The sequence below is a fragment of the Lepeophtheirus salmonis genome, chromosome 9 (assembly GCF_016086655.4).
Source record: "Lepeophtheirus salmonis chromosome 9, UVic_Lsal_1.4, whole genome shotgun sequence".
Taxonomy (NCBI): domain Eukaryota; kingdom Metazoa; phylum Arthropoda; class Copepoda; order Siphonostomatoida; family Caligidae; genus Lepeophtheirus; species Lepeophtheirus salmonis.
In genome coordinates, this window is record NC_052139.2 from 20,334,875 (window position 1) to 20,406,963 (window position 72,089).

The window sequence follows — 72,089 nt, forward strand, 5'->3', positions numbered from 1 at the left end:
TAGGTTTAAGACCATTTATGACATTGAACAAAATTTGGAAAAATATATTTTTTAATAGACTCCTCTGCAAAAAGATTTGCCTTTCTATTGACATTCATTATTCTTCTAAGGTAAGGTTACCATTGTTACTGTTTACAAAGTTATTGAGAAAGGAAAGTTCTGTTGGAGGTGGAGTTTTATATTAGTCTAGATCAAATGAATGCCAGTTAATAAGTGGAAAATAATAATTTTATTTGTTTCATTACTTTTCCCCCAATTATATGAGGATTTATGTAATTTTTAGCAAATGAATAATTTTTATTTTTACAAGGAAAAAAATATATATATTAGGATATACAAACGTGTTTGTATAATTTATAACTATACATTCAGGGTTATGTAAGTAGCCAAGTCATTGTAATAGGTGTATATATATTTTTTTTTCCAATGATGCTGCCATTATTATTTCATTATTGTAGACAAAGCCTCTAAATACAATGTAATAACTTTTCTGGGTGTTCATGAAAGACGAAGAGCAACAATCAAGGTATGTTTGGGAGTAATAAGAGACAATTTTTGTTGTACCTGGAGTATAATTGAGGATAGACATTGGAGTAATCCCTACCTATACGCATATGCCCATGTGGAATTTGTGTTTACTTCATTTATCTCACGACTACTTGTAGCTGATCTAATAAAACGTCAGCTAATTTGCTCTCCTACCGAACATTTTTCAAATTGTCAGGATTACCACTTTCATTTTAGTTTTATGTTACTTTACATACCGGCGGATACATCATAAAAGTTGACGTGTTTGTAATGAAAAAAAAGTACTATTAAAAATTAGAAAAGAAAAAACAGTTGTTGCGTTTGGTTTTTATTCTTTTTTGTTTATTATTTAATAAGTCATTGTGCTGTAACCTTGACCCTCTGAAGTAAGTATTAGGCCTATTTATTGTGTAAATTGTTTTTAAAATGTGTAATAATATAAATATATATTATTTTATACCCATATTATTTTAAGTGTAAAAGGTTCTCCTCTTTATATCAGTAATTTATTTTCTCCCTCCAAAATTATATATCCAACAGCTGATATTAACAAAGTTTTTAATTCAGTAGTGCCACATGTACTGATGTAAACTATGTGTATTTTTTAGCTGCACTGTTTTTTTGTAATTGGTAATCTGAAGAATAAATTTTTATTTCCTTAGCTTTTGTAATTATTATTCAACTCATTAGTAGTGTGAATTTTCTTTCCTAATGCATTCCATTATATTCAAAACCTGATTGAGCATTCGTGTGTGCTCACAAAAGACAAAAAATAACCTAAAGGATTTTGTGGGGAGTAGTATTAATTGTAAATTCTTGTTGGACTCAGAGTAGAATGGAGGATCGACATTAAAGTAATTCTTGCCCATATCCTTGATAATTTCTTCTCCCCCCTCATCCCTTTTCACAGACGATTGTAGCTGATCTTATGAAACGCCATTACAGCTCAGCTGCTCTCCTTCAAAATATTCTAGGCTTTCAGAGTTACCATGTTAATTTTCTATTTCTTTTTTTAAACATGTCCAAAAGATACAATTTTCATCACCGACAAATGTCTCCCTCCCGTCACTTCCACTCTTTTTGCTATTTTAAAAATGTAACTTTTTTTTTACTCAACTTTTTTATAAAATTAAATTTGTCATTATTTACTATGGTTTCTTTAAGAAAATTAAATTACATGAGCACCAAATGAAAGATAAATATAATAAAGTATGAGTCTTTATTGGTGATTTACATGAACGACATTTTCCCATCTAAATCTAAGATTTACTTTATTTGAAGATCAAAATATTAATTAAACAAGTACTCTAAATTCTGCATTTAAATAGGCAGTTTTTTGCCCTACAATTGTGGCTATTCTCGTATATCAAAAAGTGCCTATACAAATTATATTAAATCCAAATCATGTCTTTTTTTCTAAACAAAACAAAAAATTTCCACACTTTAGGACCACAAGGTCAATTCTAAATTTTCATAAGAATTGTTTGAACTTTTTCAATCTTATTTAAGTATATATTTAAAACCACTTTCAAACATCGATATCTTTATCTTGTTTAAAAAAATCAAATATGTGACACCCTAATATCAAGTGATAACAATTGCGTGTATTTTGGCATGTTAAGAAACCGACCATCAACCTTAACAATTTAATGAATATTTTGGAGGAGAGGATCTTAGCTGTCATGACGTTTCCTTAGATCAGCTTCAACCAGCTGTGACAAGAGAAGAGGGGAGGAGGAAATGAACAAGGACATTGTTCAGAATTACTCCGATTTCGATCCCCAATTCTACTTTGAATACAACAAGGATAGCTCTGCAAAAAATTATCAAGGCTACTCTCCGTCTTTTATGTGCTCATACTACATTCAATCAGATTTAAAATATAATTGACTTTAGTAGGAAAAGAAGTTGACTCCTCAGGAGTTAAATAATAATGACAAAAGCTGAGTGAAAGAAAATTTATTTTTCAGATTACTAATTTTTTAAAAACGGTCAATCTAAAAAAATGCACACAATTTACATCGCTACTAATGCCCGTGTTATGTGTTTTATTTTTGTTTTGTTTCTGCACATAAAGAAGGATCTGACGTATGTTCAATCGTATTCCCATAAATCTCTACTACAAATTAAGTACAATAAAAACATAATTTCACTGAATTCGTATTTGTACATCATTTTAATGTCAAATACGTATGACTCCATATCAAATTATTTTTATATGAAAGTTTGTCATCAAGTTTTCGTGAGAGACATAAGTACTTTAAAAGTATCATTTTCACATTTCAAAAATAATTTTAAACTCACATAAATAGTGAGTACATAGATAAATATAGAGTTTACCTTCATATATAATTTCCATTAAAGTATTAATACTAGTGATGGAACGATTATTCGGAATCGGTATTGGGAAAAGGATGTTTCATTTGCGGCTCCGATTCTTATTTATTACTGGTATTTAATTATTTATTACTTGTCTATGTTAATAAAAAAAATTATTATATATATACGTCAGGATATATAAAACGGACATTTGAATTTTATACTTGAGTCTTATAATTTTATAAATATTTCAATGAAATAATTTATGATTGAAATGCTCAAAACTGAGAAAAAAACCATTTATATTTCCCGACAAGCAACACTATGTAGAAACTTGATTATTATATTGAAATGTGTACTCTTAACCAAGGAATAGTATACTACATATAATATAGTATTCCCTGTCTTAACCCATTAAAGGCAATAATTATTTAATATTTTATTAAATTATTGAATTCAATCTTTAAAAAATAAATGAACAAATTCAAATATGTTCATTTTGTATTTATTTTAACAAAAACTTTAGAAAAAATATCCTAAATACTTTTATAATTTTAATTATTTGTGAGAATTATAGAAACAATGTGAGTTTTGGGTTATTTGTTCTAGCTTTCATGAGTCGTATTGCTTTGAACAGTAAAAGTCCTCCTGACTTGTTAAATATATACCACCGCTCCTTCCTTAATCTAATTGCCCCTACATATGTAGATGTCTATTATTGTATACAAGAGATCAACTCTTCCCATCCCTTGTTATATTTAGAAATACTATCAGAAAACGTCAAGTTTAAAGTCTTTTTTTAACTTTATTTTACTCACTTCCCTTAAAAAATGGAAAATCTTTAAAACTGTCTCTAAAATTGTGTTAACAGTAAGACATTTCCTATAACAACAATATATTTTTGATAAATCACTATGCTTACCCTACTGGCGAAAGCTTAATTTTTTTACCATCTTGATGAATATAGATAATTGATAGGTAAATGAATATTTCTAAATCCATGAGGAAGGGTCATAAATTTGAATGGTCAAATTTGATTTTCAATTTACTAGCTATTAATTCATTTAGTGTATCCCTTGAGATTTAATTTTTAAAACATAATCCCCATTCCTCTAGCACTTGCAGCATTTCAGTACTAGAATATCATCTTAGTAACTATCAAGATCTTCTTTGTTAAAATAGTAGTTACAATTTATGAAAAGTGAATTTACTCGTTAAAATTTTAATATGTATTCGTTTTCGTTAAATGTTTTATTTTTTTAATTTAAGTTTTCCTCTTTAAGAATGAATATGTAAAAAATAAAAAGTAGCTGTCTAAAAACTTTTATTTTTCTACATCTTATCATAGACGTTCATATTAATAAGCATAAAACATTGGTTATATGTTATATCCAGACTATAGTAAAATATTGATATTTATACTATATAAACTATTGAATTACGCTCATGACTATGATTCAAATAAGTTAAACTAATTTTTATATTAATCTTGGAAAATAAATTACAAAAATAATTTTACTATACAAATTTCAATAATTCTTTAGAAATATTATTCTTTTGTCTCACGAGTTTTTTTGCGAGCAAAGGCGCTAGAGCGAATAACGAGTATTCAATTGAGAAAAAATTAAAGCTTGTAATTCCTCGAGTGATTTTTTTTTCCGGAAACTCGAAAATACTCATGCAGCAAAGTACAGCTTACGGCGGCACTTTACTATAAATATTATTTCAATTAAATAAAGGAAGGCGATTTATTTTATCAATTGTATTTCTTAGAAATTTATAGCAAAAGAATATTTTTTAATTGTTTTTTAAAATATGAAAGAATCTTTATCGGGATTTTTTTACTAGAACCGCATCAGAATCGACATCGGATTTTTTTTTTTAATCTTCCCATCACTACTAAATCCAAGACAAATTCTTTGGAAGATAATAGAGTTCCAAGGTGAATCCACCAGATGACGTTATTTGTAACATTCCGACATTTTATCCCATTTTTTTTGAGAATTATATAATAGAGAATTTATTCTGGTATAAAATTTAATATAATTACTGAATATAACCGCCATCAGCTGCTATGACACCCTCCAAGCGCCTGCGGAAGGCCTTGCACACATTAATGATGTAATGGTCTTCCATGGCTGCCCATTGCTCATTGACAATGGTGTCATAGCAGCTGATGGCGGTTATATTCAGTAATTATATTAAATTTTATACCAGAATAAATTATCTATTATATAATTCTCAAAAAAAATACGTCATACGAATTTTATTAAACATTTAATTATTTGCCACAAATAGTCCGCGTATTTATGCAACTACCGGTATAATACAAGTCAACAAAATTTAATTATTAAATTCAATATTTAATTATTATAGAGCTTGACAAGCTGATCACGAACCTGTGATTATTTTTGATTAAATATGGTTTTCAATCGTTGTTGATTTGAAATATTTACACTTTTTATAGGTATGTGCCAACTTTTGATTTTGAAAATAACAAATAATCTACATAAAAGTAGTTTTATTTTGTTGAAATTTTACATAAACTTCAAATATGTGTTTATACTTAATATGCAACCCTTTCATCCTGAGAAAATTAAAAAGTTAAAGAGCCACAATATTTTAAGGATTACCTTAGAAAAGGAACAACAATTCAGTTTTTCAATTGATTTCAGGCCAAGGGAATGTACTTGAAGCATGACAGCTTAAGAGAATTTGCTTCGAACGGGCTTAGTTTAACTCCAATATTGATTTAAATTTAATTGTATTGAAGAAAGAATCAATTGACATAATTATTAAAGAATATCTAATATAAATGTGCTTTTTACAGGGGCAAAGATAGAGCTTTAAAATGAATAGGCTTGAGTGGACTCATTTTCTTACAGATATACTTTTCTTGTGCAAGATATTGCAATTTAGGATACCACAGATGACGTTACTTAATCCTTTGACGTCGCAACTTTATTTTTCCTTTGTAGAATTTACCTGTTGTGTGGATATTGCGTAATAAGTTGTAACTAGTGTTGACATGGTCAAGCTATATAGAAGGATGGATTTTGTGACGTCAGAGCGGCTGTGAAAAATTTATATAATATTAATATAAAAATCGTATTTTAATCCTATTCATAGTAATTAGATAAAATTATTATAATAAAAATTTCCTATGCCTCTATTTATATAGTGACTGACGATGGGGTCCCGTAATAAATCTTTGATCTGTGCATTTGCCATTTGTGACTCAGCTAATAATGTGGTTTACCAGAATTTTCTAAGGATTGCTCAAGGAAAAAATATGTGTGAAAGGGCTTGTCATCGAAAGGGTCGCCTTAGAAAGACACCCAGAATTTGTTTTGAGGAATCCATAAGAAGCTAAAATATAATTCATATTTTCTTCAGTTGATGAAGGGAGGACTTAAAAAAATATTTACTGGGGTTCAAAGTAAACTCATCGTCAGTGGGAAGAATCTGGTAGATGAAATAAAGAAGATATTATTCGGGGACTGGTATTCCAATTCATCTTCTCAAAAGGTTAAGGAAGCATTTTGTCAAGTGGCCTTCTTCCAGGTCCTTGGGTACCATCTATAAAAAGGTGGATTCGAGCTTAACAATAATCAAAAATAAAATCCTAAAGTAGTTTTTTATCTTTCTTTCATAATTATTTGCTATAAATTATTGTTTTATTTTTCTTATTTACCCTTCATTAATATCTTAATACATAAAAACGAAGCTAATGCGTAAAATCAGATACATTAAAAACATTATAGTTTAAATTTTTAGCTTTGGGATTGAACTTACATCAAAATTTAAAGTTTTGTACCTTTAAAAGTAAAACCCGGATAAAGATACAAAAGTCAATTAGTAATTTGTAAAGATAAAATAAATATCACAATGTAAAATTAAAATTTAAGCGAAACATTAAAAAAAAAAAGAACAAGCAATCAAAAACATAAAAAGGACTATATGGATTTGTTATTTTTTTTTTCTTCGAAATAATCTTATTGTATTTCAAAGAGAGAGGTGGGAAGTATTTTATTTCTCTCCCAGCCCTCATCCGAGAATTGTCGTTTCCAAGGGAAGGTATTTTCAGATATACATAAAGCTGCATATCTTGCTGCAGCTACCAGTAAAATACTCCTTAACTTGTAGGGTTGTAACGTTTCGTACAATAATTATGACTTCTGTGCAATAAGAGCCTTTGCATTGAGAATGGCGAATTTTATTGCTTTAGCATCTGAGGTAGTCCCGCATCCTCCAATCCCAAAAAAGGATAATACAATTAAGCATTTGCCATGCATTTTGAGAGGTCTTTCCGATTATATGTTATAAAACGGATTTAAAATGCTGACTAATTGGCATTCACAAACACATAGACTGTGGAGTTGAAGATTTTGCCACAGTCTTTACACTGTCTTGTGAATCTGATACAGATATCTGGAGTTGGTCCGTAAACTTCCTTCCATCATCAATTTTTGCTAAGGACCCAATGATCCTTTTTCTCCACTTTTGAGGGAGACTAAGTAATGCTAAGTATTTTTTTTTTTTTTTTTTTGCATATCCTATCAACTTCAAAACAATTGTAGGCCTGAACATTTTTAGATGCCAAAGCTTCAATGACTTTCAGAGATCCTAGAAGAAGGTATCTGAATCTGCTATCAAGAAAAGGTACAGGTTGTTCAAAATCGTGTAAGGTAAAAACATTTTTTTCTGAAGGTACTATCTTCTAGATCTTTTGAGTTTGGTAGATTTGGGAAGAAAAACTTTTAAACGAGATTTTTTTTAATCACATCAATCATGGTATCGCTTTTATAAAGTAGACTGCAATTCCAAAGGATTATTTTCCCTGTATCCCAAGCTTGAGATATCCTGGAGGGGGTATTGTTCGTCAAATCTGACCCAAACATGATACACCAATAGATCTCATTATAAGTCACAGTTCGGTGACATTCAGTGTCATAATTTCTTGTTAGATCAATTAAAATTTGGAATATAAATTTTAGGAAGGACAATGGAAAGTCTTGTAATGCTACCTCGATGTTGACTTTTCTGTCTGATTTTATAGAGAGTTCTAATGAAAGATTGTAAGGTTGAAAAAAAACATTTTATTTCATTGACAACAAAGCATGAAAGGCGGTGGTACATCAACCAATGAATTCACATTTCTTCCTTATGACTTGCTTCATCCTCCTCGGTATGTAAGTAGCAAAATTATCCAGTACTCTAGGATCCAAAGTTTCGAATACACATTTAACCTGTTTGATTAGCTTCTCCTCTCATGTGCAAGGGGCCTACTGTTAAACTTTTCCTTCACGATGCCCACAGACTCTCGATTGGATTCAAGTCTGGAGTGTTCCCTGACCTTTGGTCTTTCTCACAAAAGCCATTAGATGCTGAACACACCACTTTTGAGTAGATTTTGAAACATGGGATTGAGTATTTTCTTGCATGTAGATAGCCTCAGAAGGTAATAGAACAATTTTTTGAGTCAGAATTGCTCCCCTGAAGCTCGAACGAGTCATGGCAGGGAGAGCAAACTTCTCAAGAATCTTGGTCTGATTGTAAACACTTTCAATCTTCTTCTTGGATTCCACTACATGAAGATCACTCACTCTCCAAGCCCTAAAAGCTCCCCAACCCATGTTTTTTAGAGGGTACTTCACAATTCCACATGCAGAACATCATCCTTTTTCTTGGTCCATACACAATCGTTCTGTGAATTTTAGAGCCTATGATGTGAAAGAAGCTTTTATCTGACCAGACAATACATTTCCACTAATCCAAACTCCATCCCAGCATGTCCTTTGAAAGGACAATCCTCTTTTTCCTAATTTCGTCAATCAACAGGGGCTTAGAAACCAATTGCTGGCCGTAGCCCCAACAGATTTCTTTAAGTACTTTCTCACAGTCTTTTTAGACACCCTGTAACCCTTTGCAGTAAGCCTAGCTGACTTCTTTTCCTCGATTCCTTTAAAATCGGTCCTGTCCATATGGGAATTTGAAGAAAACACTCTACATGATATCATTATCACAAATATCAAATTTTATTAATTGAATTAGTTAATTAAAGTTTTTAGTATAATAGTTTGGATATATCATTCCTATAAAGATAGGATGTTTAAAGCTTCAAACACAGCTCGCTTATTAGAATAAACATAAAATGTACTTAGTGTCTATTTTTCTTCAGGTGTTTTTGTCAGTTGATTCTTTCATATTTACATTAAGGATTTAGTGGGTATTTACACCAAATGTATTAAGTGGAGTGTTACTTGGACAATGTCTATAAATGTTAGTAAATATGTCTTGCTTCCTTTCTCTAAAAAAGAGTTCATCCACGCAAGTCTTAAGGTGTTGGTTGATTGCTTTGACTTAGGAATTTACATCTCTCTTCATCTGAGATTAAAGAAGCATGTATTATAAAGAAGGCCAGTCAAAACTTGGTACTTATTAAAAGAAGTTTCAAAACTCGTAACCCTTCGTTCGTGGTAAAACTTTATATCCTCCCAATTTTAATAAATGGATCTGAGATCTGGAATCCTTCCAGAAAATACATTATTAAGTCCATAGAAAAGATGCAAGATAGGTTTGGGTCGTTTTTTCTTAATTGGAAGATAACGACAACTATCAAAGTAAAATCAAAAGACTTAGCCTCATCACTCTGTATTGATATTAAGGATGTTATTACACTCCACTGAATTTTTAAAAAAAAATATAAACTTATCTCCCCCACATTGAATAATAAATAAAGGTTAACTCTTCCACGAAACGAGACTCTCTGCGCACAACACCATCTACCTCTCAAAACCAAATAGGTATAGTCATTTTTAAGCATGGCCTTTATTACAGATCAACTATTGCTTAGAATTATATACTTATATGCTTTCGCAAGGGAAGTGAGGCTGACCTCAAGCGATTTTTAGTTATTTGTTTTTTGTGTGACACATAAATATATGTCTATACTTTTTACATATAGGATTTATTTTATTATGTTAACGTTAAGAGTTTCTCTCTTATGGAGTATACAGGGGGAGGGGAGGGAAAAGAGAGACTCGGAGTCGATCCAAAGACTGAAAGAAACAGGCCGGAGGATATCACATCGTAAAAATAGTCGTAGTACTTTACATTATGAGATGTGATCTCCTACGGCCTCATCCTCTGTCCATCTTAGTCCCTCTCAGAGATTTTTGTAAATCTTAAAACTGCGGAGCGAATGAAAATTTATCACTTCTACAGTTATTATTTTTAAATTAAAAATTCAATTAGTTAATAACAATTGCTTTAAATGGTACTATTAAAGATTAAAAAGTTAGATCCTTGATTTATTTCAAAGAGTTTTCTAACGTAAATGTTAAAAAAAAAACTATTAAATTAATAATTTAAACTGATGAATTTGTCCTTCAACAACAAAGTATCAACTTAAGTTTGTGTTTTTATAAGATCAATATGTCTCCTACTCCAATAATATAGTTTTTTAGTCGAAGATATGTCTTTATTATCCATAATTGAATTTTAACTTTCAGCTCCAATTTTGAGATAGAAAGATAAAGTATGACATGTCAAGAAAGTTATACGTACAGTCTATTAATTTTTAAATATCTACGAATTCATTGGTACAGTCTACTCTTTCGTAAAGCTCCCATAAGTTTTTTGTAATTGTCCTTTTCTTTTTGAAAGTTGAGGTTTCGAGTGTTAACTCACTAACATAAAAATTTGTACTATTTCTATTGTCAGTTGTTGTTGTTTCTGCTTCTTTTCTTCCTATCAGTCCTCTGAACGTTGATTGGTTGAATTCGAATATGTTCTTGTTAAGCTGTGAACAATTATGAAGTCCTTTTGAGAAATAATTTAATACTAGTTGGGAATAATTAGCCATACTTTGCTAACTGCCGACTGATTTGGAGTATTTTCTGTTTCTTTTTGAAGGAAAGGTTGCCAGATACAATAAAACTACTAATGTGAATGGACAAGAATTTACAGAAAAAAAAATATAGGAAGAAAATAAAGGAGAGTTTTGTTATATTATTGAGATCATGTATCGGTCAAAATATCCCATATCTAAATCGTATTGGAATGGGAGAAGTTCATAGAAATTACAATATATTATCCGATATTTCATATGATGCAATCAGAAAAAAGGAAGGTATCAATCTTTCTTTTTTAATAAGAAAAGAAAATCGAAATTATTTGGTGGTTGGATATACCTCTACCTATTTCACTCTCTCTCTATCTTAACTACTCTTATTTATGCTCCAATTAAATTATATTCTATTAAATGCCGAATAAATTCTTGGGGTGCAAGAACAACCAAACAACTAAAACGGTCCTTACATTTAGGATCAATACGTTAGAGGAAACTACATGGCTGTGGTAGCTTTTATACCAGTTGCCAAATTAAACACTGAATTCCTCAACAGCAAATATACTCTAATCATTACCTTTATCAAATCGGATTTATCGTTGTGCCCGTATTAAATGACAGGAAGTTTTTCACTCATTCTCTATGTGGTAGTGAGCTCCAGACTTCAATTACTCACCCACACAACATCAATAGAAAGGTTCATTTCATCTTCGACCCTGTACACAATTTAAAAAATATTTTTAACTGTTTCCAAAGGCAATAATATTTCAGCATTCATTACACCCTAAATTTTCTCATAGTAAAGATATCCACGATAAAGAATCAAGAAAGAGCTCAGAAACTACAATCGAAGTAATAGTTGATACTGTGTTTGATCAAGGTCACAAATGGGCAAGCATTCTTGGCAAGATTTCTTAAATCCTCTTCAACGCGATTGGCAAAAATTTGGTTTCTCAACTCAACGACAACAACCAATAGGAAGGCAGAAAAAATCCTCTGAAAGCTTGCTCAAATCTAAAAAGGTTGCCAAACTTCAATTTGATAATGTTTAAGTTATGAATATTAATTTTCTAGCGTGTGCATTTATTTTTGAAATAATTAATGTAATTTATATTGGCGATATATTGCAGCTTATTTAGTCGTGAACTCTTATTAATTATCCTATTGTGAATAAATATTTAAAGATTTTGACTCATACAATCTGTATTGAAAATCTGTATTAATATATTTTTATTAAAAAAATAATATATTTGTGAACTTCTAAGCCAGTTCTTGGAGCGCGCGTTTTCTAATCTGTTGTCCAGGGTGCTCGAGATGTCCATGGTATAACACTAATATTATGCAAGCTCCATGGACTGTGACTACGCAAGGGCGTCTGCAGAATAGTATTTTGGACGGCGTTAGTACTTGGATTTTTTTGCGAAAAAATCAAAAAAAAAAATTGGAAAAAAAAAATCAAAAATTATTCTTCAAACAAAATATAATTGGGGAAAAAATTAATGTTAAATTTTGTGGAGAAAATTTTAAAAATTCACTGTTTTTCACAAAAAATTACAATTTTATTTAATTGGCAGCGTTATTGAATCTTGCAATTTTTTCATAAAAAAGAAACAGAAAATAAGAGCCACAAATTTCAGCCTAAAATCAAATTGAGTTATGTATTTCAAATTGTTCTTAAGTTATGGTCAATTATGTATTTTTTACATCATGAGTTACCCTTACTCGAAATTTAATGACCTCTTACTATGGCAACATAATAACTCTTGTGTCAAGTTTGATCAAAATCGATTTGTAACTTTTGCTGTATTCCTGGTGACTAAAAAACAAACAAACAGAAGCAAAAACAAGCTCTTTATGCAGCTTGCGGAGTTGAGACGAAATCCAAAAAAAGAGTATCTAAATAGAGTATCATTTATTAATCATGATACCTATCCATCAACAAATCAATCAAATTATAATAAAAACATATCAAAGATCCAGGAAAGACTATGTACGTATATCAAAACACAACACAAATTTCCTGATCAAGCGATAACAATCAAACGTATAATATAAATGTTGGTACATACCTACATGGATAAGAGTGAGGCAAGAAGTAGTGATACGATCCTGAAAAATGCATTAATAAGTTTAACTACCACAAGTAGTTAAAACATTTTAAACTAGAACGGGCACTCCGTAGAGCGTAAAACCTCTGCCTAAAATCAAATATCTCAATTTGTTCCGAAGTTATGATCGATTATGCATTTTTTATGTTCTCCGATAACTTGACCTTTGACTTCAACATCCCAAAATTTAATGGTCTCTTACTGTGACCATATACAATCTTCGTACCAAGTTCGTTAAAAATCGATCGGTAACTTTTTCTATAATCCTGGTGACTAACAAACAAACGAATAAAGGCAAAAACATAACCTCCGTTCAAATTCGATGTGGAGTCACAAACTTCGGACGTTTCTGACTAATTATTAACAATCAAAGATACCAACTGTGGAGGCTAGAATATGATTCAATTAAAAGAGACTGGCATCTTGAACATACCGAATATGCAACTAATTGCTATGCTTGATTTAAATCATCCAAATCTAATATCTCTTCTTTAAGAATACAATTTTTTCATAATTTCATCATTGTATAATTATTTTTCAAACCGAATTTTGTATTTGGGTATAGGCTATGGGAAATTTACACTCGATTCACATTTAATTTGGTATCTCAAATAACCTATTAATTAGTTTAGAACTAAAAAAATGAAATTTCAGATCCGTTACTCAATCCAGCTCTGAGCCCTTTATCTAGATAAATTTGATCTAAAATGGTCTGGAGGACCTTTGCATTTTGGGCTACTGTTCGTAAACCACTGATTTGATGGATACAGATAGTACATCATTTCATAGCTATTGAGCTAAACAACTAAATTATTTTTTTGTTGCAATATAAAAATATCGTTGGCCTCCATCCTATTTTTTTGTTTTGTTTTTTGTTTTTAATATTTGAAACATCTGATTTTGATACAATCATTATCAGAACAAGGTACAAACAATATCTCAATGTAAAAAGGTAGAGTTGAAGGTGTAAGGGATGGGGCGATATGAGAGGTTCAATTAGAACCCATAAGTAATATTATACAATTGAATTACTCCTTCGAACCTCCTTAACCCTTTCATACGACAACAAATTTTTATTGAGCATAATGAAATACTTGGATCTCTGGTGAAAATTTTGGAATGTTCCTTCTTCAGTCGGGATATTCGGCACTGCTACATGTCTGAGAATCAAGTCCAATGAAAGAGCAAGTCTTTTTCATGATCATAATTTTGTGAATCTGGCCACAAATTCGAAGAATTTATTTGTTATTGCGACTAAAGTATTTAATGTAAATATGAAAATTTTTGTTAAGTCGAATAAGGATGAAGTTCGTCTTAATTCTAGAATTAAAAACAGCAGAAGAGCGGCAAAATTACCATCTCAGCCCTCTAATAAGTGATAAATTTTCAATTTTCTTGATAATCCTTAAATTGAAATATATAATTGTATAAAAACATTTTCCTCAAAATTTTATTAATACATCTTTGATGATCTTCTTAACATACGTTCATAAAGAAAAATGTTCAATAGTTTATATCAAGTAATGTTCCTACTACAAATGTAGAAAGGAAAACTCATGTATCTAGCCTTCCTTGATTATATAGTATCGTCAATCTTCAAATTATAATGTAAGAATTGTTTAGTTATTCAAATGGAAGCTTAGTTTAATTATCTAAGGGGTTCGTAAAATAAATAAACTAATGATTTAGCTACACCATTGGTTTGGGTAAGAATTACTTTATATTGATAACAATTAATGAGAAGGAATATTACACGTGAATAGGCCTGTCCGGATATGCGATAAATTGATTAATTACACGACAAATTAAAATGAGCGATAATTTTTTCCCTAGCTGTAATAAATTCCATCCGCACGCTTTAAAGTAACTAGATATCAAAAGTTTTTAATCAAGTGTTAGTTTTTCTTGCTCGGAATCTGCAAAACTAATATTTCCATATGATCTGTTGAGACATCCGTTTTCAGTCATGTTTTTTGTTGTTAGTTTGCACTTTTTTGCACAAATTGGCAGTTTTGCCAGTACGCCTGATCCTAATGCTTATTATTTATTGAACTGCAATCTGGTTTACATATTTCTTATTTAGTGTTTCAACTGTATTTATTGTTTTCAGTTTCGTTTGGTTTTTATTCAAATTTTATTTATTAATTTTGGTGTTTTGTTCATTAATTCTAGATATTTTAAATGTCTTCCGGATTTCCAGTTCCACTACTCTTTAAAAATAAAACCTTAATGATCTTCTAAAGGGGGGTACTTGCATTATTATGCCATTATCTTTATATAAGTTGACAGGGATGTCAAAACTGCAATATTATCGCTTATTGTAATAATTTATGGGGCAATTAATCGCACAGAAAAAGGTGTTATCGTGACAGACCTACACGTGAATTAGTTTAAAATCAAAGTATTTTCTTAAATTCATAAGCATTACAATTTTAAAAACCATCAAATATGAAATTTTATTTTAAAACTGAATAAAACAGGGTTGATCTTATCCAGTGTTACACATTTTATTTTTCTCAATTTTTCAAGAATAAAATTTAAACAAGAGGTTTTTGTGAGGACATTTGTTTTACAAAATCATCTGAAAGTAGGGCACTTCAACACTTTTATTCAATATGTGAGCCCTCAACTCTTATAATTGCTTATATAATCGACCTCGGTCCACTTCTTCTTGATGGAAGCCTCTATAGACTGGCCACTCCTGAGAGAAGTAGCACAGACACTCTTCTCTAAATGCAACTAGATAGAGTAATCCAAGGGGCTCGCATCTGGAGAGGAGGGCGGCCACATTTTGAGGTCCAAAAGTCCAGAAAGTTGTATCTCAGGAAGGTCTGGATCTTAGCGGCGCAATGACACAGGCCTCCATCTTGAGTAAAAAGTTGTTGGATGTAGCAGCGGCTGTTCTACTTATTCACTGTGGCTTCAACGTTGAAATTTTTTTCACCAGACAGGAGGAAATTGTTGGTCTTGAGAAAAATTAGAACCTTATTTGCTCTTTCCAACCGTCTCAGCTTGGTCTGTTCAGAGATAAGATCTCTTCTTGTCCTCCTTTGTTATTTTGCAACCCCAATACGTCATCAAGGACGGAACTTTATAAGTTTTAGGACTGAACGGGACTCCAGTTTTCATTGGCTTTTGTTCGGCTAAAAATATTTATTAATATCAGACAATATGATGTTTGAGATATATAAGGTCAAAAAAAAAATGGTTGAGGTCAACAGTTTTTATTAACATAGCTAAAAATTTTCATTTTCATAAAGTTTCATACCCCAATATTTATCAAATCAGGTATTATTTGTATCTATCAGTTAAGCTGTTTACAATTTAAAATCCAAAAGCAAGGGTCTTAAAGGCAATTTTCAATCAAATTCAGAGATGGATAGAGTTAAAGAAATTTAATTTAATTTTTGATTTTCCAAATAATAGGTGATTTGACATATAAATATTATATTCCAATCGGATGAAAAGATATAATTTATGGAGGCTACTCAATAATTTCTATATCCCAAAACTGGGGTAATATTCAACGCTCCTAGCCGACAAGGAAAAGAACAGTTACCACCACTAATCATCTGTACAAATATTGATCACGTGCTCTTCGTTTCGCGTCTTTATTTATTGCCTTTCTTATAAGTCATAACTCATAACAAATCAACAGTGATGAAAATCCTTTTCATCAATCTTTTTTTTCAAAACTTTTAATATTTAACTTTTTCCCGTTCTCCAAGGTCTATAGAAACTAAATATGCCAGCCATTTGGATTTTTAACTGCGGCTATGCCCGCCGCATGGGCCTTGAAAATTTATTGTAGGTGGCTCTAAAAAGAGGCAAAAAAACGTAATGGGTTATCGTATAGCATTGATATGTGCATCAAATTAAAGCCAATAAACATTGTTTTAATTTGTATGACTATATTATCAACCCTTTGTTGGTGCCCATGGGTAAATTTTACCCCAGACATTAAAAAATGTCCGTATTTCATAATTTTTCCATTTTTTACATATCTTTTTAGGTATTCTCCGAAGTTATTGTTATCTTGACGCATATGTATACAAAAAGAGAATACAATAGAATAATATATAAAAAATACTTTTTTTCCTCGAACAAAGCTTTACCAAAGGCTCCTTACCAAAAAAAAAAAACATAATCGTTAATGGCTTCGCTGTACTCGTCTCAGGTGCTCCACAGTACGAAGAAAGGAAATTTCTCGATGTTCTTTTTCCAATGGACTTCAAGGCAAGGCTACATCGTACCTATTGGAAAAATGTAACCTGAAAAACAACATTTTGGTCGTTGATTTGACACAATAGTTGCATCAACAACGGTGCAGCAAAACTAGTTGAAGACAAACAAGGACGAATAGTTTTCTACTTCGCTTGCAGACATCATATATCAGAGGTAATAATGGGAAGAGCATGGGAGGCTATTTTTGGCAAGAGTCCGGGTCCAGAAAATACAATGTTTGCTAAATTAAACAAAATTTGGTCACTGTTAGATAAGGACAATCCAAGAATTTTAGCCAATGTTGAAAATGATTTGGACCCCATGAAGAAAAAATCAAAGAATGCAATAAACAATTTTCTAGAAAAAACATCTCCAAAGGGAGACTTCAGATAAGAAGCGGACCTGTGCCTAATTATTTTTGGTAAGAAACCTAGTCAATGTATTCAAGACCGGTGCAATTCATCAAGCCCGTTGGATAGCCAAGAATACATATGCCATGAAAATATTTATGTTTTTAAATTGGCTAAAATACGAAAAGAACACCATCATTAAACTAGAGAGAATAAATAAATTCCTTGCTTTATCTTATACAAAGCACTAGATAACAACAAAATCTGCCACTGATACTCCTATCCACGATTTGCAATTGATTAAAAACATGCTTCCTTATCAACATATTGATAATGATCAACACTCATCAACTCCATTTAACTCTTAAATTAACCAAAAACAATTGTATTTTCATAAAATAACATGGATTTAAAAATTGTATCTAATACTTAATAAAGGAATTTCTTTTCCTTAATATATCTGAACCACGGGATAAGTTCATAACTCTTCTGCTATTATTCAGGGGCACATCAAATGTTGATAATGCTCCAAGAAGGACACGTGACTTGGAGTTTGCTCTTTCGAGCTGTAAAAGTCGAATAGCTGGGATATTAACTGAAGGTGGACCAAAGGAAGAACGGAGAGCTATTTTAAAATAAGCTTTAAAAAATACTATTATTTTCACGTAAATTTTTTTAATGCTTAGCAAAAAAAAACTTATAGTAAAAAGGCAAATTTTCTTAATAGGGGGGGGGGGCGTACGACTCCTCCAGACCACTCCCTGCGGACGCCCCCACAACTTGTCGAGGGAATCAACTAGCATGCCTTCTACAAGCTATAATGTTTACCCATTCTGTTTAAAATTTCTGACTTGTAGTCATTTCAAACAGGGTATTAAAACTAAGAACTAACGCCACTATATACCTACATAACTTACATGTAAGATAGGTCTGAAGACATAGTTTTCAAAAAAAAATTGTAAGATGATAGTGAAAGTGAAGTTATTCTTAGAGAAAGTTAAATATAGTACACTCGTTCATGTATTGTTAATATATGTATAGAATTTATATTTTTGACGAATTATAATAATCATTATTTTATGAGTCGCAGTGAAAAAGTGATTGAATATGCTTCTCGCATGACAATAAATAATATTACCATTTGTTTGTATATTTCAATTTGTTACACAATACACAATTCTTCTTACATAATGCCAACTAACAGAATAAATCCTATCTGCTGCTCCACAAGAGTATGTAAGCACACTCACACTGGGCAGGTGGTGAGTAGCATATACTTGAATACATGTACCTATGGGCTATGTATGTAGGTATATATAGATAAGATAATATACATAATATTTAATTCGTGATATTTAAGATTTTGAAATAATAAAAAAGAGAATAATAATGTTTTTGTAGCAGTGACTACTATAAACATACATACATATATTTTATACTAGTATGTATATGAATTTTTAGCGCCGACGCAAAACGTCTTGAGAGCTGGCTTAGGGCTTTCCGTGGCGTTTCAGTACTTTTTTTATTCAACGTCAATAAGTTCTTTGATTTAATAAAACATATTATTATTCTCATCTACCTGAGGCATAGCTTCAGTTTTACAAGCACTTGTTTAGGAACATTTAATCCGCACTAAAAATAATGACTTCATCATCCGCCGGTATACAAGGACTTCCTCCTCTTCCGAAGAGCCTAAGCGGACTTCTCAGCTTTAATAGAAACTCCAACTCCGAAATACAACACCACCATGTTCCTTCTCGACAAAATACATCCTCTTCTATTCCGTCTTCTTCTTCCAATTCCCCAATAACCCTCAACAATGGCATCTCTGATAACAATTTTCCTCATCCCTCACCGTTGTCTTTCAAAAGAGACTATGAAAATGATGTCATTCCCATGCGTTCCCGTAATGAGTCTTCAAACTCCGTGAATTCATCTCCCAGGAGTAGCAGCAAGGAATGGATCCCTTCCTCTCAATCGAATGCTATTTATCAAAACTTTGTGTCTACTGTGAATAAAAGACATTCTGGGGGTGGTTCGTCTCGAAGAGGACCTCCGTTGGAATCTCAGCTTGTTTATTTAAGAAAAGAAATGGTAAACTTACTTATTTTCTTTAAATGGCAACGTTATTTTAATTGTTAATTATGGACTTTATGTCTGTATTATATTAGTACCGTGTATAGGTGTAAATGCATTGAAGACAAGAAAAGTTTACTATTAATGTTAACTTGATAGTTGAAAATTAAAATGATGTATTCAATTACCTATAATTCATAAAAATGACTTTTTCTCCATAAAATAACTATTTAACCAACACGGCTACTTCTTTCTCTTAGTTCATCTTAGTCATTTTTTAGATGTTTGTTAGTAAAACAATTAGGATATTTGGTATAAAACAAAATATTGCTTATAAAACGTACTCTACTTATTTTAGTTAGTTCAGGAAAAAAAAAAGAGTACATTATATATATATTTTATACAATAGAGTACAGATGGTGTATTTAATGCATATTTAATTTCATTCGTCATCTGGGTCCATTATAAAATGTATGTATATCAATATATTGGACAAATTTATTGAATGTACTTAATTCCGTTTATTTTACATGTTCTATATAGGTCAATCTTCGTCAGATGGATATGAATTTACTTTGCCAGTTGTGGAGTCTTAATGAAGCCATACAAGACTTTAAAAAGACACGTATTAACGTATCAACACGACTAGGAAATGACCTCAAATTTGACGAGTCTGACGAAGACACGGACTTGTATGAAGACGATGAGGAGGAGGATTTAGATGAAGAGGATGAAGACACAGCAATAGATGGAGGTCTGAAAAATTTATATTATTACACGCAATTATAATTAAATACTAAGTTTGTTATTCGTTTGTTTCTTTTTGAGAGTAGTGTGAAATATATGGGTATAAAATTTATCAATTACAAGTCATAATTCCCTTACACATTTGATGTATGCCCTTTCAAATTTTCAGATTCAGAGTTTTATGCAGAACCATCCAAGTACAGTGAGGGAGAGCAACTTCAATTACTTCAAGAGCATCATCGACGTTTACAAGAACGTGTTCGATTTCAACATCTTCAAAGATCCTCAAGTAATTCTTCCTCAGGTCACTCACGCCATTCAAGCTCTTTGTCTTCATATTTGCCTTCTACCGATATATAATTATCATTAATCAACACTATACAGCATGTCTGAAAGCCCAAAGAAAAGTAGGCCCTTGCCAGAATGGATGCTCAAAACAAATGGAAATGAGACAACTCCAACCAAAAAAGAAAAACATAATAAAGCATCTCCTAAGAAATCTTATGAATATGTTATGAGCCCTGTAGAACTGTATGACCATGCCCGTAAAATACTTAGAGATGGCAGTTCTTAATGACTTACTCTATTTTGGATTTTAAAATTGATAAATTATCTTTAAATTTATGCATAACAATTGATTAATTATTTTTTCTGGGAAGCAACTACGAAGCACATTTGATGCCTTATTAATTCTACCAATAACTACATAATGAATAATGATATTCCAACACGCTTTCTAGACAGTGAACTTTCTTAATTAATATGGAATAAATTATCCTTGTATAAAGTCCCATGGTTTTTGTACCTATACATATTTGTCACAATTTCCTGTTATAATGAAAAAGGACCCATGACTAAAGCAAGGAAAGTGTTTAGGTCCATTTATTAATTTGACGATAAAATGAACAAGTTGTCAGATATAATATAACACATCATGCTCAAATAATATGATTTTTTTATACATAACTTCTTGTTCCTATTACTTACATGTCTAATATGTCTTACTTGTAATTGGGTTCATATTTTACTCTTCAATTCTCTTTACAGAGAGCCCTAGCTAAATTATTATAATTATTTTTACTCATTAGATCATTTTAATCATTAGAATTTTTTTGTACATTCAATTATACTTCCAAATTTCATTAGATTAATTAGTATCGTATGTATTATAATATTTAAAAGATTTTTTATTGATCTTATAGTGTCATGTTTAGGAGAGAAAACAACCTTGTAATCAATTGAAATATAAATATATATATATTAAACTAAAGTAATTCTTTAAAAAAAATGGAATATTCGTATTCTGAAAAATTTTAAAAAATAATTATTATAAAACATTTACCTAGAATTGAGTAAAAAATAATAATGAATGAAATTAAAGAAGACATTACAATCGAGCATTAACTGGAGGGTATAAACGTTTGAATGTATTGACAAACTATTTTACTCATACTTTCTGACTAATTTAGAAATATAATGGTACAAACTTGAGGATTGTCACTCATAACCCACTCATAGCCTGAAAAAACACTTTTCAAACATTCAAATAGAGATTATTCATATTATTTTTCTGCTTAAAAAGTAAATATCACAAAGCATTTTTAATCCTGTTCTTTTTCTTTCTTTTTTAAATATGAGGAAATGCTGGAATGATTAGGCAGAACAGTCACTAAGAGAATCACTTCTGGAGCTTTGAGACATTTGAGGGGACGATGAACTGAATTGTGAAAGGTTCATCAAAACTGGAATAGTAGGATAGATGTCTTCTGAATGTGAAGGAGGAGCTGTGGGACGTGTGGCTTCAATGGCTTCGAGGCTTTCCATTCTTTTTTCCAAAGAGGCTTTTACCTCAGACAACTTATCCTCTTCCTTCACAAGCTCATCTTCTAATTTCTCTTCTTCCACTTTATGACCAATTTTATACTCCTCCAATTTTTCTTGAAGTGACTTAATTTGTTCAAGAAATTTTTCTTGAACTAACTTATTTTTGCGTTTTTGTTCTTCAAACGCCTCCTGCATTTCACGGATTTCTTTTTCTCGTCGAATAACTTCCGATTTTTCCATGTCGATCATTTTGACCTCATGATTTCGTCTTGAGCGCTCAAAATTCTCTCGCTCCTCATCCCACTTTCTCCGAGCCTATAACGAATCAATAATAATAACCATAAATTATTTCCTATAGATTTTATGTTAATTATATTATGGATAGATTACCTCTTCCTTGGCATTCATTATTCGATCCAAGGTATGACCAGCTTGATCTCCAGGGGATTCGTCCATGCTAACTTTGGACCCCCTTTTATTGGAGAAAATGTTTTTAATTTTGCTCTTTTTACCATCGAATAAGTCCATTTCGGAACCACTGAAACAGTATTTGTTATTAGAATTACGTCTCATGAGGGCAACTATGCGTTGAGTTATAAAATAATTAATGTAATGAATTATGAAAGAATTACGATAAAACATGGAGTAAAGTGGGAAGTATCTTGGCCATGATGATAAGCATGGAGTGTTCTAGGTTTCCTGTTACACAATCTACTTAATAGTAGTCCAACACACAACTATTTATTGCGAATTGATGAAAATTACAAAAACAACCTCAGATTGTGTCTTCATTATTAATTCTAAAATGAAGTTACACAAAGTAAGTTTGTAATTTGATAACTGATCTCTGGCATTCAATCTTAACTATTGGCAATATTCATTGTTCAACAACACACACAAAATAAAGAATCAAAGATTCCAAGGGACTTGCTTCCAACTTACAACGAATAAAAAGACGTACAAGAAAAGTGAAAATCTATTTACTCTTCACAGACGCTAAAACTAACTAACTACAACCTAACTGTGTCTTCAAATACATAAATATTGCAGACGTGAATATTATTAATATAATAACGAAGTAAAGTCACCACAATTTACAACAGAATCATTATTAGGGGATGTTAAAAAACCAATCATTTCATAAATGGATTATATATTTTTGTAAATGGAAATTTGGGAGACTAAATATATTTAAACTTTAATTTATGAACAAACCTTATTAGTTATCTACCGATAATGTTGGTATGCCTCAGACTCTTTAAAAGATTCAGATTCCTTGTCGATAATTCGATGGATTTACTTTGGATATATCTTGGCACCTAGCTATCAGTTCATTAGATTAGCCAGTTAGTAGTTTGACAAATCGTCTGAATATTTCACTTTTCTCTCTCTCTCTCGTCTCTGTCTTTCTTTCCTTCTTTTTCTCTTTCTTCCCTTCTTTCTTCAACTGAAGTCATAAAGAAAATTCCCCCCTTAAAGGATGGGTAGAGGGCAGCTCTGATTGGGTTATTCTATTAACAATACTCTTTACAGAATACTCATACTCCTTGATTAATAATATCACTGCACCTAGGTACCTAATTTGGAACTGAAAAAAAAGGAAATAACTTTAAAAAATGCAAACCGTATACATGCAAAATAATATATATATTATTTTGTTTTTACAAAGCAATTTATTACATTTGATTTTTTATAATTTGTGATTAAACATCAACAAAGAAGTTAATGATTAAGTCAGATTATATTGTTGAATTAATGTGATTGGATGGAGAAAAAATATATAGTAAATAATATCTATTAGTCATACATTCTTTTATGTAGTTATAATTATATTATGAAATGTTATTCTATTGTCAACTACTAATTAAGGAATTATTATAAATTGTTTTTTCTTCTTCAATTTTCACTTAAGAAATTAATATATATAGGCATTAAATCTAAGTGATTGCTATAAACTAATGATAGAATAACACACAAATTAGTGATTTAAATATTATAATTTGACGAAATATAATAATTATTTTATCTATTTTTTTTTGTAGAGTTACATATTGACATAAATGATGACATTGCATGCAGTGTACTCTTTAAACAATGTCCTCTTCTCAAGCATGATAAATTAATGAGGGAAAGTTGCAACACCGGACGAAGGGAATTTATCAAATCCATAATATAAATCTGATTATATCATAATCAACTCAAATAAAATTCAACCGAATGAAAAATCTAGGTATATTAAAAAAATATTATTTTGTCTAATTAACTGTTGCAACATTTGACGAGTATCATTCAAATGCAATTTGTGAAAAAACGATTGACTGGTATAACCTTTAAATAGATTAAAACAATAGCAAACATATGTAGGTATTTTGTCATCAAAATTTGCGAGTCTAAGCTCGAATCAACATTGAAATAATTTACCCACAAACAAAAATTGTTGCAAATGCCCCTGATCCGCCCCTTACATCACAGAGCGGTAATCGTCGGTGCGGGTAAAGACCCACAATAAGCTAACCGTCATAAGGACTGTTACATAATATTAGTATTCTTTTCAAAGTAATTCTTTATTCTGAGAATCAAATCCCGATTCCCCAACTTTGTCCTTACAAATTAATATTGCATAAAAGAGGAATTACAGGATGAGGGAGCCCTGTGTGATAAGAAAAGTTCCTTGACTTCTCATCATAAATAGAGAAAGTATATATAATAAATACTCTTTATAATCTTGTTTTTACAGTAGAACTTTATTTTCGATAAATATTATTAATTTCCAGGTAGATACTTGGTTTTGCAAAGGAAAAGAAAGAAAGAAATGCAACACCTGTAGTTTATTACGCCGGTATAAGATATTATACATATGTAGTAAGTGTTATATTCTATATATATATATATACATATAAAAAATTAATAACTTTAGTCAAGAAAAAGTATAATAGAAATAAGTAACGGTACATACTTTATTAGTAAATTTGAATACGGATTTCACTCATTATACGAAACAATTTATACTACTGATAAGTTAAGCACACTATATATTAGGCCTTTTTTATGTTGTTTTATTCTAAGGAAGGAGGTAATGACGAATACAAGTTTGAACAAATACTGATAAGGTTTATCAATTATGAAAAACGACAGTCAAACGCAAACAAAGAGTGCTGAGTTTCTAATACAACTAATTGTCATTTTACATTATATATACACTATACATATATTGCTATTGTATATCTCTCGATGAGAATATCAGGTGAGGGCGGAACATTGATATAGCTGAGATCGTCAAGGTTGAATTCACAATACTATGTTAGTATCTAAATAGATTACTATTAATTCATTAATATATGTATAGTTACGTGAGTTTTAACTATATAAATGTTCCGTACCTTAATTTTTAATTCAAATATTGGTGTCTAATTTTTGGGCTAAATTATTGCTGGATTCTGGTAATCTTGTGTCGATCCTTATTTAGCACTGAATACTGCAGTCCCGTTACGTCCTGCATATCAGTATAAAGTTCAATCTTTGATGACGTCTCTTAACTATATACTTCTTTTTTCAAATCAGTTCTAGTCCGAAGGACTGACGGTCTTAAGGACCGGTCCTACGACTGAACTTGACTGTATCTGAATAAAATAGGACTACCAAAACAATGGATTCGGGTATTACAAAAATTACTCGAACTCGTGCGTTCTATTATATTACTTATTGATTGCAGGAGGGGGCTCTTAACTCCCTGGTTGTATTCACTCTCATTTAGATATAGATAGAGTTTTGGGGGTATTGATTTGGAGCTATTAGATTTGATCAAAATAATTTTTCAACCCATACATTTGGAAAAGTTACAAGCTATTTTTATGGAATTAATGCCTAGTCATGGTATTCACTGTAAAAGTATGTGATTCTCAATTTCCATAACAACTTCTCGTAATCTATGATTTTCCAAAAAAGAAAAATATAATAACAATTTCGAACAGAATGATGAATTTTTTATCATTTACTGCAGTAGTAAATTTCAGTATAATAGAATAATACTATGTAATTTGTTTAAAGAATCAAATATTATATTTTCGAATTGCTCTTGCTGATCTGTCAATGTATTTTTGAGAGGGCTCCCTCAAAAACGTCTTCATGAGCTTGTCTGACATAATACATTTTGATTGTGAATTGTTTTTGTTCTTGGATGGGATTTTCAAACTAATAATAATATACGACTCCTGGTTCCACTATTCTTAAGCAACGATTTCTATAAATATCGGATTCACAGTAGATCAGTAGTCGCGGAACATAAAAGCCAAGGGTCATTGCCCCTTCCCCCATTTTGCAGAACCTTAATAGTTATTATAAGTGTTGTGTCGCTACTTATTTAGGACTCAAGAACACAGTCCCGTTCGGTTCAGTCACGGCCCAGTCCACTTCAATTTTCGAGAGAAAGAAATAAATTTTCCTTCCTTAAAAAAATTATTATTCGTTCAAATTTAGTCTATTCAGAAAAGTTTAAAATTTAAAAAATAAATTTTTCTCCCTTTTAGAAAAATTATTTGTCAAACGGCCATGTAACAAGGGTCTAAATAAGGTTTAAAGAAAAAAATTAAGGGATTGGTTTTTACTTCTTCGTCGATCTATTTTACATATTATACATATTTACAATACATTTTCTTTTTGTAATATACATACATAAATTCATAATTTTAAATTGAAATAAGTGTATTTTTCAGTAAGAATAAGTGCTTAGAGTAGTAATGGGTTCGAGTTATGGCAAAAAATGGATTATTTTTTTTCGTTTTAGTATTTGATACTTTTATCTTTGAATAAAAGTTAATGATGATTAAAAGAGACGACGGATTACACACAAAATTCAACTTTGTATCTGGAGCATCTACAGAGGGTAGGCCAGAAGGGCTGATTTTTGCCTTATCACCCAAGGATTATGGGTTTGTTGAAAAAATTTTAAATGATAAAAAAGGGATGGAGGAAATATTTTTAAAGGGTTTCATTAAAAAATGGTGATTAGACAAATTCAAGACTGGGACAAAATTTTAATCTCAACATTTTTTTTTAAAGTTAATATCCCCCCCCCCCAATAAAATCCTCCTTTAGACGCCCCTGTGTATTCACTATTTTACAAATTTAATAAGGTCTGAAGTTGTAGTTATAGATATGTAGACTTGGATATTGAGCGGAAAATGAGCACTGTCATGCGTTTCGTTATTTTTGAAAAAACATCTCCCTATTTTATGGCTACGAGGATACTTATGTGTTCCCTAGGGGCACTGAGTACATAAAGAATTACTCTATAACTCATTTTTGATTAATCTAAATTGACATCTCCAAAGGGACGAAAGTTTTTTCTAAGTCAAGTAAATTTCTATAAACAACTTATCACGTCGTCATATTTGTTTTTTAATGAAGGAATGTACGAAAATCAATTGAGGAATGCGCACCTGAACGGAAATTTTGCAGGAAAAAGTGCGAATGAGTCCAAGTCACGGATTAAGTTATTCTTATAGTTGATAATATTGTAGAGAAAAACGGGTGCGAGGAGAAGGGTGGAGAAAGACATATGGTATCATTGTTTAAAATACTGATGTGATTTTCACTGATAATCACATCAGTATTTATCAGTTGCCTGCTTTATTATGAATTTTGAGGGTATGACGAAAGTATTTATTAGCAAAATATTTAATAAAGATATACTACGTATAATTGACTTAGACGGTTTTTGTCCGTTACAGTAGATTTGAAAACGTCACACTCCATGAAATTGTAATTCATTATGAACCATATTCTCAGAATAATAACTAATAAAACGACAAAGTAAGAGTATTTCGAAATATATTTGAAGTTCCAAGTTTAAAATAGAAGGCTTAAATTAAACATAATGTACATACTAAATAATAAAGAATGAACCATCATACATTTAAGTTAATTATACAAAATTAAACATTACAATCATATAACTAATAATAACAGTAAGTTATAAATACAGAATATTGAAATAATAGATTGATCCAAATAATATTTTCTTGTTCTAGCATCGGAATTCAGTTCAATATGTCATAACTTTAGGTTGCAAAAAACAAACCAGACGTGGAGTTTAATCAAAAAGATCATCACCCTTTTTTCCTCAAGTGCAAGTTGCATCTACATAGTATATCTTATGATATGATATACTATTTAGGTGTAAGGAAATGTACACCTCTTAACAACAAATTACAAATAGGGAAAGTAAAGGGTTTTTCATTAACAGCGCTCACATTTTTTTATAAATAAAACGAAAACGGTTTGAGATATCGACGACTTCCCTATTTGCCGTTAAAATAAATTTAAGTTAATTTATGAATGAAATTCGATGTCGTTTGAATGACCACCACGTGCACATTTTACGAAGCCAATCGTTGAACCCAATTTTCGACTACTTTTCCGCATAAATTGGCTGAAAATGCAGCAATTTCGCGTTTAATATTTGTTCTGAGCTTTTCTAACGTCGACGGATTATTGGTGTAGATCAGGGATTTCACGTGACCCCAAAGAAAATAGTTTAGAGGCGTTAAATCGCACGAGCGACATGACCAATTCACTGGTCCCTTTCTGGAGATAAAACGCTCATCAAACTTACTCTTCAATAAATCGATTGTAACTTTTGCTGTGTGTGAAGTGTTAAAACCACCTATCGTCCAAGTCCATATCTTCCAATTCAGGCCAAAAAAAATCGGTTATGATGGCACGGTAACGAATTCCATTCACAGTAACGTGGCGATTGCCATCGTCGACGAAAAAGTACGGCCCAATGACACCGCCAGCATGCAATCCACACCAAACAGTAATTTTTTTATGTGTCCAATAGCCCATATTTTGCTTGTTAACAAATCCATAGAGCCAAAAATGTGCCTCATCGCTGAAGATGATTTTATGTTGAAAATCACGATCATTTTCGAATTTTCCTTCAACCCATTTTACGAATTCCCGACGTTTGAAGTGGTCAAGCGGCTTCAGTTCTTGTGTCAACCTATCTTATACGGGTGTAGGCCAAGATCTTTTCGCAAAATTCGCCACAACGATGTCACAGAGATGCCCAACGATTGAGAACGGTGCGTAAGAGACAAATTTGGGTCATCTTGAATTGATGCGGTTGCGGCAGCAATATTTTTTACACTATTTCTTTGTCTCACTGGCACAAAAAAACATTATGTAGCGTGTATGTGGACTCAAATTTTTTCACCAAACGCTGAATTGTTGATTTTGCAGGTCGATTACGTTAACCATAAATGGGCGTTAACGCTCTTAAAGTTTGGATTAAAGACTCACCACTTTTGTAATAAATTTTAATAATTTGCAAGCGTTGATCGAGTGTGTACTGCTCCATGATGAAACTACGATTATTTTTGAGCACAGCTGTCAAAGAAAAAATAACAAATATGACGTCGTTTTCGAAACCTATCAATGTAAAATGTGAGCGTCCCTATTGAAACCCCCCTTTATTTGCGAAATAGTCAATAATTATCATTGAATAAATATACTCTTACCCAAAATTAACATTGGTAGGCTTAAGAAACTTAGTACAATAGAGAGATATAATACATAACAGTGCTTACGCTGAGATAAACAAGGGACATTTTTTGAAGCCGAAAAATATTTCAACAAAATATAGTTATTCAACATAAATCACTTCAAACATTGTATGAAATCACCCTATACTTTGACGACAATAACTGAATCAAATGTAAAGTACAGTGAGAATCGACCAAAAATATTTAAAGCAGCCTCTATATTGTGGACATACCAATTTATTACTACTATAATTTGAATAATTGGATCAAATACAATGGCTACAATTTTTTCTTCACATACAGAGTGTGCCATTAAAATCTGAACAGTTTGAACATAATAATTCAACAAGATATAATTTATTAATTAATAATATAATTTCAGCAAACCTAATATTATAAATAGATGTGTGTCTCAGCTCTTTTAATAATTTATGTTATGAGTTATGACGCTCTTAGTGTGGATGTAGTCCTCAGTCATGACGTCCCAGTACTGGCAGACAGTGATTTTGAGGGTATCAGTGTTTGGATGAAGGAAACTGCAGGGGCCTTCATCTCGACATGTAACCAAAAAAAGTAATCTAGGATGTTGGGATCAGGGATGTTAATTAGCAAAAAAAAAAAAAAAAGGAGTTCAAAATACCTCAAAAGAGTAATTCAAAACCCATTCAAAAGAGTCTTGAAGGGGAAGAGATAGGTTTCTTTCATTGTTGATTTCAAAAGTGGCCTCTTCAACATCACAAAGGTCTTTTCACCCCCTTTTTTTATACCTATCTGGACCGTCTGGTGTGAAACCGCGAGATCTCTTGCATGGGTCCTCATGAACTTGAGGGGATTGGACTGGGATTTTTTTCTTTAACTCCACCGGTACAGTCTGGTCTATTTGAAATAGCCCTTCTTCCTTTCCAACGTTTCAGGCTTGCTGACGGCGTAGATGGTGGTCCTGGAGACGCCCCACTCCTTTAAGTGCGTGAATGGAAGTTCGTCGATCACGTTCAAGTGTCATTTTCTCTACTTGTACCTAATATAGAGAGCTCAAGGTTTATTTTGTTTTGTAAATAATTGTTTATGCTTTATTACATCTAAATATGAATTAATTTCAATCACTCAACCTTCATTTATTATTGAATTAATAAGTGTTCAGATTTCAATGGACTACCCGGTAATTAATCTATGCTTGAAACTCAATATTTTCCTAACGCTCCTTCATGTTCCATACCAAGCCAGGAAACGAGTTTTTCAGAGCCTGTTTTTTGATGGACTTAAAAAAATATTGCATTCTCCTGTGCAGCCTCTATATTTGTTAAAATATTTATATATTTAGTTCCTTTGAAAGTACCATTCCACCAGGAACTTTGAATACATTTGAGTAGGTAAATTGTTTAGTCTTAATACTTCTCTGTAAATATTGCATCCTCCTTTGTTAAAGGTAATTCTACACTTTTTATTTTTATATGATGTAATACAATTTCTTATGAAAAGCTAGATAATCCTTAATATATATGTAATAAACAAATACTTGCATTATATATTGATTTATCTAGGCAAGAGTTCTAGTAAATTCATAATTTGCTGACTGAGTACATACATAAATTACACCTTTACTTTATTCTTTAATTTCGTATTCAGGTTGCACGGAAATTATTTGCTCATTAAGCATATTGAAGCAGAATATTATTCATCAGTGCCATTTTTTACGGAAATTATAGTTTCCGAGTTAGTAACAAAACATTCTACAATGCTTTAACCATGAATACGAAGAATGATCCAACACGCATTAGTTTAAGGCTTAGATCAAGGAATTTTTTTGAAAAAGAACCCAAAAATTACAATTTTTGGGTAAAAACTTTCAAAAATCCACATCGGTTATTTTCAAGTGTATTTTATAAATCCATAGCTAGTCGCCATAAATTGAATTTTTTTTTTTCAAAAAATTCAGAAATCCACAACTGTTGACAAAAGGATACATTTTTTGGAAAAAATAATTCAAAAATCTACTGCTACTGACAGAAAATTTAATTTTTAGGAAAATAAATTTTTAAACATTAAATTTGTTGGAAAAAAAATGATTCATTTTATTTCATTTAAAATTTTGATATTTTTATGAGGGGGGAGGGGGAGGCTACAGTCCCCCTGTGGAGGCCCTGCATCAAATAAAAGGACTTAAACCTTTCCTTCTATCAATAATATATTCCTCTGTTGCCTAGTGTTATTAAATATTATTTCTATATTTTAGATAAAAATTTACTATGACAATAGAAAATAAGACATTTTTCTACAATTATACTACTTTTTTCGTCCTGAATCGATCAAAAAATTAATAACAATTGTACAAATTTAGACATTTCAAAGGTTTTTTTAGTATATATTACTTTGATTTAATTCAAATATCACTGTTTATCAATGGCATTAAGTATTATTCAATTTAATTGTTAAGTCTTTTTTAATTCATAAAGCCATTTTTAACAAGATTTATTAAACAATTTTTTGGGGAAAATATCAACTTTGTGCCCCCAAGATGGTATTCCTTCATTTTTGATGTAATTTATGACGTCTGGTAAAACACTCTATAGAAAGTTGCGACAAAAATACAAGTAGTAAGGTAGTGTAGCTTTTAATGGGTGTATTTTTGCATTTGGAGACTTGTCCAAGAAATTGGATGTACTTTTGAAATATTTCATATTTTAATGAGTTTCCCTTAATTAGCATTAATATCGACCTTCTAATGAAGTCAATTATTGCATTATCTTATGAATAATTCTATATTTAAAATTATTCACCCCATTTTTGAATTGCTACTTGTACACGACATTTATAAATTAATATACAATCAAATAATCCATAATTGATCTAGTGTAATTATAAATACTTTAGGTATTTTCATGTTTTTTTAGAATGCTTAGAAAGCCCTTTTTCCATCGGAAAACTTTCAGGACTTTTACAAAACATGGACTATTGATTTTGTCTTTCACAATATGATGAAACATTTTCCCAATGTCACTACTAACGTGTGTCATGAAGGAGAGATTAGATTGAGGGTGTTTTTTTGTTTTTTTTTGTAGATTTAATATTCCGAAATATGCCATGCATTCATTATAATATTTTAACTATTTGCAGAGTCTGGCGGGGGATTTCCCACCTATTTGTTATATGACTGAGTCAATGAGTGAACCAGCAATTTTTCAAGAGCTCCGTGCAAGTGATAATCGCGTACCTTGAAGAAAAAGGAGGGAAATATTATGTATGTACATTACATCTTAGTAATACAATAATACACTAATGCAATTAATAATGATTCTACTGAAGAGGTCATAAACAGTCGACGAAGAATTGTTGCATCAGCCAAGCTTTCACTATAATCGCAGACTTTCCTTCGATCGTAGCACTCCCTCACATTTTAAATTACTGTGTATTCCTTCTTCTCTTTCCTTTTATATTCTTTCTTGTTTGAAGAAGCGTTTGCATTCGCAATCATTTCATAACTGAGTGAAGTTCTTAGAGGTCATCATCAAGTAGCAAGAAGCTTCCACGTAAAGGATCTTACCTATTGAAAATTTCAACTACAAATATGGGCAAGGATATCTTTATCATCGACACTCGTTGTCATTTGAACAAAAGCATGAAAAAGATTTTTGAAAAGAATGGGTTTGAATGTGAAGTGGCTGAGGGATTCAGCGGTGTTCCAGAGGATGTTCTCCGTAAAGCCAAGGGCTTTCAAGCCATTGTTATCTTCGTTAACAAAAAGCTCCAGGATAGTGACGTAGAAATCCTTAAAGATAATGGAAACAAAATGATTCTTTGCTGCTCAGCAGGTTTCGATAACATCCCCAAACATGATCTCTTGAAGGAGGCGGGGATTCGAGTGGCTCGTGTTCCCTCTTACTCCCCTTCTTCCATTGCAGAATATGCCATTTCTTCCATGTTTGCTCTTGCAAAGAACATTCAAAGAAGTTACGAAATGACCAAATTGGCAGATTTCCGAATTGGAGGTCTTCACTGTATCCTTCTTGAGGATAAAACCGTAATGAAACTAATTAATTTAATGTGTGTATGTGCTAAATTATTCTCTTTGATATTTAAAGGTGGGAATTATCGGCACTGGATTGATCGGAAAGAAAACCGTACAAAAAGTAGCCGGAATGGTCGATAAGGTTCTCTGCTACGATGCTTACCCCGCCAACGATTGGATCAAAACGGTTCCTAATGCAGAATACGTAGATATGGATACCCTTTTTGCTAATTCCAACATTATCTCTATTCACGTTCCTCTCCTAAAAGAAACACAACACTTGATTAATAAGGACACCATCGAGAAAATGAAAAAGGATGTCATTATTATCAATACAAGTCGCGGAGAAATCATCAATACACCTGATTTGGTGGATGGTCTTAAATCTAAAAAGATCATGGGTGTCGCTCTTGATGTATTTGAAGGAGAAAAGGCCTTTATGTTTAAAGATATGTCAAAAGTTGGATTTGAAAATTATCCTGAATTGGAGGATCTTGTGTCTATGGATAATGTCATTATTTCTAGTCATGTTGCATTTTACACCGATGAAAGTATTCGACAAATTACAGATAAAACCTATAATAACTTTTTGGGATTCGTTGGTAAGGGAGATGTGGACGAGAAGGCTGTCGTTGTTTAATCTAGTCCTAAAAATGTATTAACTTTTTCCTTTTTTATGCAAAAAAAAAAAAAGTCTTTATTGTGTATGAAATCCTATAAGAATTTGTTATCCATTTTTCTCGAGAATATTTCAAGTCTTTACTACTAATATTCAAATAGTTTAAATTTATTTTCTAAACAGAAATTTATGTTAACTTATTATGTTTATCTTCTTCTTTGTTTAAAGTCAACTGGATTTCCAGTTATGTCATTTAAATAATTTATACATGTACTCATTCGCAAAAAAAATTGTATTCTTATTAAATTTAAGAAAATAATATATCAGATAGTAATTATGATTTCTTAGTTTTGTTTGAGTAGTGTGAGGACTTTATCCCATAAACGAGGGCATCAGAGTATTGTGTTGAGTCTTTGGGATGGTATCATAATAAGTGGGGAATGGACTGACTTGTGATGGGAATGTTGCATTAACATTCCAATTGTTCGTGTGATGCTGCTGTAGCTGTAAATTAGAACCCTTATTCTGTTGTGACATAGTTTGTCTAGCTCCAACACCACCATTCGCTGCTTTCAGTTCCTTTTGTTCCCTGATACGATGACGATCCACGTGCACCTTCAACTTATCTTGTCGGCCAAATAATTTACCACAAATGGAACATTCAAATGGCTTTTCTCCGGTGTGTGACCTTCGGTGACGGTTTAAATGGGAAGCACGTGTAAATTTTGAATCACAGAAATCGCATGCAAATGGTTTGGAGTTATTGTGAGTTTGTAAATGAGTTCTTAGGTTGGGAAAATTGGCACAATCTTTTCCACATAGAGGACAAATTGGCAAGGATGACTGAAAATAAAAAATGAATAAGGTTTTATTAAAACAACAACAATCCTTGCTATAATAAATATGATGCTTCCAGGAGAGAATAAACGATTCTCGATCAAAAGAAGAGATGATGTAATATTACATCATTACCTTAATTTTTTGAAAATAACTTTTTTTAAATGTTATGGAAAGGTATATTATGACATTTCCACAAATTAGAAAAGGAAAGAGTAAATTGAGCACACTTTAAAGAATGATTTTCATCAACTTACTGTATTAAGAATATTGTTAATATGATCGGTAGTTAAATTTACAGGAGGATGTTGAGGGAATGGTGGTTGCATTTGTTCTTGTTTAACTCGAGGAACAGCGGATATATGTAGAGGATCCGCTTCAACTTTTGATAAAAGGGATGAGAATACTTGATGATTTGAAGCCCATGCTTGACCAACACTCTCATCTAGACACATGAGTTTAGATGGATTTGGAACCTCGTAGTCATTGTTGCAGAGAGCACCTTCTTCCATTATATTGCTTAAATTTTCCTTCCTATCTTTCAAAATATCACTTTCGTTATGTATCTAAAAATAAATAAATCAAAACATTAGGATTTGAAAAAGTATTTTACAACATGTATGAAGAAACGTCTACTGAATCATTAATAGAGAAGTGAAAAGATAGAACGACTCCTAACCTTTCTGCTACTAAGATCTCTAGGCTCTTCCTCTGTGACTAAACCGTTTGTTGGAGGAGAAGAAGATATGTACTGTCTTGGACTTCTCGTTTTTCTCTTGTTCCCAATGGTCTCAACGTTTAACATAGTAGAATTATTTTTCTTTTGTTTTTCTTCCAAAGCAGAATGAATCCCTTTGATAAATAGCATATTCGAAGTATCCATAATTTTCATAAGGAGTACATCATCATCAACAAGGAGCTCTCCAGTATAGATGAAGTCAAGGAGAAGTTTAATCGTTTCCGACTCAACTTCTGGAAGATGTACGACGGGTTGCTCCGAAGGATTTTCAAGAAAGACATTCTGAAATATGAAGAATAAAGTATTTTAGTTTTTTGCAACTGACGTGCAAGCCATCAATAATAAGATAATCTCATTTTATTCCTAAATGTGGATTCATTATAGTTTACTATTTTAAACTAATATATCATCAATTGTGAGAATCTATCATGACATCTTTTGAATCAATGACACCATAATATATGTAATAAAGTGGGCCTCATAAACCTACAAAAATAAAAGCTTAAAAAATGCTCAAGTTTTTCCTGATAATTTATAAGATTACTTAATGAACTAAGTCATTTTCAGAACACAATCAATAAATATCGGCTAACTAAATTAGACACTCATCTACTTCAAAAATGTACTTCCATCTGATCAGGAAGAATCGATTCGTACTCTTGATGGAAAGGAATGAAAAAATATATAAATTATAATACTTTCTTCTCTCCTAGCTCAAGTAGAATGTGAAAGGAAGTGTAAAATGTTTCCCGATTACGGTAATCCCCACCTTCATATCAAATCTAGTCTTGCCAGGATTCTTGAAAATGTGGCCCACCAACATATAAGCAATCTATAATGATTTTTCTTAAAATGGAGTGTATATTCTTCCCCGAATTATCCTCAATTTATATCAACAAATTTGATCGTCATTATAAAAGAATGACAAATTGAAAGATTTTATGGTTGTAAGGGGGGGTGGGTGTGATATTGGAGATTAAGTCTCTTAAATCAAATAAAGGTTCACAACTATAGGTAGCTAACATTCTTGGCTATCTTATCATATCCCATATATTTGAATAATAGCCCTATAATTGAGTTACACATGTCTATGAAATATTGGGGCGTATGTTCATATGTATTGGGATTTTATATTTTTCTGGATTTTTGTTCACGACTGTTTTTATGTTGACGCACATTATATAACTTTACAATAAATCTGATTTGATTCATTTAAAATTCACAGATTGTCGGATATTATGCAGAGATGAAAAAAACAACAACGAGATTGTACACTACAAACAGACATTATTTAGTGAGATCCTAATTTACCAACTTTGTAGCTCCATTTCTGCAAAAAAAACCAGGGAGTCAAAATGAAATCCCAAAGTACATTTATTTCTATATTGATGGAGATATATTTGCAGGTTTGATCCGACTAAATCAGGATAGGATGAACATAAATAAGGGGATGTCTTGTTCAAAGCGGCACTGAACACAGTGATGGAGTTACGTCACACAACAAACTTACACGAAGGAAATCCGAGCAGGATGATAGAACGAATCGATGTGCTCTAAACATTTGCCCATTGGCAGTGTACAGCGTCACGTCCGCGAGACTTTCAGATTTCACGAGGTTTGCAAAGACCTTTTCCATATTTGGAAAATGACTTGACCACTTTAAATTAAAGGATTTCGGAATCATGTTTGAAGAAGTAGGGAAAAAACAATGCAGCACTAACTACTCGCTTAAAGAAACGATGACGAAGAAAAGTTCACTATATGTAAGAGTACTGTGGGAAGACAACTCGCGTCGTCCAAGGCCCTCCAAGATGAGAAGATGACTGAGAATAATAATTTTTATTTTTTTAGGCAAAGTAAAAAAAATAGTAATAAAAAAAAAGAGAGTGGAGTTGCCACGTCCCCCTACCGATCTCATTGGGGGAGCCATCTTCCCCCCTCCTGTATATATATTTTTTATTTTGTTCCCCGCATGTCAGACAGGAATGATGTCGACTCTACATACTACTACGAACGAACGACCCCCCTCTTCCTCCAACGCAGCTGGTAAACGCTTGTCCCCCCCCTCTCATGTTTTTTATTATTATTATTTGCTGCTTTAGATAATAATATAAAATAAAATTCGCCTTCTTAAGAAAAAGAAAAAAATATAAATTAAATATTGTTAAAATGGTATAAAGTTTGTTTTTGAAGGAATCCCTTAAGTAGTATATATAAATAAAAAATAAGTTTTCACCTTCGGAAAACATGCAAATTTGAACATTATAAAAATATTATTAGTACTAAATATACGTGCGTGAGTAGTGCTGCTGTGTAGGAGGAGAGAAGGAGGAAAAAAACAAGAGGAGCAGGGAATCGACACTCCATCACTACAATTCTTTTCGAGTTGTTCTTATTATTATTGTTATTTAGGGTGGGGGGGAAGAGAACACTGACTGACTAGGGGGGATAGAATTGGGTTTTTTCCCTTCTTCATATTCTTCTTCCTACTCCTCCTTCAAACATATTATTGGAATGAAGAAAAGTTGAGGAGGGGGAGGATATTTCTGTTGTAGTTTGTACAGTTTGTAGATACATAGATATGGCACATATCCAGAGGGAGCAGCATCAGAAAATGGTCACAAAATGCGCTCCTTTAAAAGAATGTTTGGTTTGGTTCCATTTCATTACAGGCCTTGAACGTTAACTACAACAAAAACAGAGGCACACTACCAAACAATCAACAGTTTAACCATCCATGGACGGCATAGCAAGGACAATGCATTACATACTATTTATACTAATATCAAAGTCTTTTTTAACCATAGTTTGAATGAAGGATAAGCAAAAGCTCTCGATTTGTCAGCTTATTTTCTTCATATCAGTGTTATGATCGTTGATTGGTTAATTATGATTAGCTATTGTTATTAATGTTTCATTTTTAAAGATAGGTTGCCGATGTAATTTATTAATCATCCCTTGTTAGAGGCCATGCGTAAAGTGAGTATGTACGCAAGTTTTGATATAATTTGCTCCCCCCATTTTCACATTTATTTAACCCCCTCTCCTTTTAAAATACGTACTTGTTTATTACCTCTGCCAACGAAGTTGAACATAAGTTATGTTTTTGCCCCTGTTTATTTGTTAGTCACCAGGATTGCGGATTATGATCAAACTTGGTAAGAAGATTATATATGGTCACAGTAAGAATCCATTAAATCAAGGTGGAAGGTCATGGTAACACAAAACGTAAAAAATACATAACCGACTTTAACTTTGGAACAAATTGAGATACATCACTCAATTTGATTTTTGGGTGAGGTATTATGTTCTAGTTATATTAGCTCTGGTTAAGGTGTGATTGATTATTTATCTACTAGGTAATTAATGAAAATAAGTCTGAGCAGTTTTGAAGAGTTTGTCAACACTGCTACTACAACCACTTCATTTTGGGGCCTTTTTTATTTCTCTTTTTAGAACAAAGGTTGAGGGATCAAATGAAGATATTACCAGGATTAGGGATATGAAAATTGTCGAAATCTTCCTGAGCATACATTTAAAAAAAATTATAATTTGTTAACCTGCTAAATATGTGTGTTCTTATTAGTATTATCCAGGGGTGTGCGTAAGGATTTTTTTTTGGGCTTGATTTTTTTGATAAATTTTTGATAGCTAAAATTTGCCTCTGGCCAGAATTTTTACCAAAATAAATCCTTGAAAAAAAGTTAACCTAATTTCCCGTCTGAAATTTTTCACAACAAGCAATAATTTTTGGGGAGATAAAGAGAAAAATCCATTTATTTGGGGGGGGCACCCCTGCAGATGACCTTGTTATCCTTCTTTATTCTGAAAATTCAAACGTATTACTGAGCAAGAAATACTATGGTTTTTACAGTGAGGCATCTGACTTTGTCAACTGATATATCGTCTATCAAAGTAGCCAACAAGAACAAGGACTTATACAACATTCACGTCAGGTGTTGCGTACGTATATGATATACGTACGCTAAATGTACTAAGTTAAGAAAAAATAGTTAAGTCCTATTTATTAATTATAATATTGTGCGAAAATTCAAATAATTGAGCGCGCATTTTCTTCCCTCTCCTTTTTGACGTGAATCTGACTTATTTCCTACTTTTCATCATGCTTCATGTACTACGTGTGTATCAATGAATACGTCACAGGTGTTACAGAGCCTCCACCCTTCTGCTCCTTACCTAAATATTATTATAGTCAGACAATTTTTGTTTTTTAAAATATATACTGTAGTATATGTTTTATTCAGGGTCGAAGTCACTAGTCATCTTATCAAGAGTGAGGAAATGATAAAAGCAATGCAAGACAAAAGCGTATCAATTAGGGAAAAGGACGGGGGGCTTTTGCCACTCTGCCCCCCGGCGACTATAGCCGTTTCATTGTAGAGGGTCCCTTTTTTGACGAGAGAAATAGAATAATACAATGTTAAAATAAGATACAGCACTCTCCTTATTTGTAGCCAAATAAGGAGAGAAGAGCCACAAAGTTGTACCTACTACCTCTGCTAAATGAAACATAAAAAAAATCTTGTATACTGTTAAGTGAGAATCTAAAAGAGGCGACGGAGGATTTTTATCTTTCTCTCTTGTGGATGTATTTCTTTTCTTTTCAAAATATAAATTCCTTTTAACAAAATATTTGTAAAGAACGAAGAAACCCTCAGTTAATAGACGAATGCGAGTCAACAGCAGGGGTAGGACTCACTCGTTGTCAGGTGTGATGAGAAGAAAAAAATGACAGAAAATGTGTATCATTAATACAATAATTAATTATCAGAGCAGAAAGAAAGTTCACATTTAGAAGAATCGTAGACAAGGGTGCCATGGGATACAATTTGAATAGCTAGTGTCAATATATTACCGTATTATTAATTAATTATAGCTGATACAATCTATAAATTAGGAATGTATAAGCCTCAAAATTTTGAGGTCTGTCCTAAAATCTAAAGGATGCACCAGAATTAGACGCAAAAACAATTTAACATATTTTACTAAATTATGTGAACATAAAATATTCTTTAAATAGTTGTATTAAACTATATCAGGGGTAAATTAAAGTGCTTTACTATAATTAGGTGGAAATAGTGTTGGATCGGTCTTAGGACTGATGTACTAATCATTCTCCCTCACCGCCTGTCAGTATTTTTTTTATCGGTCCGATCTTTTTTACCATTCTTCGAAAACTTCAAGCTCAAAGCAAGGTTTATATCTCAAAAAAGTGATACAGCAAAGTAATTTGAATGTTTTGAAAGAAATTTGACTTCCTTATAGTAGCTAAAATTTGAGATTCTGTGAGATTTTGATGGGATAGAGGGCGTCGTAGTAGCTATTCTTGTACATCAAACAGTCCTTATGATGTCTAATAGTGACAATATTTCGTTATGAGGACCAATCTCTGAGATTTTGAATAATAATCAATCCTTAATTTAGAGTTCAATACTCCTTTTACTTAGACAATGTCCTTTATGCTTTGACTACATGTATACATGTGTACATTGATATGGCCCCCATAAAGGTATGTAATAAACCCTTATCTTGAAGATAGAGGAAGAGAGGAAAAGAGGAACGACGCTAGGTACAAGGTAGGTATATTTATACTTAAATACAATTTATAAGTAGGGCTTGTCTGGGTGTGGAGGAGATTCTACCCTCACCTGATGATTACTATTAAGTTTTCATTACCCTGAAGGGAGGACACACATACAAGAGAATTATAGTATTTCGTTCGGAGGTCTTCATTCTTTAGATTTACAGGTCCATTTATTTATCTATTCTACCTTTGCTCGGACAAATTAAAGTTTGAAATGACTCAGCCATATCGTTATGTCAGAGCCAGTAGAAGGCCCAGTTAGGATAGTAGATCTTCTCTTTTTTATGTATAAATTTATGAAATATTCGTTTTCGTGAGTTAAGTTAATTTTCATTCGAATTAAAATAAGGAAGGTCAAAATCAAGACAAAATTCATAAAGAAAGAAAGCGAAAGCTCTCCCTAAAATCAAATTTAACTATTTATTACAATTTGTACCAAAGTTTTGGTCGATTATGTATTTTTTACGTTTTTTCTTACGTTGACCAGGACCTTTGGAAATTTAATGCCTTCTTACTGTGACCATATATAATCTTCGTCCCATATTTGATCAAAATCGATGAGTAACTTTTGCCGTAATCTTGATGAATAACAAATAAACTAACTAATTTAATATAATGGGCACTCGCTAGAGTGCAAACCCTCCACTAAAATCAAGATTGAGGCAAGTATCTCCATTTGTTCCAAAGTTACGGTCGTTAGGGATTTTTTACGCTTGTGTTACCTTGAACTTTGACTTCAACATCTCAAAATCTAATGGTATCTTACCGTCAACATATGTAATCTTTGTACCAAGTTTGTTAAAAAACGACTTGTAAATTTTGTCATAATCCTGGTGACTAACAGGCAAACAGAGGCAAAACATAACTTCCGTTTAACTTTGTTAGCGGAGGTAACAAACAAACAGATGCAAAAACCTTACCTCCGTTCTACTTGGTTGTGGAGGTAATAATTAATTCATTTTTAGATATTCTTTAATTGATTATTGAAATATTAAACACCTAAAGCCGTTCACTGATGAGGCCAAATCTCCTTTTTTAGGGGGGGGGGCTGTCTTAATTGCATTTTTGGCAAAATGAGATTTCGGCACCAAAATAATAATTTTGCTAATGAAATACTTTGTACAATTCATCAGCTATTTACATAAGCAAAACTTGATACCAACAAATAGTAATTTCCGAATAAGGACTGCCCTAAGCATTCAATGAGCAAGTTAGGAGACAAATAAATATTGTAAGGTATGAGGGGGATAAGTTAACTTCTTTTCTACTTGATTTGGGTCTTGGTTATGGGGAGGGGTCAGAATGTATGTATGAAGGACAATATCCCATCTTGTGTACACCTTGATCCAAGATAAATTCCAATACTGTAACTACAGGGGTTTTTAGGGGCCTTACCTACCCAAAACAATGTTGTGCCGCCTCCCAACAGAAATATAAAAGTAAGTATAATTAAAACTTTATAATATTAAAACTGCAAAATGTTGACTACATCCCAAATTTGTATATTTTTACATGACCTGTTACTACTGAAGTGTGTATGTTGTAATAACTAAAGAAGGATTTTTGTACAGAAATAACTAAGTTTAGCAATCAGAAAAGGAAAAAGGGTTGATACATCTGCTCTTCTTAGAAAATTTAATTTTCTGTGAAAAGTTATGAATTTAATGAAATTTTTCTCCAAAAAATTTAATATTTGAAATTTTATTTTTGAACTTTTTTTCCAAAAAATTTAATTTTTGAGAACAACTTGGGATTTTTGAAATTTTTCTCCCAAAAATATAATATTTGAAACTTTTTTGAAAAAATCTAATTTTTGAAACTTTTTACACAATAATTGAATTTTTGAACGTTTTTTTTATTAAAAAATTCCAAAAACCAAGCCCCCCCCCCCAATAAAAACTCCCTGATAAGAGTATTTTTATTATATCCAAATTTCTTATATCCGGATTTTACTGTATATATATTTACTTCCACCAAGTAAGGTTCTCTATTGCCACTGTTTTTTTTGTTTGTCTGTTGATGACTAGCCTGGGAGTTGCTAACCTTTATTATTTGAGGGGTGGGGTATAGACCAAAAAATTTCTACACCGTAATATATTCACTTTTGTAAATTGGTATGTTATATATATTAAAAAATTTGTAGGGCTTCATAAACTTTTAGAAACTTAAGCCCCATCCCCCACCCCTCAAGAGAGACTAGCTACGCCATTAGTCACAAGGATTATGGCAAAAGTTACAGATCGATTTTGATCTAACATTGTACGAAGATTACATATGGTCAAAGTAAGAGCTAAGAGGACATTAAATTTTGAGATGTCGAGGTAGTACAAACTATATAATCGACCAATACTTTAAAATATATTGGGGTACATAGGTCAAATTGGTGATTTTATGTAGATGCAATAAAGATGGGTCATATAGCAAAAATAGTAAACTTGGCCATAGTTTACTCTACCGAGTGCCCAATCTTATTTGAACTGTTTTGATTGATGATACGTGTGTTTGAGGAGGATAATGATTGGAAAGTGTGAGCATCACGTCAATTGCGTGACACTTGAGAGTCCCATATACACATAAACTATACAGGAATGAAAAATCAATGCAATAATATTAGAATCTCATTCCCAAAAAATATCTTTGAAACCCCTTCTCATCATCCTTGCTTCAATGGAAGTAAGAAGAAAGAAAGTTATAGTTAACGTAGGACTATACGATGATATTATACAATTCAGTGGGGGGGGACTTGGAACTCCCCCTCAGTCAGTCATACACACATCCACAAGGGGGGTTCTTTGGAGGAGGAAGAGGGGGAGGACTGGGGAGGGAACAAAGAAAGTTTTTCATACATCATCATAACAGACGTTTATTCTTCATGTTTTAATAATTCTTCTTTGGAAATGTACATTAGAGTGGTTTTTTTTCAATTTTTTTCGAATTTTGATTGTCATAGGGTATGAAGATTAACTATGCGCAATTTTATTTTATAGTCCTATAAGATTATATTTAGGGCCCACGTCTTGTTCAAAGTTTGAAAAAAGGCAAAAAAAAAACAACCTCCGAGTGAATATAGGAAGATAAAGGAATAAAATACATTTTTATTTATTTAGCATAAAGTAATTATGATGGAAATTTTTTTACTTATAAAAAGTTGTTCATTTTTTTTCTCTAAAATTGTTGAAATGAACAAAAAAGAAAAAAAGTTAGGAGAATTTGATGATCTGCACATTGTGCAAATCCTTTTTTTTACATTTTCAGAAAGGAAATATCAAAATTTTCTTTTCTTTTTTATTGCGCTATATACTTAGAAAAAAAATATTATTCATGTGTTTTATATGTTAGAATAATGTTTATCATAATTAATAAATGTAAAATAATTTTTAATGCTCTATTTTAAGCGTTATAAGCGAAAATACTATCTTTTTTTTATTTAAGATGTAGGAAAATGAAAATTTATTTACTTTATTTCCTTACCAAATCCCAAATGTTCCAAATTAACCATAATCGAAAAAAGTTAAAAAAACAAACCGCCCTAATTCAAATAGCATGGAGTATTACATATTATGTAAATTCTCTTTACGGAGCTTCGTAAATATTCCCTTTTCTCTCCTCCCTTTTTATAATCATTTTACGGAAATCCTTCAATGGATAACAATACTTTTTTTAGTCTCTATATTGGGGAGTATCATTCTATAAATTCATGATGTAGTTACATCAGCATTCAGGGGTGTCCGGAGGATTATATATATATATTTTTTTTTTTCTGGGGGAAGAGTGCTTGGCTTAAAATTTTTCCGTAAATGAACTTTCTTTTTTAGAAAATAAATCATTGAAAAAAAAATTTGACTCCTATATTCACGTAAAGTTTTTTAGTCTGACGGAAAAATTTATACTAAAAACCACAAAAAATCCTTTATTTGGGGGAGGGGCCACAGGCCCACACATTGAATCGTGTCCCAGAGATGTCTGGAAAGAATTCTCTTTTTTAATTATGGATTATGTATGTATTTACTAATGCTGAAAGGCGTCTTTGACAATCGTGACAGAATTTATAAATAGCAAATTTGATAAATAATTACTTTTTTTTTTACATTTACATTTTTTTTTAGAGAAGACAATAGTTTTATATAACGATGGGGATACATAAAGTGTCCTTAGACACTTCAAAAAGAAACTCACTAGCTAACATGCTGAGTGCTAATTTATTACTGACTCTAAGGTACAATTATGAAGAATAAAAAAATAGAAAAGAAGAACAGATTAGAAACATCAGAATATTCTCTTACTGATATTAGATTTGGTTTTATCATTCCGCTCAATAATAAAACTTTTTCTAAGCCTCCGAACGATTCTATGAGTTCTGCTAAAGAAAGGAAGACTTAATAGGAAGATTCAAAACATATACGTGAGTAGCGTTCATTAATTTTTTGCAAGCAGAATTGGAAATATTTTTCTTTGTGTTGCTGTTTATATGGTCGGTATTTATTTGTTTTTGAACGCTCTTCTCATGATGCAGTAGAGAACCAGAGGATCGAATATCCTCTCCCAAAAACTAATCTTGCTGGGTAATAATTTTTACAAGAATTAGGGGTGGATCTCAAATCCAATAATATATCTAGTAGAACATCAACCCAACCACTACCTGTTTCCAATATCTTGCATTGCATAGCCTCCTTCAAGGTTGTCTTTATATTTTGGATATTAAAACCATTCATCAGTTTCTCCCAAAACTAAGTCCCCAAACTGACCTCCTTGGTCAGTTGTTATGATTTTAGGGTAACCAAATCCACAAAACCAGTTCTTTCTAATCTAAGCTAGTAAATGATGTTTTCAGTGCTGGCTTTTGGTAAAGGATACACTTTTAACCACTTTGATGCCCTGTCTATCACTGTAAGAGCCATTTTGAAATGGCCCAATTAAATCAAGGTGGTTATGATAAAAAAGTTTATTGGAGATTCAATTTTTTTAAACTATAAAGAGGCTAATCCCATTTTCTTGGATTTGCTGCAAACGTCACAACGATCTATGTAGTCCCTTATGTCGGAAGACATCGGAGTCCAAAAAAAAACTGGTCTTGTGTTTTTGATCCCCCTTTGTGACTCATTGTGGAACGTTTTTAATAATTGGGGAACTAAATTTTTGGGCACCACAGGCCTTGCGGACTTGGTTCTAATATCACCAAGGATATTTTGCCCATCAATTTCAATCTACTCTGCCAAGGGATAAGCAGCTTCCACCTTTTCTTCCGATTGCTCTCTCCGCCACTGCTTCCAGTCCTTGAAATTTAACTTAAACAAATTAATTCGCGATAAGAAATCGGACGGTACATCATTTTTACCCGAAATATGAGCTAATTTTTTTTTTCGCTCAGCTCTGCAAAATACCAATAATATTTCATTGGCCATTTGGGATTCTTAGTTAATTGGGCCGCCATCAAAGGAGTAAGAAACACTCCTCCCTTCAATAACATGATCAAAATATCTTATGGATTATAATACTACCAGAAGCTCACGATCAAAAGAACCCTCTTTCAATTCTCTGTCATTCAATGACCGACTGTAGAAAGCTAATGGGCGAAATTTACAGCCTCCCCCCTTGTTCGAGCACTCCACCAATTCTATAGTCCGAAGCATCCACACAAAGTCTTAATTCTTCATTTGGAACATAGTGAGTAAGAGTGGTAACTTTATCCAAACCACTTTTAAAATCTAAGTAAGCATTCTCTAGGTCATTGCCCCAAGATATTGGCCTCTCAAACTAACTTAGACTCATTGGGACGTATTTCCCTATTTGAGATTGGGAACCCCAGAAATTCAATATCATTTTCTCAAAATTGACTTTTTTATAAGTTATAACTAAGTCCATTAGTTTCCAAAGCCTTGCGAACAGAACATACAGTTAGTGTTGTGTTGGTCCTTATTTAGGACCGAGAACCACAGTCCAATCCAGTCCGACTTGTCGGTCCTTCAAAAAGGTAAAATCGATCCCTCATGACGTCTATGAGGCTGTTTTTCCTTCTATAACATTATTCCGTTATATTTGGCTAAATAAAACATCGATATTTTTATTAAAAAAATTCCAAGGACCGGTTCCAATGATTGACAGTCCTAAACTGGTCCTAAAACTGGACTGAATCGAAAAAATAAGGAGGGACACAAAACTACATACAGTCCCTTCATCTTTCTCCCTGTAGACACCTCTTTTTACAACCAGTCTGGATTTTTTTTAATTCTTATAAATTTGTGAAATGCCCAATTTTTTAAGGATAAATATGTACATAAATAAAAAACAGATTCCAAAGGCAAAAATTTTAAATGTCTCATTTGCAAAAAAAAGTAGCAACTAGTTAGTTTCTTCAAGCTCTTTCTAAAAAGTTTGAGTGTCTTATGCAATGTCAAAAAATATCTATATGACTTTGATAGATGATATCTAATAATAGCAGAGGCCCATTCTCAAACACCTTTGATCATGAGGAATCTTCCGTTCGAACGCTCCATATCTTTCAACCACCAAAATTTAAATTGCACGAATATCCTCCGAATCTATGGGTTCCCCTATATATATATTCTTCTCTAGGTAACCCTTAAAAATTAATAAAGGAATATCGATTGATTTAGTATTAGGAGACGAATCTTCATTTTTCGATGACACGCTCAACAGAATTATCGCTATAATTATATTAACATTATTGATCTCCAGGCCTTTCAGGTTTAAACTAATAAATGATATCAGAATATGTAACCGAGGACATTCCAAATTTGAGTAATCCAACAAAAAACTTAACATGTCATGAACTCATTTAAAATTACCCGAACGCTTCAGACAAGATATAAAAAAAGGACGATGAGTTATCCCCAATATTTTTTCAATAGTAGTGCTTATTGGCCCCATTAATGATTGGTCCAATCAGACCCTTCCAATAACGAAACTATGATTACGGCACTGTCTTTCTATTAAGACATATTATGTGAAAATATGTTAATTAATTTGCTTTTATCAAGAAGCTTTATGTAAGAATATACTCAAAGATAGAAAATATACAAGTAACAACTCTTTATAGATGAGGGTTTTTCCATTTTTTATTTACTAACATACAGCACCATATGGCGTGTTTCAGATATTTCCTGGAGGTGAGACAGTTTGCCAAGGACATCCACTGGTGGTGGGTTGGAGGGTCTGTAAATTGACCCAATTTTTGCTTTTTACTATAATTTTCTTTGGTAAGGATAAATTTTACCCCAAAAATAGGTATAACTTATTTTTGAAAAACTGCAAAATATTTAAAATTTGAAATTTTTTTCCAGAAATTTAATATTTCATATTTAATTTTTAAAATTTTTTTCACGGATAATTTATTTTAATGTGAATAACTGTAGATTTTTCTAATTTATTAGAGATTTTATTTTTTTCAAAAAATTAAATTTTCTCTGAATAACTTTGGATTTTAGAAAAAAAATTCCAATAAATTTAATCTAAATTTGTTTTAAACAGCTGATAATTTTCCAAATTTCTTCAAAAAAAATATTTTTTTCTTATGAAAAGCTTTGTTTTTTGAAAAAAATTTCCGAAAAATTAATTATTTGTGAATACTTGTAGATTTTGGAAATTTTTTTCTTTTATTTTAAATTTCATTTTGAAATTTTTTGTGATAGCTATGAACTTTTGAAACGAAACAAAAAATATTTAGGATTTTATAACAAAAAATTCCAAAAACCAACCCTTTTTTTTTTTTTTTTTTTTTTTTTTTTTTTTTTTTGCTAAGTTTGTAGTATATATAATATATATCTTTGGAGGCTGTTCGATTTTTGAGCATAAATTATAAGTAATATTTTGTATATATTTATGTCAGACTCCTCCTTTCATTTTCAAATTCTTTTGTTCAAACTCTACATTGTGTCATTATATTTCAGGAAGTAAGGAGTTGTCCAACGTTTATCAAGAATATTGATTTACAATCTAAATCTTGTCCTTCAAAAAGCTACGCACATATGTACACTCAATATTCAATACATAATCAAAGCAATGAACGAATTATCTTCTGTGGTTGGATCCGTTACTACATAGGCACAGTCTAGTCAACCTCAAAATGTATTTATTTTTAGTCAATAGTGTTCTTCTTATTACCTAGAAACAATTGTATTTGTTTAAGGCAATTTTAAAGCCACATAATTCATTATAGTAAATACATTATGCCTCTGTAATATGTGTATATTATCCTTATGAACAATTCTAATTTCTTATTAATATTATATATATAGGTATAACATAAACCATATATAAAATAATTTACTTTTTTTTAATGTTTAACTTTTTATTAATCAGGGGTTGACAAGAAAAAAAACATCAATATATAGTTATGATTGCACAAGGGAACATTCATTTTGAACAGTCATCTGAATTCTGAAATATCTGGTATCATGGTATGTAATTCGGCAACACTTTTGTTCAAAGTCATTTTTTACCTTTAAAACAATCCCCAAATTAAAAGTAGGATTAATAAAACTTATGTAAAAGTGTTGTTTATGATTGAAAAGTTTTTGTATTGATTCTGTATCTTGTTCTGAACTCGATATGCTTTCATTTTTAGGCTGAAAATGATTTAAAACAACACTCTTCTTTAGATCCTTGTCACTTATTCATAATACATAGTGATGAGGAATATCATAGCTATTATTATAGAAAAATGTTCATCTCCCAGGATTTGTGTTCCATTTTTTTTAAGTGATACCATTTTGAAATATTAAAATTATCTACTCATTGTGAATGGATCGCTTTATTTTTAGATTCTGGTATCTCATTTCCAAGGAAAGAGTCCACTCTACTCCCTTATGAGGTCTGGTAGTTTTCCTTGGATTAATTCTCCTCCTGTCGTCGCTCGTGGACTTAGAAATCTGAATTGGAAGATCTCTTGATATGGATGATCAAGTTAGAAGTATCTTCCTTCGATTGCATCAATCTTCCTTTTACGATGCATGACGTCTTGAAATTAGAATTGAAATCGAAAAAAATATGAAAATAATCTAGACTTTGGCTAGAATAGCCCTTAAAAATAAGATCACTACAAAATGGAACAAAAATCCTTGGAGATTCACATTTTTTAAATAGATTTTTTTTTAAATTATACATTGAATATTTTTCTATACAATAAGCATGATATTTCTCATCACGATGTATTATGAATAAGTTATAAGGTTCTAAAGAAGTGTAATTTTTCATCATTTTTCAGGCTAAAAATGGAAATATATTGAGTTCAAAAACAAGATACAGAAACAACTAAAACACTTTTTAATCATTAAAAAAAAAAAAACAACATAAGTTTTATCAATTCTACTTTTAATTTGGGGATTGTTTTAAGGATAAAAAATGATTGAAGGATAATACTCCCAAATTACTATAATCCCAGATATATCAGAATTCAGATGACTGAAATAATAAAATTAGATTTTTTCCTTTAATAATGTACATATATAATTAAGTAAGCAAAGGTATCGATAGAAGTAGCATTATTGAGTCGATTCAAATGCTACAAAAAAGGCCGATTATTGTCAATTCCAGTACCGATTTCAATGCATCGGTATACCACTAATACTTAACTTATTGATGATGGATTTAGTAATATTCCAATGTCTCTTTTTTGAGTTATTATTTTTTTCCCTTGCAAAAAGACATTATCAGAGATATGTAGCATTAATTAATAGGAGAACACTAATTTTAGGATATGAATCTATATAAAAAAACATATGAAAGCCTCACAAATATCATTAAAACATGAAGCAAGGTACACGTTCAATGAATATTCATCTCATCTATGAACACTATTATATTATAATACCGGACCCCCTCCTTGTGTAATATTCTCTCGTGAGAAGCGTTAGCCATGATCATGATTAACTAATTCGAATCCTAGGAGAGTTGAATTAAAATAAAATATTAGATCTTTTATGAGACGTCCAATGAACATTTCGTTGGTATATACAACAAAGAAAGGACCGATCTACTTTTTCACAGATCCGGATCGGTTCTGTTCTTCAGACGTAAATTTCAGATCCAGATCCGAAATAAAAATGAGAGAGGAACACGTTCAGCTCAGTCCCACTAGTCTGTGGTGCTACGGATATTGTAGCTGCAGTAAATATTATAGCCAGTATTGCTAATCAGTAGGATTTTGGGAATGTTATTAAAAAAAAATCGAAAATAGACATGGTAACCTTGCCAATTTGAAGAATGTTTAGGAGGAGAGTAGCATAACATCATGCTGTTTCAATAGATCAGCTTCAATCAGCTGTTTTGAGGGAAAATGGGAGAAGCAAATAAAAATGAGGATGCAAGAATAACTCGGATGTCGATTTGTAATTCTACTCTGCATCCAATAAAGATTAAACACTGCAACAAATCCTCAGTGGTATTCTCCGTCTTCTATGAGCACAAGCAAATATTAAATCCGGTTTCGTATTTATCAATGATAGATTGTATGTAGTGGAAAAGAAAGTTTACTCCTCATGAATTTCCTAATTTTGATAGTAGCTTCTGAAAAGAAGATTCACTCTTCAGGTTGCCAATTAAAAAAAAAAAAAATAAGTGCTAAATACCTTACATCTCTTTCTATAGGTAGAATACCTGAGGTGGGAATTTCTGAGAGCGCAAGGAGAAGGTGGGAGTGAGACATTGGCGCTACTGAAATAAAGCACATTTTAATATTAGCTGCATCTTATATGATTTTAGTGGAAGAAAATGTATTACTGCTATAGAGAGGAGAACCTTCAAAATTTATAGCAAAATATATGCAATCAAAATATTGTAAAAATATACTTATTTAAACATTAACCTACATTAATTACTATTTTATTATGCACTAGCGGTAGTACCTGGAAACGCTTAGAGTTATTAGGGGTCGATGAACATGTACCATTTTGCTTTAATAATATAGAAGATAATTCCCTTAAAATCCTGGGTCTGACTCTTTATTTTTCATGTCTAAAAAAAATAATAATAACAGATTGGAAAAAATTAAACAATATGATTTGATGAGTATTTAAGCTCGTTGCTAAACCTCATCGAAAATCACATTCATTTTTTTAAGTTTTATATAAAGTACTTCCTTTTTTTCCTTTTTAGATATGTGTTGAACTACAAGATTTCCTTCATTTCATAGAGGGATCCTTGTATATTAGATTCCCTTTTTTCTTTATACTGTATTGGTATATGATTTACATCATGGAGAACTACATATAGTGCACCCAGAGTGACTTGTTGTCACAAATTAGTGATGTGCCACGTCCAAAACTCGTAGATTGCTATTCGAATTTTATAAATTAAATAAAAAAAGATAAAAAAAACTCGGCTCGTAGTCATAAAAACCCGAGTGTTACTCAGAACTCGATAAAACCTAGGAACTCATAGAAACTTGGAATTCTCTGTTTCGATCCCATTATATCATAGTTTAAAAAAAGTTTAAAATGACTTTTCCACAGGCAAAGCTAGTAGAAAAATGTTGACTTTTGTGCAATGTATATCCTTCATGCCAGTTCGCTTGAAAAGTAATCTTTGTTTTATTTTTTTAGCCTAGCATGAGGGATGGGACACTACTAAACATAAATTTGAATAATCAAATTTGATTTTCAATCTACTAGCTACTAATTCGTTTGGCATCTCCCTTGAGATTTAAGCTAAAACATAATCCTAATTGTAGTACTAGAGTATTATCTTAGTAACTATCATTATCTTCTTTGTTGTTTCAATCGTATTCACATCTTAGGGATAACTAATTAAAATTAATTAAACTAATTTATAGGTAAATCTTGGAAAATAATTTTTAAATGACAAGTTTCAATAATTCTGTAGGAAATACGATTTTTTTTGTCTGACGAGTTTTTTACCGAGTAAAAGTGTTGGGTTGAGTAATGAGTATTCAGGCAAGTAACGAGTAAACTCATAATTCCTGGAGTATTTTTTAGAAGGTCGTAAATACTCATGCAGCAAAATTCAGCTCGCGTCACATCACTATCATATATACAGACATACATATATTATTTTATACTCGCTAAATGGCTATTAAGTTGAATCAATATTACTTTTTATTGACATTTTCACGACAATTAGAAGGATTTTTTGTAATATTCAATCAAGTTGTAATAACTCAATAATTACTCAAATTCTATATCATGGTCACATAATGAAATGCCCTGATTAATTATTAACTAATTAATAACTTTGTTACAATAATAGAAATTGACAAAAAAAAAATAGTAATGATAAGAACAGATGTAGGTGGGAATTCATCATTCAGAAAAAGAATTTTATAACAGGACAATCTTTACAAAATTAAAAAAGAGGAAACACAACAAATTGTTTTTCCTTTTCTAATATGAAAGTTGCTATTTTTCTTTACGTTTTGAATGGCCCACGTAAAACTCAGTGGAATTGACCTCTGATTTGTTTAGATTTCTTTGTATATCTACATAACATTATATACTTATATTTGAATACAAATGAAGCAAAACTAACGAAAGTTTATACCTCGTATTAGCATATTTTAATGATAGGCACCCCCAGGATTACATATTAGGTTTTTGGGTAATTTTTTTTTTTAAATATGAAAAATTTCATTTCTTGGAAAAAATTTCAGAAAGGAAATTGAAAATATTATATTTCTTAGAATACAATTTGAAAAGTTCATAGTTATTTATAGAAAATTAATTTTTTTGGGAAAAAAAAAAATCAAAAAAAAATCAAAAATTTTATTGGTATATACCAAAAATTTAATTTTTTGGGAAAAAAAATTGAGAAACTCACATTTATTTTCGAAAAAGTTATTTTTTGGAAAAAAATTTCGAATATTAAATTTTTGTAAATTTTTTTTAGCATTAATTTCTTAATTTAGGGGTGGAAGCTACAGCTTACCCCTACAGAAGCCCCTACTAATTAATGTGGTGAAAAAGGCAAGCCATGGATTTGATGTTGCTCTGTAGAGGAGCACAGCATATGTGTCTGAAAAGCTAGGGGTGAAGAATATTACTGATTCCTACATTCTCAGCTGGGTCTATTCTATTCAAAAAATATGTAAGAAGACAATTTTATCTTATTTTTCATGAAGAACCAGTCTTGTCATCCTTATACATTTGAAAACGGGATAAAGAAGCTCCTCTAAGAAAGAAAGAAATTATGTATTTCAAAACTTGAAAAATAAAAAAGGAAAAATGCTGAAATATTAAGCACATAGCCATATTATTATTTAACGTCACAGGGGGTTCCCTCTTCACCCCACCTATAGCTCCGACCATATGTATATTATTTGGGAATAGTTTTTATGCTTGTATTACAAGCACCATGCTTACATATTCTATTGATAGATAGGAAACTACATGTAGTAACGTACAATCAAAAAGGATTGTAATTCTTTAATGAAATATTTGTATTTAAATTAAACACATCCATATCTTTTTTGTATCACGCAAACATTCACACACAAAAAAATATATTCCTCCTAACGCCTCTAGAACTTTTATTTTAAACAATTATATCAATGATATTCCCCTAAAAGAGAACTAACTATATAATAATATAATTTACCCAAAATTTTATAATATTCAAATGTCACTAAAATAAAAAAACAGGACAACAATTCGAACGGATTCGAAGTGCGAATCACACTTCTACAATTAATTATCGTTAGATATGATGGATTATTAAGAAAAAACTCATGGACTGAGGAACAAGTATAATATGAGGAAATATTATAATTCCATTCCTTCATTATTCCAACAGAAAACAACCACTTAACTCGTTTCATAGTAATCAGGGGTGTCTGCCTGGGGGAGGGGGTCCACCACATCAAGGATTTTTTTGAAAAAATCACTGACAAGAAAAAAGATTAGTTATTCAATCAAATTACAAGGGTCGTTTGAAAAGTCCGTGTAAAGTCCGAGGGATGGCACTACACTTATTAAGGTTATATTTAATTATTAGTATTCTAGGAAGAACCCACACCAACTTTCAGCCAGATTAGTCTATTTCTTTCTGTTTGTAATACGTTTGAATGAAGGAAGGGGAGTTATATTCAAGAAATGGACGGAAAAAATTCATGTGTTGATTAAACATTACTTTATAAAAGGCAAAACGAAACGCCGGAAAGACTAAAAACAAGATTGATAAACAGTGATTGATTAGAATAGTTTATAAGTGTGTTATCAAGGGGATATACAAGTTTTGAGTGCATGTCGAGGAGAAGGACTGAAGTGTCTGTCATCCAAACACCAAGGCACTTAAAGTCACGGTCAGCCAGCACTGGCGTACAATGACAGATGACTTCATCCGCAGTGGGACCAGGCCTTTTGTCACCGCCTGGAAGCCATCATTACTACCATGGGAAATACATTAATTTTTAAGAGAGCTCAGACACACATCTATTTATAGCATTAATTTTGACAAGATTATATTTTTAATGAATAAATTATATGTTGTTGGAGTTTAAAATTTCAAGTGTTTAAATTTTAATGGTCCACTCTGTACATTTGATAAAATAGTAAAATTACAAATAATTGATCGCATTTTAGCCCCCTTAAATTATAAAAAACAATGTACCCAATATTTTTAGATGATAAAACAAAGATTAAAAAATATAAAAAGTACATTTTTCAGCTCATTGCATATTTAAAACATGTTAGATTTAAAATACTAAAAAAACATCGATTTTTATTATTTTCTCCCAAAACTAATTAAATTTCTTGAAAGAAAAAAAAATTCAATTTGAAAAAATATATATTGCTTTATGCCTCTTGTACAACGCTCAATAGGACTAAAACTGTCCAATTTCGATCCGCCAATCGCATTTATAAGAAAAAAAAATATTGGTATGTCATTAAAAACCTTAAGCTGTTTTTGAACTGTAGGACTGAAGACTGTATTTCCGTCCATTTCAGTCTCATTCTGGTCCATTTCAGTGATTCATATCAGTCCTTAAAACGTTTAAAGTTCGGTATTTGACGACATCAGTAAACATTCTTTCTTATTTTTGAATCGGTTCTGTTAGTGAGAGTCCAAAAAACCGGTAGCAAGGAATAAAAGGACTGGCCCAAAGACTGATTTAGATCGAATAAATAGGGACTAATACAACACTATCATGAAGACTTTTTTATATTTTTCCCTCTGCAGAAAAGGTCTTTCTGCAGAGGGAAAAAAATATGAACCTGAAAAAGGGGTATTATGCAAACTTTACTCCAAAAAGAAACATACAAAGGCCCGAAATCATCTGTTAGTTAGCCATATAAGTCATTCATACCAACTGCTATTTTGGAGGGTGGGAGAAGACATGGTATAGGGTAGGATTATACATATTACAACAGGAGGAAACATGTAAAAACTGCCATTAGTTATATTCAAAATTTTATTTTACCTTTTGTTACCATTTGTCACCATAAACTAAATACTGACATATATAAGATAAACAAATAACACATTTGCAGAAATAGAGTATAGTTAATAATAAAATTTAAAAAAATATATTTTTTTAAATTATCAACTGTTACTGACAATTGAAGTATAACATGAAATTTAAAAAAAATTGAAAATAATATATAGTATATGTAATAAAAATGGGGTGTATCAAGTCTCCTACATAGTGTTGGAATCAGAATAAATGATGTAAACTGAATATTGAAACTAATAATTTATTAAAACATGTTAATTAATTGAATAACATGCTAGACATTTAATAAAATAAAATTAAAATTTTATGTTTTATAATAGAAATATATCTCAAAAAAACAGTAACCTAAAATATTTACTTTTTGTGTCAAAAATTATCTTTAACTGTAAGCATTAGGCAAACAGAGTTTGTTGATTTGATAATCAAGGAAACCTGTATGAGAAGAAATTAGTTAAAAAACTTTACATTTTAAAGTTATTGGCAGTGTAACATGACTCCTCCGTAAGAAGTATCCTCACTCTCCCTAGATATTCATAATATCAAAATCCTACATAGTATTGTATCAAAAGCTTAACTTTGGCAAATATATATATATATATATATTTGATGAGGGATCAACAAGAAATTGTATTTCTGTCCATATCGAAACGGAGCATAAGTATAGAATAAATTATTACTTCGTTTATTTATCAGAAAGAATAAATCATGAAATAGCCATGGTCTACCCTGGGTACAGTCTGAGTAAAATCTATTTCTGATTTTTAGTTTTTGCTCTTTGGTTATCTAAGATCATTTTTTTAAATGGATAGTGATTGTCGTTCAATGTACTGTATTTGAGTTGGGTCGTTGCTATTCTCATCAGAGCAATGAGAGTAGTAGGGAGAGTAAGGAATATCAGCATCTATCTACTTCTCCCCCTCCCCCCTCCTTCCATAGTCCCCCTCATTTATACGTTTTCCTCCCCCTCATGGACTAAAGATGCGAGGGAGGAGAGAAACTGGGGAGAGACCCTAGTTACATTATGTACATAAAAACTAACTCACTATTTTTAATCATTAAGCTACGTGGCCTGCAGAGCGTGGAATGAATCCCTGTTTTTACGAAGCTTACTGATTATATCTACAATAAAGTCATTCAGAAAATATGGTATGTAATCAAATCCTTTAATTTAATTGGTTTTTAGGTATGAATACATACATATACATATCCTTGTTATATTGAGTTATGGGCTGTATCAGTCATGTCTCTGAAAAATGTTCAACATTTTCTGCAAGATGTCACTTTTCATATAAAGATTTTTACGAAGGAAACTTAAATACCTTAAATACGCTATTTTACCAGAAGCTCAAAATACATTCAAAATACTGACTAGTGATGTATGATCGTGCGCGGAAAACTGCCTTGGAGAAAATTGCCATAGAGGAAAATCGGAATTTAGGGAAATTACTCGTATTTTGTTCTAACTTAATGATGAATAATACACACATTATAAATCCACTTAATATTATTTATTTACTATTCATGTATTTTTAAAAGATTTAAAATATAATTTGGATCTATTTTAGGTCTTTAAAAATTATTATAAGAAATTTATTGTATTATTTTATGTCGGAATTTATCAAATATACATATATTTGCAAGAACAAAATTTTAATTACTAAAATTTTATTTTATTTATCATTTACTCAAAGGATTATATAAATTATTTTCAAAAGAAATCATCTAGATACACTAACCTTTCAAAAAAGTAAAACAATAAAGTAGTTACAAAATTAAAGAAAAACAGTTATTGATATGACTATTGAAATAGAAATAATATTATCTATGTACATGTAACGTAGCATCCATAAGAAAAAAGAGTTAAATGGCGTAAAAGCACAGAAAAAAATACAGTTTTCAATTTGCAAACTGAGGGCCAAAGTTATTTTTTTTTTTGTATTATTTTTCCTTGAATTGGTGGTGGTTTTTGGTAATCCAACACTACCCCCGGGCCAATCCAAGGGCGGAGGGTATTCATATATAATTTAAGAGGCCCTAAACTATTTAATATACTCCTCCTAACCAATCCCGACGATCCAATTCGTAGAAGATTGGATTGAATTTAAAAAAGTGCAAGGAAATTGTATTGTAATAATATTACTCACACTTGAAGGTACTCCCTTGGGGAATGGAACCAACAAATATGTTTAGATATTAGTCATAAATAACTTTAAGGGAATTTGTTATGGGCTATTATTCATCATGAAGTTTGAACAAAATACGGGCAATTTTCCATATGCCCATTTTCCTCCAGGGCAATCTTACTAGTATCATGCACGATATATACAAGTTAATAGAAATAAAATGAAAACAGTGTTAGTAGTACACAACTTAAGAAATAAATTAAAATTGTCAAATGTCGTTAATATATTTTTTAAATTATTTATTTATTGTCATTGGAGACGATTTTCTCGGAATGTGATACATGTGTGATGCTAGTATCTTCCTACAAATGAACTGATCCATTCAGGGTTCATGTGCGCTCTAACTTGGTCTTAAGCCAGGAATAAGACTCATAAGTACGTTAAGAAATAGAAAGTTCATGAATATATTGCAAAAAGTAAAGAAAAAAATATTTTTTGATACAGTGCAGCTCATTCTTAGCACAAAACCCTAAATAGTTTGAGCCACACTTCAACTTGAGTTTAAAAAAAAAGAAATTAAGATTTGTCATTCATATCAAAAGTTTCAATTCAACTAATGATATATATTCCCTTATAGATCCACAATGGAATTTCCGTCTTCCAAACCTGTACTGAGCATTTTCTAAAAAGTAAAATCTATTAAATAACATCATAACTCCTAATTATCTCTCCAAATGTATGTATTAACGAAACAGTGCCTCTAGCGAAGGGAAAAAGTTTCTGAGTACCAATACGTTTTTCAGCTATTGATCACGTGGTTCTCATTTTGTTACTTGCTTTAAAGTCCTACTTTACCAGTAGCTCATGAGAAAACTAAATATAAAGATATATTATCTCCAAGGTGGTTTTTATGGAATAATATTATCAGCCAGGGAGTTGTATTAGTTTGACATATAACGGCGCCACTCCCTGTCCCTTTGCTTACATACGAATATAAAAATTCAAGAATTTTGTATACACTGTAATAGCTGTTGGGAAATTTAAAATTTAGACCTAATTATATTATTTATTATTCTTATAAAAATGGGCAAAGATTGATTAATGATGACCTCATTGGTTGATATATATGATGACATCGATGACAAAACATTGTTCTATGGGACGGCAATTGTTTTCGATTCGGAAGCTTCCTTCAAATTTAGAAAGGTACCAGACAGGGCTTCAAAGTTTTGGGACGGATACAGTGATACCAAAACAAAAGTCGTCATTGCCGCCTCCCTTTTCAAAATTGTTATTGTTATCCTAATAATAAAAATCCCTCCTGTATTTAAAAAATTCTAAATGTCATATTTTTGCAAAAAAAACTTGTTGTTTGCTTAAGCTTAGTATCTTTTAAAATTCAAGAAAAAAGGTTTTTTGTCTCCTCTAAAAGAAATTATTTCTCAAATTTGGCATTTATAACCTAAATAAAAAACTTTTCAAGAAAAAAAGCTCAGTGTTCTATCTCCCTTCCTCCAAAAAAATCATGTGGGCGCCGTTGATGACGTGGCCATTATATCATTTGTCCCTCTCCCTAAACTTGAAAATACGTTCTGGCGCTCATGAAATCATGCATACATCTCCATTGATGTAATTCGTGTTTATTTTTTAGCTTACCCGTTTTTTTTCCGAATTGGTAACCTGAAGAATGAATTTTCTTTTCCTTACCAGTTGTCATTATAATTTAATTTATGATTAGTATACTTCATTTTCTATTAAATTCAAAACCTGACTGAACAATCGTGTTTGCTGATAAAAGAAAGAAAGTACATTGATAATTTGTTGCAGAGCTATAATTGTAAGTCCTTGTTGGACTCAGAATAGATTTGAATATCCATATTTGTGTAAATTTTGGGAATGCCCTTCTTTATTTCGTTCTCCCCCTCCTCCCTTGTCATAGCTGATCTCCTCCAAAAGATTCTTCAAATTCTTAGGGTTATCATGTTAATTTTCGGTTATGCCCGAAATACACACGATTTTCATCACTATACATCCCTATGGATGTATTTTTAGAAATTCTTAAAACATCAATCAAATAATGATTTTTTTTTTACGCAGTCATTACTCATCAGGTTGCGTTTAATGTCAAATAAATTGTTGCAACTTATTGCATGGAGAGTTTGACTCTATCTCGTCATCTAATGTTTTTTATGGAGCTCCCTCTGGTACCAACATATGAAAAGAGGGGGAGTATATCTATAAAATATGTAGACTAGGATGTTAGATGTATATATGTAATTGTTTTGCATCACTTTGAAAGAAGTTCGAGACCCCCTGCCTCACCCTCTTTCATTTTCTTATTTTCTTCTCATTTCTTCTCCAGAGAATCCCAGAGATGGGGGAGATGGAAAGAATGGGGGGGGATGACTGTTATTATTTAATAGAGGATATATAAACATCCTGCATACAACAACGAATATATGTATATTTGACTAAAGTATTTTCTCTTCAGATCCTACAAATACCATTGTAGTTTATGAATCCATTAGGGGTAATTCTACGCTGAACCCGTAACAACAGTAACCCATACCTCTCATATTTGGCCAACTTTTCTTACAAGAGGAATAGCTCTTGTTTATGAAAATTTGATATTTATCCGTTAAGTAATTTTAAAGATTTCGTAATGTTATAAATAATATGGTTTTATGAAATAAATTAAATCAATTAAACAACTTAAGCATCTAAGTGAGGGGAAGGATTTATTGAGCTTCTGAAGTTGAGTAATGGAGATAAAAAGATTGATAACCACCAGTTTGTATATATGAAATTTGATTATCACATATATTATTTCAGCCAGGATTCGCCAAGAATCGTTTACTTCCATTAAATAGGTTGGTAGGGAAGAGGTGTTTGAGTTTTTGTAAGAATGAGGTCAAACATTGATAATACCGTGATGACGTAATTTTCGATTATATAATTTTTTGTTTTTTTAATTGGGGAAACAATGTTTCCTTAGATACTCATGCTCTTGGACCTATGCACAGGGTTGTTAGTACCAGATGGTCCATTGAAATATCTTGATTACATTTATTAAAAAAATATATATAACCACCAAAAAAAGGAGTAAAATGAAGGACCTGACTTAGATGCTAATATCTTCTTATTTTTTCTTCAAATGCTTTATATCATAGCTGAACTTATAGAATAAACATTATATTTCAATTTTAAAAAAATTGCCTGTAAAAAAGGTCGATTTTGATTTATATATGGTCAATTAAGTTTATAACATTTACTAAAAAATTTAAATATAATAAGCTGGTTAGGCTACATGAATTTAGATTACAATAATATTCCGACAAAAAAATTAATTGCATAATTTATATATGTAAGTATCTATTAAAACAATTCCCTTACATATTAATTATGTAATTGTATAGACTCATAAGTAATTAATGGCTTAAAGAACAATAATAAATGTGAGGGTTTCAGTCTGCAGGCGTTCTAAGACCTTCATTTTGTTGTATAGAGTAATTAATGAAGGTTGAGTGATTGAAATTAATTCATATTTCGATACATTGACGCCATGTCAGCAAGTACTGGGATGCCATGACCGAAGACTACATCTGCAGCAGATGCCTGGCTTGACGCCACTTGGAAGCCATTATTACCGCTAAAGGATGCTACATTAATTATTAAAAGAGCTCAGGCTCTATTTATAGTATTATAACTTGTTGAAGTTTAAAATTCAAAGTGTTTCAATTTTAATGTGCTACCCAATATGTGGCTTTAACAATCCTATCTCCAACTCAGTGTTACATTCATTCAGAGAAATTATGACTTTTAGCTTCAATTGTGGTAATCCATATTATGAGATTTGACAAATGTAATTGTTACAATATTTTACTTCAGTATGGTCTTACCTATATTAGATTATAAGCAACCTTTTATACTTTTTATATTGTATATTAAAGTTTACATTTCAATAATATACCTAAAACTATTTCATTAGATTAAATGATGATGCAATTCATATTGTTGTACATGGTGCTACCTCGCTAACACAAGAATATACATTGTATTTGTTGACAACTGTTAATTTTTCAGCTTGGTTCCTCCGAATGAGAGTTCTGAACGTAGATTGTTTGAATTAAAATAAATTCTTTTTAAGGTGTAAACAATTATTGAATAATAAAAGTTTTTAGAATTTTGAGTTACGTAAATAGGGCTATGTTTTATTCTATCAGACCCGATTATTGGGCTCTGAAGGGCAAGTTTGTTTTTTCGGCAATAATTTTTTTTTTTTTCATAAAACAAGGTCAATTACTGAGTCTCAAAGTTTTTTTAGGTATGGGTTATCGATTCGAAAATGTACCAAAAAAATTAAAAATCCAAAAAACAAATTATTGTACTAGCAGAAAAGGAGAGAATGTATCTTAAATACGAATTAAAAAAAGGAAGAAGATGATTAGGGAGTTAGTCTTAGTATGTATCTTCACTATGGTTGACTAAAGTACATGTGATATAGTAATTGCATTTATTCCAAGAATCATCCTTATCTCTGGTGGTGATGAGTTTCTATAATCACTTATAAGAGAATAGTTCCAAATTAAGTTAGCAATGGCAATGACTATAAATAAATTCTAAGGTCAAACTTAATTTTAATTTTCGCCCCCCCCCCCACAATCATATAACAGGTAGCTGATATTAACTGAGTCTTAATTCAGTCAGTCGTACTATATTTCCTGCTCCCCCTTCATCTTGTGCTCATTTTTTTTCTTTACAAAAAAATGCATCCTTACCAATAAGTAGAGTTGAGAAGTTTCTATCAAAATGCTACATTTAAAAGTTTAAAGACGGTTAATGCGTGTTCTCTTTTTGTTCATTATTTAAATAAAATTACTAAATTTTCTCTGTACAATTGCTATTTTAAAATTAAAAGGTTCTCCTCTTTACAGTATTAATTCATTTTTTCTCCCCTGAACCATCTAACATGCAGCTGATATTAACAACGGTCCTAATTCAGATGTACTATATATCTCCTACTTGCCTTCTCCTCGCGCTCTTTTTTTTCATTACAAACTATTCAACTCCACCTATAAGCTATTATAAGCCCGATTGTACGAAGTATGTACCCAAGTATTTGATTTTTTTGTTTCCTTAAGTCACTTTTGAGCACATATTGCAAGTACTAATATATGGCCTGTGTCCGCAATTTCAAAAAATCAAACCTATCCCCACCTGCGTACGCACTTTGGTTTACCCATAAGTTAGATTTAGTCAAACGTTTTTATTTTTGTATAGATTTGAAAAATATTTAGACCTCATAATGTCAAATTAACACGTAAGATTAGGACGGGACTACTAAGCAAAAGGGAGTTCATAAACTTCAAGGGCTTTTGATCACTGAACAAGATGACTTCTACGAGAATGAACGTAAGGGATTTATGGATGTAGCCTTCCCAGATGATCCATACATTCACTAATCTAATATCCATAGGTCTCCAATTTTGTCATGAGTTTTATTTTGCAGCTCAGCTTGATGATAATTGATGACTCTCTAAAAAATCATATATAAATAGCTGATATTCTGTCTCTCAGGGGTCTACCATGATACTTTTATATTATCTCAGGTGTGGTTATTTTATAAAAAATAAATCTTATTTTCTGGAATTTGTTTTTTCCAAGAAATTGAAATGGTTTTGAAAAATAGATTAACCTGTTAAGGGGTTAAAGTATCTTTTATAAAAACTCCATTTGAGTTGGATTTGTACACAACTATGAGTTCACTTATACTGAACTCAAGAAAAGCCTTCACATTATGTTATACAGATTTACTCTTATCTAGTGGTATATATTTCATTATTTTCAATCCGGAATGGTATTGGTTCAAAATCACAGAGGAGGCAACAAGACATCTTATCTTTGAATAGAGCAAGCTGAGACCGTTGGAAAGAGCAAAGAAGATTCTAAAATTTCTCAAGCCCAACAAAAATTCGGGCAAAGTTTTTCCCTTTTCTGATGATTTTTTTTCTCACTATTTATGCCACTATGTATGAGGAGAATGGCTGCTACATCACAACCCAATATCCAGACAATCTCTCATCTTCAGAACAAAAAATCAAACCGGAAAAGTGGTTAAATTCAGTTGATTACATTAAACTTCTAAATAAGAAATTGTTTTCCTGTGCCAGAGAAAAGTTTGAGGACAACTTTGTTTTCACTGAAGTCATTGCACAGCTAAAACTCAGGCCTTCCTGAGAGACAACTTTCCAGACTTTTGGGACCTCAACATGTGCCCTCCCATTTATTATTGTTATTTAAGCCTTAAAACCCGACTATGATCATTAAAACTTTTAAAGGGTATAACTACGATTCAGTGACATTTTTCGATATGAAAGAAATATATGAATGAAAATAAAAGTAAATATAAATTGATACAAACATTTCAGCATTTGAAAATCGAACAATTAATTAAATTATCTTGATTACAATTTATAAAAAACGAATTTAACTTTAAAAAAATCGAGTAAAATGAAAGACTTTACTGAGAGGCTAATATCGTTTTTTTATTTTCTATTCAAGTGATTGATATCCTACCTGAAGTTATATAATAGACTTTATATTTCAAATTTTTTAAAATGCCTTTCCAAAATGTCGGTTTTGATTCATTTTTGGTCTGTTAAGTTTTTTATATTTGTTTAGAAATGTAAATATAATAAGCTGGGTAGGTTGCGTGAATAAAGATTACAACAAATTTTCCGGAAGAAAAAAAATGATTCGCTTGTTTGTTCAATTATTAATTATTTTGAAGATGATGAACCCCTTAAATATCCCCTTACATATAATTTATTAATGATAATTTTATTATAAATTATAATAAATGATTCATTTCCCTCCCCCTTTCCCCACCCGAAATATAATTGTAATTTATATTCAAGCAACCTGACCAGCGTATTATATTTAAATATCTTAATAAATATTAAAAACTAAATCTTTGATGACGCACCAGAAGCTCTGAGAGCTCAGATGGGAAGTTTTTATGCATCTGTCCTACATTTAATACCTACCAAGTGACTATCATCTATTCCTGTCTATTATCGACACGCTTGGTGGTACAAATTTGTCCCTTTTTTGTATAATGAGGCCCTGAACAAGTAGAGGAGACATGATCTGGTCCATTATGACCAACTTTGGGAATAGAACATTAGATAAAAATGAAAATTCTAATATTATAGCCATAGAAGTCAGTTTTATTTACTGTCGACGTAACACTATGGGAGTAATTGTCCCATAAGAACAACAACAAAATAAATCATGTGGCAAAACGATGATCCCAGGATCAATGTTCGTACATCTTTAATTGATTACAAGATTATTATTTTTTTTACTAAGATAAGCGGAGGATGCATTAAATTAATTTATAAGTAACTTAAATTGAAGCCTTTATACCCCCCTCTTAATGTAGTATTAATCAGGTACACAAGGGAAAATGATAAACTAACGTCATCTGTGGTATTGCAAAAGTGTCATTTTGTTGGTGATTTTTTTTTCTCGTGGCCAATGAAAAAATAAGAAATACTTATTTACCTATATTATATCTAATGAATAACAAAAAAAAACAGAATACAGAAGTGTCCGCAGGGAGCTGGCTGAAGGGGCTATAGCCCCACCCCAAATTAAAGAAATTTTCCTTTTTACTAGAAAATTAAATTTCCAAAAAAAATTTAATTTTCTCTAAATAACTATTAATATATCTAATAATATTTAAATATTTGTTCAAAAAGTTTATATTAGAAATTTCTGTAAATAACTCCAAAACATTTAATATTTGATTTTTTTTTTTTTAATTTTATACAAGAAATATAATATTTTTAAAAATTACCCAATTATTTGTTACCAGTGGTCGATATCGGAAATTGTGAATAGATTTTTGAATATTTTTTTTTTATTTAAAATTTATTTTTTTTAAAAAGTATTACTTGAAATTTTTTTGGAAAAAATTTAATTTTTCAATTTTTTACCAAAAATTCTAATTTTTTGTTTTTTTTTCAAAAAAAATCCCAAAACCAAATCACCCCCTTCCCCCCCAAAAAAAAAAAATATATACATGTATATTCCTGCGTACGCCCATGGAAAATAAAACTCAAAATTAGTTGATGGACAGCCAATTATTCCCAATTATGAAATCATTACTAATACTATCTTAACACGAACAAGAGCACTTTGAATTTTTCTAATCAACTTTTATAACCCTGATAAACAAAAACAAAGGTAAAATTAAATAATTGATAATGGAGTGCATAGTCAATTTTTATGTTGGCGAAACGTACCTGTTAGCTAGAATAGATTCTTTATCATATTTTAAATTAACATCCTTTTTCCCACACAAGATGGATCTTTTCATTATACAAAAGAAGACATTTTGTATTTTAGCTTTCGAAAGAACGTAGGGGAAAATAACGACAGCTAGGATGTAAAAGGTAACAGCCTGGATGAAGGAACATTATACATGGTGTCAACGGATATTTGTTTGAAGGACAGAAATAAAAAACATAGAGTGATGATGTGAAAAAGAAGTTGACGCCTTTGTAGTTGACTAAAACATTCAAATTGTGATAGTAGTAAATATAATATTAAATTTATAGAGGGCGCTTCAAATGTTTTACATGGGATATTTTTTCTTTATGAAATTCTTCACTTTTGATAGAAGTATAGGATGTTTCCATCCATGATCTTGAGTGATTGAATATATTTTCGATTGTTTTGTTCAACTAACTTTTGGCTTTTAACAAATGCCCTTGCTTATACTCAGCTCTAACGTTTGATTTTACCTCTATAGCTTGAGGTCTTCAATAAACGCATACTTATCTTCCTCTACTACTCAAGTTATGAAACTAAGTGACTTAATGCACCTGTCAACCTGCACCTACACCTGTCCTGTGTAGATTCCTATTCATAATTAATGGATAGGATCTTTTTTCCCACGCAAGATGCTTAACCCTGATAACTTATTGTTGACAATTGTCCTAAGAAACTGTTATCTAAAAATAAGCAGTGCCAATCGAGAAATAAAAGCGTCATAACTAAAAAGATGGAGCAATGTAGAACTGCCATTTTGGAATTATTTGCACCAAGAAAATCACCATCAGAGATCTCTATAGTGCTGGACTGTAACCGCTCTGCTGCTTACCGGGTGAACATGAAAGGCACACCAAAAGATTTCACAAGGTCCAGACCAAGGCTAAAGAGGCCAAATTAATTGACTGGGACAGAAGTAACAAAGGGACCGTCAATGGCATTGCTTTTGAATTTGACAGCAGTCCATGCACCGCTACGTGAAGCAAGAGGCACCTTAATCCCTACAAGATAACTCCTTGTCAGGGCTTGAAGCCTTAGGATGGAATAAAACATGTTACTTGGAGTAAAATCCTCCTCAACATGTTTGAAAAACAAGACTCTTGCCTTAGACAGTACTCAACACCCATAGCTGACAAAAAAGTTATCCCTAAGGTAACATATCTGATCACGTTGTCTTCTTTTGAAACTATTCTGTCTCTCAGAGTTACCATATTTTTTAAGACATCATTTTTTCTTTCATGGGACATACATAATACACACATACCCTGTAATCATAAATAAAAAAATATGCTCGCAAAAATTGTATGTAAAAAGAAGAGAAAAAACATATATGTTAATCTCATAGGGAGATATAAGAGAGTGGGGGGGGCAAACATTATTCTCAGATACGGGTAACATATATATATGTGAACATAATGGACCCCCCTCACCGGCAAACAACAAGAATTTAATGAACAGAAGGGAGCAACTTGAATTATACACATGAACATACATACAACATATGCATAGGAGGATAGAGAAAGACGAAAATAGTTATCAAGGGAGTTAGGGAGTTAAGCAGTAGGACAATACTATGTTCATCTCAATAACGAAATATGCAAACTTAAAATAAGTAAGACGATTCATGGAAAAATAATTATCACTTGAGCACCAGTAAAAAGTATCATTTCGTTCAAAAAGGGTTCTTTAATATTTCCAAATACGGCAATCCTTAACAAAAGCTAATTAGATATCAACCAATCAACGCGAAGTGATCTTACAGAAAAAAAATGACAATGAAATAAAATCTAAATTGTTATGTTACCAATTTATTTATTCCAGTCCAGTCTGAGGACTTGTACTTTTAGTCCTTAGGAGCAGTCCATAAGACTGTCGGTCCTTCGGCTGTCAGTACTAGAACTGATTAAACAAAAAGAAATATTCATGACCGAACTTTTTTTAATTTTAGGACTGATATGTAGGACTGGACAGAACAGGACCGAGACTGAACTGGACTGAAAGATACACTGTAAATTCGTTAAACGCATAAACCCTTGGTCCGTCTAACCTATTGTTGTTTTCAAGGAACCTGGAGAAATAACTTTATCTCAGATAATGTTCAATTGTAGTCCTCTACTTATTCCAATATCTTACTCAGTCTCGTAATCACAGTTTTGTTATTGGTGGTCTGATAGGAGTTCGAGACCTGGCCCTTCATCTTCCCCGGCATAAGCTCCTTGGAGTTCTATGTCTAGGAGAGGGCTTAGAGGGCTCTGGTTCACGTTAAAAACGCCTGTGTCTTCTTCAGATACAGGTTTGAGTGCGTGGTGGCGGCGGCTAATCACGGCCGAATCAGATAAAATATTGATTATATGCTTATATGGTCAAATAAAGACCGTAGACCTGGACCATATTACTCTTGTAATCGTTCTTGATGAGCACAGACTTTTCCCGTATTTATCTGCTAGACCCTTATCATTAATAGAAAGGGTGAGTCTCATGCTCTGATAAGGATTTGTACAAAATTTGGCTTCAAATTAGTTATCTTGAGCCTCAAGTCTCCACATCTAATAATTCGTAATCGATATTTTTTTTTGTGAGAAGATTGACTGACGTGCTCAATTCACTTGTCACGAATTACAGAGATGATAAAGCTTTATAACTTTCTTGGGATATCCCAAGGTTAATAGAAATACAATGTTATACCATAACGCATCTACAAATGATGTAATTCCGCCAAGCTTTCAATATTGACTTCATAGTAGATGAGTGGTTGTGTGTTTTGTCAAAATCTGTTTTTCCTGCCCAGCAGTCGGTACGATACATTAAATTGAAAGTAATAGCAATTGTGACGCCATAAACTATGAGTAGTTGCGTGTTTTGTCAAAATCTGCCTGTCTTCCGAGCAGGCAGTACAATATTTCGGATTGAAAATTCTATCAAGCCCAATTACATAATAGTCTAACCTTGTATTTCTATTAACCTTAAGATAGCCCATAAAGTATTATAACGGCAATGTATTTATTATTTACCATAAAAAACTGCACATTAAGTTCTTATTTACCGGGTATTCAGATCCGTGCTTCTTTGTTTCTTTACATCTGTGTCTTCAATTTCATCATATTGGTCGATTATTCATGGTGGCATATCCATGGTCAAAACATCCCCAAAACTGCTTCTAAAATCTACACAAAATACATTTAAATATTGAACATAGACCAAAATGTTATCATCCTGGACGTTTGTCGATAATAAGATGGGAAACTGGGAAAATTCAAGCCTTCTGCTTCATCAAATCCTTTTCCATGTATTATATCACAGTTCAATAGGTATTTAAATCATTTTATAAAATGGTATTTATAGTTATCCATAAATATTCAGAATATTAGTTTATTATTAAAACATTCTTCCTTGTACTGCAAAAGTTTATCTCCATAGACGCACGTGCTCTCAGCACGCGCACCGGAGAAAGGAGGACAATACTCCTCATAAAGGTTTTAAGGACCCGAGCACCTTGCTCGTCCCTGGGATAAATAACATTCACCCTTGTTGAAGTTTTAAGGACCCGAGCACCCTGCTCGTCCCTGGGAGACATCTTGCTCGATGTACCCTCATCCAACTCGGGATGATCCAGAAGAGAGACCGTTCCACATCCATTAGCCAATGATGTGAACGGGAGAGTAGGAACAGTAGAGAACCAAAATTGTGTAGGACTAAACCCATTTTTAATTATGTGGTCCCTGATCCGGACACACACTTCACTTCTTGAAAGTGACCAAGGTTCTCTTCCTTCCTCCACGAGGCCCAAACATAGGCACAGTCCATATTGCTCCGCCTTCCGCAGACGAACGAGTGTTCTCCCCATCGACGAAAAAGGGCTACCCCACTCCAACAGGGCTAGCTTCGCCGATGATCCCACAGCAGGGAGGTCACGTGATCCTGATCCCATCCTCGTCGCCAATGTTGCGTCTTGACGAAGGAGAGAGTCAAACTTCTTTATAGTGGGAGAGATCCAAGATGACCGAGAGAAAGGAGAAGAATTCACGTGGAGGAATAATGTAACACTAGATCATGTGTATTCTAATTATACTCTAATATATTTACAAAAGACGATACTATTTATAACACGTAAAACACAGTACTTATAATACATAGACGAAGAAGATAAAAACATGTAATTATAATTATAACATGTCATAAATAATCACTAGGAAAGGAGAATTTTTTTTTTAACTTGGGAGCTACAGGTCATTTAGCCTACAATTTAAGGGGGAGTTGGAAAGGATTTTTTTTTACTAGTGTTATTCATGAGAATTATTATTTTCACAATAGCATAATTTAGAAACGAAATGGAGGCTCAAAAACTGTATTTGTAATTCTGAATATCTTCTGTAATAAAATGAACTTATTATTATTTTATGTCAATTAATATTCATCGTATAATTTTTTCCCTTTTCTTCCAATAATTTCTAATTCAACAATAAAAAAATTATTAATCATACATAGTGTGGTACTGTCAAATATGGCATTATTGTACACATTTCCCCCCCATCTTTGTATTGCTTAAAATAACTTAGGATATCATTCAATATATGTAGAGTTTTTTACTTTTAAAATATTGATTCTCATTAAATTTTATAAGAAGATTAATTAAAATGGGCCAGATTTAAAGATCAAAATTAAATAATTGTCAAATTTGCATATTTGATGTAACTACAGTTTTTGGTTTATATCTATGTATTAAATGGTTATCTTATTAATTTTTACCTGTTGGAATTGTTCATTAAACATTAGTGAATTATTTGAATAATTAAATTCGACCATCTTTTTTTCGGTTTACTTCTTGATTAC

The 72,089-nt window shown here is 31.5% G+C and overlaps 4 protein-coding genes and 1 long non-coding RNA gene across 9 annotated transcripts; 2 read left to right on the forward strand and 3 right to left on the reverse strand.

Moving 5' to 3' along the window:
• The first annotated feature begins 18,636 nt into the window (after positions 1 to 18,636).
• On the forward strand, positions 18,637 to 21,474 carry LOC121124204 (uncharacterized). Its single transcript, XM_040719342.2, has 3 exons — positions 18,637 to 19,475; positions 20,001 to 20,211; positions 20,374 to 21,474. The coding sequence occupies exons 1-3, from the start codon at positions 19,023 to 19,025 to the stop codon at positions 20,562 to 20,564; spliced, it is 855 nt and encodes a 284-aa protein (XP_040575276.1). The 5' UTR covers positions 18,637 to 19,022; the 3' UTR covers positions 20,565 to 21,474.
• Positions 21,371 to 25,135, reverse strand: LOC121124220 (uncharacterized). 2 transcript variants are annotated; one of them, XM_040719364.2, is made up of 4 exons: positions 24,985 to 25,135; positions 23,244 to 23,616; positions 22,419 to 22,566; positions 21,371 to 22,343 (listed from the first exon to the last, which is right to left on the reverse strand). In XM_040719364.2, exons 3-4 carry the CDS (start codon positions 22,554 to 22,556, stop codon positions 21,858 to 21,860), a joined length of 624 nt encoding a protein of 207 aa, XP_040575298.1. In that variant the 5' UTR covers positions 22,557 to 22,566; positions 23,244 to 23,616; positions 24,985 to 25,135; the 3' UTR covers positions 21,371 to 21,857. The 2 variants fall into 2 exon arrangements, with proteins under 2 accessions (XP_040575298.1, XP_040575297.1); XM_040719363.2 differs by lacking the exons at positions 23,244 to 23,616; positions 24,985 to 25,135 and adding an exon at positions 22,661 to 22,977.
• Positions 25,136 to 29,771: 4,636 nt separating this feature from the next.
• On the reverse strand, positions 29,772 to 30,351 carry LOC139906365 (uncharacterized). Its single transcript, XR_011781847.1, has 2 exons — positions 30,213 to 30,351; positions 29,772 to 30,150 (listed from the first exon to the last, which is right to left on the reverse strand). It is a non-coding gene; the product is annotated as an uncharacterized lncRNA (long non-coding RNA).
• A 116-nt stretch (positions 30,352 to 30,467) lies between these two features.
• LOC121123878 (D-lactate dehydrogenase) lies at positions 30,468 to 34,537 on the forward strand. 3 transcript variants are annotated; one of them, XM_071891148.1, is made up of 4 exons: positions 30,859 to 30,998; positions 32,687 to 32,810; positions 32,876 to 33,590; positions 33,652 to 34,537. In XM_071891148.1, the coding sequence occupies exons 3-4, from the start codon at positions 33,138 to 33,140 to the stop codon at positions 34,216 to 34,218; spliced, it is 1,020 nt and encodes a 339-aa protein (XP_071747249.1). In that variant the 5' UTR covers positions 30,859 to 30,998; positions 32,687 to 32,810; positions 32,876 to 33,137; the 3' UTR covers positions 34,219 to 34,537. The 3 variants fall into 3 exon arrangements, with proteins under 3 accessions (XP_040574873.1, XP_071747248.1, XP_071747249.1); XM_040718939.2 differs by lacking the exon at positions 30,859 to 30,998 and adding an exon at positions 30,468 to 30,609 and having other exon boundaries at positions 32,687 to 33,590; XM_071891147.1 differs by having other exon boundaries at positions 30,828 to 30,998; positions 32,464 to 33,590.
• LOC121123877 (uncharacterized) lies at positions 34,472 to 37,604 on the reverse strand. Of its 2 annotated transcripts, none has more exons than XM_040718937.2 (4): positions 37,284 to 37,604; positions 35,714 to 36,055; positions 35,292 to 35,600; positions 34,472 to 35,040 (listed from the first exon to the last, which is right to left on the reverse strand). In XM_040718937.2, exons 1-4 carry the CDS (start codon positions 37,455 to 37,457, stop codon positions 34,570 to 34,572), a joined length of 1,296 nt encoding a protein of 431 aa, XP_040574871.1. In that variant the 5' UTR covers positions 37,458 to 37,604; the 3' UTR covers positions 34,472 to 34,569. The 2 variants fall into 2 exon arrangements, with proteins under 2 accessions (XP_040574871.1, XP_040574872.1); XM_040718938.2 differs by lacking the exon at positions 37,284 to 37,604 and adding an exon at positions 36,950 to 37,089.
• Between the last annotated feature and the right edge of the window lie 34,485 nt (positions 37,605 to 72,089).

Bases quoted from the DNA above. Each gene is read 5' to 3' on its own strand.
- LOC121124204 (XM_040719342.2), top strand. From the start codon at position 19,023: ATGACTTCATCATCCGCCGGTATACAAGGACTTCCTCCTCTTCCGAAG. The intron at 19,476-20,000 runs GTAAACTTACTT...TGTTCTATATAG, and splicing joins TTTATTTAAGAAAAGAAATG to GTCAATCTTCGTCAGATGGA. The intron at 20,212-20,373 runs GTCTGAAAAATT...TCAAATTTTCAG, and splicing joins AGACACAGCAATAGATGGAG to ATTCAGAGTTTTATGCAGAA.
- LOC121123877 (XM_040718937.2), bottom strand. From the start codon at position 37,457: ATGATTCCGAAATCCTTTAATTTAAAGTGGTCAAGTCATTTTCCAAAT. The intron at 36,056-37,283 runs GTAAGTTTGTTG...TTCATATTTCAG, and splicing joins CCTGCTCGGATTTCCTTCGT to AATGTCTTTCTTGAAAATCC. The intron at 35,601-35,713 runs GTTAGGAGTCGT...ATTTATTTTTAG, and splicing joins GAGATCTTAGTAGCAGAAAG to ATACATAACGAAAGTGATAT.
- LOC121124220 (XM_040719363.2), bottom strand. From the start codon at position 22,710: ATGCTTATCATCATGGCCAAGATACTTCCCACTTTACTCCATGTTTTA. The intron at 22,567-22,660 runs GTAATTCTTTCA...ATACTGTTTCAG, and splicing joins ACTTTACTCCATGTTTTATC to TGGTTCCGAAATGGACTTAT. The intron at 22,344-22,418 runs GTAATCTATCCA...GATTCGTTATAG, and splicing joins TAATGAATGCCAAGGAAGAG to GCTCGGAGAAAGTGGGATGA.
- LOC121123878 (XM_040718939.2), top strand. From the start codon at position 33,138: ATGGGCAAGGATATCTTTATCATCGACACTCGTTGTCATTTGAACAAA. The intron at 33,591-33,651 runs GTAATGAAACTA...TGATATTTAAAG, and splicing joins TCCTTCTTGAGGATAAAACC to GTGGGAATTATCGGCACTGG.